At 55.5% G+C, this 67855-nt stretch overlaps 2 protein-coding genes across 2 annotated transcripts; one reads left to right on the top strand and one right to left on the bottom strand.

Annotated features, from left to right (window-relative positions):
• The first annotated feature begins 8177 nt into the window (after window positions 1-8177).
• On the top strand, window positions 8178-9055 carry TMEM275 (transmembrane protein 275). The gene has a single exon (XM_036494254.2). The coding sequence runs from the start codon at window positions 8178-8180 to the stop codon at window positions 8718-8720; it is 543 nt and encodes a 180-aa protein (XP_036350147.2). The 3' UTR covers window positions 8721-9055.
• A 16681-nt stretch (window positions 9056-25736) lies between these two features.
• Window positions 25737-30402, bottom strand: DMBX1 (diencephalon/mesencephalon homeobox 1). The gene is made up of 4 exons (XM_004599425.3): window positions 30240-30402; window positions 27743-27921; window positions 27192-27546; window positions 25737-26567 (listed from the first exon to the last, which is right to left on the bottom strand). The coding sequence occupies exons 1-4, from the start codon at window positions 30391-30393 to the stop codon at window positions 26110-26112; spliced, it is 1146 nt and encodes a 381-aa protein (XP_004599482.2). The 5' UTR covers window positions 30394-30402; the 3' UTR covers window positions 25737-26109.
• Between the last annotated feature and the right edge of the window lie 37453 nt (window positions 30403-67855).

Here is a 67855-nt window from a genome sequence, read left to right as displayed (position 1 = left end):
GCGGGCTGGCGGCCAGACGGGAGAAGGGGGCTGTGCGGCTGGGGGCGGGGAGTGGAGGGCATCCGTCCTGTCCCTGCCACGGGCTCAGGGGGCAGCAGAGTGTCCTCGCAGTGACTCAGGCAAGTGAAAACTACAGGAGTTGAGGAGGCTAGAGGGGTGGGGTCTTGAGGAGGGGGCCTCTTGAAGACATGGGGAGGGGAAGGACTCCACACAACCCTGGACTTGGGGTCAGGGCTGCAGTCTTGAGAAAACAGGTAGGAAAAGAGGAGAAGCCAGCTTGGATGGGCTGGCTGCCTGGACCCACTTCTCTGCTGCCTGCCCTTACCTAGTAAGGGAACCAGGTCCACCTGCCACCCAAGTGAAGAGGAAAAGGAGAGAGGGGCCAGAGAGCCACTTTAAAGTCCAGGCAGCCATGAGGCCAGGAAGGCGGGCACAGACCTCAGTGGACTCTGACTGCTGTTACCTGCTGCCCACCAGGAACCTGAGGAGAAGCAGGTGCCATTGGAGATACAACAGTGAGCAAGACAGACATGATCCTGGACCTCCACAGAGGTCTGGGGCCTGCAGACCTGGACACAGGTTCTCCTGATGCGTGCAGCAGGGCAATGGGGAGGGGGTAAGCAGAGAGGAATCACCCTCTGAGGTCCAGTGAGGGCTGGCAGAGCCAAGGCCTGGAGAGCAGCATGCTTCGCACTCAGGGTGAGCTCAGCTGTCTGCAGCAGAGTCGGGGGAGAGGGAGAGATGCCGGAGAAGCAGGGGCTAGGGCAGAATCAGGAGGCAGGAATCCCGACTGGAGTGGAAGATTCTCGAGCAGGAAGTAACATGCAGGTATAGACAGTACTGTCAGAAAGATAAGAAAGTGTCAGCTGGAGACAGGCATGGTGGAATGGTATTGGGTGCAAGCTGTCCCATGAAAGGGGTTGGTGAACTCCGATGGTGGGGACACAGGTTTCCCAGGAGCCTGGGAGCCTGAATAATGCCAGAAATGGGGGGTCACAGAGGGTCTGTGTGCCCACCTGTGGCTGCTTTCACCTTCTGGGCTTGCCTTGGGGAGGCCAAGGGCTGGGCTGATGCAGGTTGAGGCTGTGCTGGACAGCTTTAGCAGAAGGACGTGGGCCAATGTTAGGTTGTAAGGAAGGAGCTGAAGTCAGTCCTTGTGGCTTCTCAGGTGCATGGAGAGAGACACGAGCCAACCCTGACAGACACAAGGAGTTCCAGAGACTGCGCAAGGCCGAAGACCAGTGCCTGTGAACGTTGCTATGGCACTCTGGTGAAAAGTACCGGTAAGGAGACTTCTCGCCTGGGTCTGACTCCCACCCTGCTGTGCTCACCACCACCACATCTGTGACCTTGGGCAAGTAACTCAATCCCTCCCATCTGTAAAGAGGAAAGGCCATAGTGTCCCCCTCTGAGGACAGCCGAAAGGCTGCCATGAGTTTCCGCACTTCAGAAAGGGCCTTGTGTCTAGTCCACCATGGCAGAACCCCGGGCACCAGCTCATTTGTCGAGGGAAACGATTTGTTGAGTTCACAGTTCTGAAAGCACAGTTCACCCGGCCCTGGCATCTGCTCAGCTTCCAGTGAGGGCTTCATGGGGCTGTGGCTCATGGTGGGCAGCGGAAGGGCAACACTTGTGGCAGATTCACTTTATCACAACCCACCCTTGGGGTACTTGATCCGGTCCCCCAAGAGACAGCTCCTGCACTATATAGAGAACTGATTCAGTCCATGAAAAAGACACGATGATCATCCCTTAAGGCCCTGCCTTCCAATACCACCCCAGTGGCATGTGGACTCCAGCAGGAGTTAGGCAGAGGACCAGCTGCACTCCAACCACAGCAGCTGAGCCCAAGGTCTGTCCCCAAGAAGGCACTGTATCAAGGCAGCAGGGGATTCTCAGAGGTACAGCAGTTCAGGGTGGCAAGAAGGTGCTGGGGTCCTGAGCCAGGGTGCCACAAAGGAGCCGGGCTTGGAGATGAGATTCAGGGAGCTGTGGGGGCAGCAGGCTGTGGGAGATCCTTAGGGAGGTGAGTCTTGGGCTGGAGAGGAAAACAGAGCTAAGTACCAAGGATCCAGAAGGAGGCAGACAGGATGTGCCGCTCCATCCCAGCCAACCTGTGGTCCCCTCTAGCCCTCTGCTAGTTCCAGGCAGCTTCAAGTCCAGCCAAGATATGGCCCCTGTCTGGGGCTGCAGAGAAGTCTGTGAGCACCAGGACAGGCTAGGAGGGAGCAGCTGGGGTCCCCTGTGCCTGGATGAAAGCAGAGATGGGTGTCAGGGCCACAGGGGGCCAGAAGCCAGGCCTGCAGAGGCCATCCAGACCCAACTCCCATGCTGCTAATAGTGAACCTGACTACACATGAGGGAGTAGCAGGTGCCTGCTGGTGCTGGTCCCAGGGACCCATGCTCAGTGTGTGAGCCCCATCACAGCAGATAAAACAGAGCTGCTGTTCCCTCATCAACTCTCCCAGGGTACCTCCTTCAAGCCACACCCCTCTACTCACAGGACCCAGGCAAGAAGTCTCCAGCTGAGGGTCCCATTTGGGAACCTGCATGCCCACTGCACTGGGACACAGTTGCACCTGTCCAGCTGCCTGCCTGCTGGCCTGGAGCTTTCCTGTGTAACATATAAGGGAACGTGTATGCACACGTGCTCTGTGTGTATGCACACCTGCATGTAAATTCACCCACGAATGAGGTTGATAAAGCCAGGAGTCAGGCACTGGAGCGAGCTGGAAGCCACACCTTCTGGCTGCATCCCTAAAGCTTATCTCTTGCTTGGAGAAGATGGGGGTGGGGAGCTATTGATTGGCTAGGGTGAGGGGAATGGCAGCCCTTGGGCCCTGGGGAGACAGCATGGAGTTGGCAGAAACCGAGAGCTTGCACGATAGTGAATAAGTCCCAGCCAGCAATGAGTCAGAGATGTGGGAGGTTCCCTGGGGGTGAGGGAACAGTGGCAAGGGGAAGGGAGAGGTGCCAGGGGAGAGGGCTGACCTACCCTTTCAAGGTCTTGGGCATGGGAGTGGGAGCAGGAGGGCTAAGACAGAGGGCAACTGAGTTGTTCATAGTGAAGGGTAAATTGTCCAGCCTGGGCAAATGAAAGCCCTGGGCTCACATGGAAGCAGAGGGCCAGGTCTGCTGGCTGCTGCCTGAACCAGAACTCCAGCCTCCTCTCCCAGAGGCTCTTGGGCCTTGGTCCAGCAACTGATGGTATATGAAACAAGCATCCCATGGACAGAGAGGGTGGTGCAGGCTGGCCTTAAGGAGCATCAGATGGATACCCTACCCTGCCCCTCAGAAGCCCCTGCCTCCACCTCCCCCAGCTTGTTGATGACCACTTGGATAACAATGATTACATGATTATATTGTTGACTAGGTAAAGCATCCCACACCTTCCAGTGAGCTGCAATTCCACTGTAGCACCCTACATGCTTTTCCATCCAAGAGCCCTGGGTTGGAGACCTGGCTTTCACTGTTAGCAGCTGAGCCGCAGTGGTCCCCTCACCTCGCTGCCCAGGCTTCCTAGCTGGGACCTAAGGGTCGGAAGCTCACGGGGTCTTGGTGAAGACCAGCTGTGTTAATAGAGAGGAGAGGCTTAGCCTAGAGGGGCTGCTCCACATGACAGCCCCCCTGCCTCAGCAGGCACTGCTGTGCAGGTCACCCCCAAGGGAAATGATGTGTCTCCAGCCCAAAGCAAAGAATGTGGGGTAACGAGCAGGTACAGCCAGGCCACGGAGAAATGCACTGCTTTGTAAGACCATTTGATAGGCGTTTATGGGCATTTCTAGCCGCCTTCACAAGGTAGATGAGGGCAAGTCAGCAGATTGATGAGGGACCTCAGTTTGGGGATGATAACCGGGTTGTAACCTCCCTTTACACTCAGACAGCTGAGGCCAAGACAGGGGCCCAGCCCTTACAGAATTTTAAACCCTGGTCATCTGAATGCTGGACCCTGGTGTCTGCACCACAGGACTCCTGCTAGCTTGAATTCCCAGAGACCACGAGGACTTCCCAGCCAGAGTCCGAGTAGCCAGAGGATGAACTGCTTGGCCAGGGGTCATGGGCAGCTCAGGGCCCAAGCTAGGTGGGAAAAGATCTGGTTTCAGTCTGACATGGCCACTGACCCTATCCATGGCCTTCCCTTCTCCAAGCCATGGTTTCCTCCATCCACAGATGAAGGAACCAATCCAAAAGATTTGTACAGGTGCAGCAGCTTGAAGTATGTCTGCCAATTCCAGCATCCCGGATTTGCAGCAGTGCCCCCCCCCCCCCACCGCTTAGGCACTGGGGTGAGGGTTGGGCTTGGCAAAGAACCATATCACCAAGAACACCAACTCTGTGCCTGCAGCGATGAGAAGGCCATGTGTGCCAAAGGAAGTGATGACACAACTGAATTGCCACAGCAACCCCCTCACTACCTCCCCTGCAGAGCCCAGATGCCAGGTGAACAGCCAGGAAATGACTTCAGGAAGAAACCCAGCACCCCATGCCCTTAGCGCCACTGTGCTTGGGAGCTGTTCTCCCAGGAACAGATAAGGATCACTCATTGGCAATTAGTCCAGGAGACACAGCCTCTGGGCAGGAGTTGGTGTGGAGGAAGCCCAGCAAGTTTACAATGGGATTCAGGGAACTCACCCACCCTCTAGGGTAGGTGACTGGGCAACTCAGCATGAGTGAGAGCAACGCATCACCCGCAGGGCCTGGAGGGAGCCTGGGCCTTGCTCTGCACACCCAGCCCCAGCAAGAGCTCAGGCTTTGGGGCTGGCAGGTCAGGTTTCAAATCCTGGCACTACTACCACCATGATTCAGTGATCTCGAGAAGGCATCTTTCTATAAAATGCAGATCTTATAGGAAAGCTTAAGTTCAAGTGGAAAAATTATGTGTATTGCTGTAAAGTGTCGTGGTTGGCTCAACAGTGAAGCATGCGTCTGAAAGTATGGATTTCCGGTGCTCATGTAAAATTCTGTTTCTGGTCACAAGTAAACTAGCATATATTGGACCAAGTCACCTTTGAGGGTAATTTTTTGAAGCTGGATTGACCATTTAGGGCATCTTTTAAAGGCATGGGAAAGCTAAAAAGGCAGTAGGAACTGAAGTGGGCCAAGCTCTTGGAGAAAAGGAAAATAATGTTTTATTTGAGCTTTTCCCTGAAGGTATTTTCCAGTTTATAGGTGGCAGTATGGCGAGGACACTAGCGAATCAAAATGATTGTTCAGAGGGAGGGTTCCTGTGCATCTCTGCCAGCATTTAGCTGGGTGGCCCACAGGGCCACAGTTTAGGGGTCCTGGTTAGACAAAGGCCAAAAGTTTCCAGACCATACAGTCCCAGAGTGGGTTAAGGGCTCTGGTCACAAGGGAAAGAAAATCATTTCTAGAGGAATTGCTTCCAGAGTCACATGCTGAAGTTTTTCATACAGTGCTGGGCATTCAAGAGAAAATAAACGTCTTCCAGATAAGACCGAATGACCAAAACCCAAGAACAATGAAATAGACAATAGGGTGAACCCACAGTAGACCCACCTGTTGGAGCTTTCAGCCATGAACTTCAAATATATTTAAGAATATATTTAAGAACATAGATAAAGAGAAGTCTTCCCACAGAAAGAATCTATGGAAAAGAATTGGGTGGAAGTTCTAGAACCAAAAAGTTGTAACAGCTGAAATCGAAGAGAAGAAACAGTTGAAGGGAGGACAAGGGTAGTGAATGACAATTCAGTAGAAAAATATCTAGAATGAACCAGAGATGGGGAGAAGACTAGAGAATACAAAACAAAGTGTGAGAAACATGTGGCACAATGTGGAACAGTGGAACCTGAATGCAGTTAGGGTTTCCAGAAGAGAGAAGACAATGGAAGACAGCAAGCCAGATTGTAGAAGCACCAGGCTTCCCAAGACAGAGAAACATAAAGAAAAACCTAACTGGGTTCATCGCAGTAAAACTGGGAGACCTAAGATAGGGGGGAAAGATGGCAGATTCTGGGACCCTCCAGCCACCTAGGGCCTCCCAAACTTGTCCAATCTCTGCTTCCAAGGCTCTGGCATCATTTGTGCTGAGGCAGAGGGTCCAACTCTCCCCCTGACCCCCCTCCAGCAGAGGCACAGCCTGCAGTCTCAGCTTGAGCCTTAACTACCACCTCCCACCCGGGAAGGAAGACCCTGCCTCTGTCCACAGTGTCAGGTGGAGCAGGGCTTTGAAGGGGGTCTCCCAGAACCTCTGAGAATGAAATCCTTCTCTTTCAAATGAAGCCAGACTGAGCACACTGAATTGTATATTCTGTTCTCTGACTGGGATCACAGGTGTCTTTACTTGCATTTAGTCCAGTCCCTGAAGCCCCCAGTTGGCTTCCTCTCTGGGCCCCAGTTTTCTGGGCTGTAAAACATGCATTCAGTGCCCTTGTTAACAGGGCTGGAGACAGCTGGTGGATTCAGACACCTCCAGCCATGAAAGTGCAGACTGAGTGGCTGTACCTTCAGAGGCTGTATCTTCTCTGGCTGAACTGTCAGCTACAGGCTACAGATAGCAAGGTGTTCCACGCAAACGGGGAGCTTCCTAAGGCCTGGGGGTGCTATGGACAACCTCTTGGCTAGGATTTGGGGGTCTCTAACTCCCTTCAAGCTTGATATAGCAGCAAAGTGGCCCTGGCTGGAGTTTCACCTCTCTGCATGTGACAGGTAAGGGAACCTGGAGTCAGTAGCTCTGGACAGGCCTGGGGGCAACCCTGCAGGCCCTCTGACCTGCTTGAGCCAAGCAGGTTCCTATGTGTGTTTCCATCATGAATGAGCTGAGCTGTACCTCCCAGTTGCTGCACCTTCATGTAGTCACCCCAGAGGGACTGGGTTGGGATACTCAGGAGGATTCTTCCCCTGGGGCAGTAGGCCACCGGACAGCTTCCAAAGCGGTGTGATGGGCCTCCCAGAGCCATCTATGTCATTTGCCTTCTGTGTCAACCACAACCACAAGGAGTTGGCTCATCCGTACCCAGTCCTCACTCTACTCAGCACTTTGCTTAGCTGGACGCATTCCGTGATGATCGCGTCCTCCTGTTGGTGAGCCACAACACCGAGCACAGCGTGGAGGCCTCTGGTCCTGGTGGCAGCCTCCGGTGCCTCTCCCTGCACACTCTGCCGCCTCTCAGCCCCTGCCCAGGACTCTCACCTGCTGTCATTCCACAATTTGGACACAACTCATAGCTCTGATCTCACCCTTTTGGGAGAATCTCATGTTATAGAAAGGACTTCTCAAATGCCAGTCGTGGGTTGCTAGATTTTGATGACATTCCTCTTGCATTTGAATCCATGTGCAGAACATGGCAATCCAGGCATAGGTCCCAAAACCACAGAATCCCAGAGAGGAATTCTGGGATCCAGTAGCTGGACTTGGAATCCAGGGCCCACAGTAGAATCCTGAGTGGTGGAAATGTAATAGCACACCCGGGCTAGAGAGGGCCCAGGGAGCTTGGGGCTGCTGCAGCCCAACTGGGCCCCACTGGAGACTGTCGGCTCCCACTGGCTGCCTGAACCATCAGGAAGGCCTCCCAATCAAGTGCCACTTACTCAAGGGCTTCAGCTGACATTCAGGAGTATTCATGTCCCTGGTGTGGGCAGCAAGTCCCTTAGGTCCTGGCCTGCAGTCTTGGGCTAGGCTGCTCTGAGCTTGTCTGTTCATCAGGTCGAGATCCAATTCATTGCCAATTCATCTGGTCCAATTCATTGCCAAACCTCCTTCACTTAGGGGAAGAAGTTGTCTAAATTCCAAGAGTGGCTACCTGCTCTCTCATTAGGACTCCTGATGGAGGTGGAGCGGGGGTGGGGGTGGGGTCTCATCTCATGCGCTCTCCTGCAGAGCGTTTAGAGCTGTTCACTTAGTCCAGCAAGGTTACCTGGAGGCGGAGTGGCTGCGTCCACCTGGGACTCAAGAGAAAGTGGAAAGGGAGAGAAGATGGCAGGAGAAAGGACCCCAAGGACTGTGTGCCATATAGACTAAGTTATTGTCTCCCAGAACCAGAGGCAGGGGGCTGGCCAAAAACGTAGCTAGAGATGAGCGTGGGGCTGGAGGCTGAATCGCCCACCGACCCCTCCCTCCTACTGTGTGTCCACAGGACTGCCGTGAATTTGTGGGCCGCTCCTGGTGGACCAGCAGCTGGAGGTCCGCTTGATGTGTGCCGGAAGTGCGTAGGCTGATGTCTTCTGCTGAGAAGAAGCGCCAGGAGCCTCGGGCGCGGGCGCCCAAGGCCCGCGCTCAGGGCTGGCTGCCCGGCCTGCCATCGCCCGCGCTGTGCTGCGCCTGCGGTCTGTGCGTGCTGCTGGCGGGCGTGAACGTGACGCTAGTGGGCGCCTTCACCTCCTTCCTGCCCGGACACAACGCGCCGCTCGTCGTGGGGCCGGTGCTGCTCACCCTGGCTCTGGGCTTCTTCGCTGCCTGCTGCGTGTGTAGCCGCCGGGGTCCCGCGCCCCGGGCGCGCCCGGCAGCGGCAGCCGCGGGATACCCGGGTCAGGGCGGTGGCCGCTCGGGGCGGGTGGCGCTGGAGATGGATAGCAGCGAGCGCACGGCGCAGGACACCACGGCAGTGCAGCTGAGCCCCGCTATGTCGGCTGCGTCCTCTGGCCGCTCCAGTCCGGGGCCCGGGCCCTTCTCTCTGGACGCTCCAGCGCCCGCGGCCGTCTACGCGCCCCGCACCGAAGGGCCCCAGCTCAACCTGCCCCTGGAGCGGGCCTCCCCCTAGCGGACCAGGACCCCGAACGGACTCGTCTGTCTCTGTCCGTTTAGTGCCATTTAAGCATGAACAAGCGACATGCTTTCCGTAAGGATCCAGTGCTGGGCACAGGTGGCCTCATCCGTCCGGCCTGCACACACCTTCTGGAGGAGACAGGTGGAGTGGCTCACGTCCCAGAGCGAGGAGGGAAACCCTGCACCTTACGTGAGGTGTCTGGGCGCTGCTCCGCCTCACCTGCCCCAGACTTGATGTAAATGAGGGCCTGAACCCTGGAACCGAGGCTTCAGCCTCTGCCAGATGGCGTCTGGACACTGAACCGAGATGCCTTCCCTGAGAGGAGTTGGAGTGGGAAGGAGAAGGAAAGAAGCGAGGGGATCAGTGGGGCTGTCCCCACCCCTCACACTGTGACAGCCCTCTCTTCTGTCCCTCACACCTGTATCTGTCCCAACAGAACACTGGGTTTCATGATCAAGGTTGGTTCTGGCTTACAGCAGCATGGGCCCGAGGGTACGGATGCATTGAAAGTACACCCTTCCCTTGCAGAGAAAGTCTTCAGGAAGGCCTCAGGCGTCTTTTGTGGCCCTTCCACCAGCGCCACCCAGGGTGACCATATCATAGGTGGGCCAAGCATTCTGGCCGTTGTGTCTTCTTCAATAAAGCACCATGGAGCCTGGGCCCTGTGACCTGCTGGTCTCTGGCTGAGCATCCTGGGTGCCAGGACCACTCCAGTCTGTGGCCAAACAGCATCCTAGCATCTGCCCCTCTTGGTGACCCAGCAGAGGTTGGCAGGGGAGAGGAGTGGGTAGTTGTGTGAGCAGGTGCAGTAGGCAGGGCAAGGGGGACATAGGTGAACAGAGGCCTGTGGCTGTGGGTATCACTGCCTGGCTCATGTGGGGGCTGGACAGTGGCTGCTTTGGGTAATGCTGTCTGGTGTCCGCCATGTGTGGGAGTGGGAGGTAGCCTTGGCTGTAATTGAGGACATTGCCTCCCAACAGGGATTGAAAGGGGCCAAAGGCTCCCTAGCACTGTGCAAAGGCAAGACCCTTCTTCCAACAGAGTTTGGGTCCTGCCAGTGGTCCCAAATGGGTGCTGGCCACTGCAGGAAGGAATAAGGGTGCAGGGAACCGGGCAAAGGTCCTGCAGCTCTGGCCCAGCCTGTCCTGTCCCTGGGGACAGCCAGGTGAGTCCTGAGCACGGCATGTACTGGCCCACCCCTTGCTGGCTGTCATGACCCCCCTAACTTCATCATCCCCCTTTGTCTTCCCAAGAGTGGCCCCTCGGGTGCTCTGTCTTCCTCCCTCCAACCCCATCTCCACCCCTCCTTGTCTTGGAGGACAGCAGATGGGTCAAAAGTGATGCTGAGTGAGCCAGTTCTGCTCATTCTCGTAGGTCCATGGGCGCCAATCATCCCACCTTGGGTGTATGTGTGTACATGCCTCTCTTCTGGTTCACTGGTCTACAACCTTGGATACCACCTGTTGCCGCAGTGGAGCAGAGGATGAGAGGTGCCACCACAGATGCTGCCTGGGGAGTGGCCCCAGGTTCACCCCCTGCAATGCTAGGCTGAGCCCAACCCCTCTCCTGCTTGCCCGCAGTGCCTGAACTTATTCTCTTGCACCCACAGGGAGTCTTCTCCAGCCTGTCCTGGGAGTCTGGGGCTTATGAGGAAGTGTGAGCACGGGACAAGGGCTGAGGACAGAGGCCCCAGGCCCAACCAACAATGGAAATAAAATGGGGAACTGGAGGCAGGTTAAGCTGCGACCTGAGACAATGGCATCCCATATCAGAATGCTGGTTCTGGGATTCCCAGAAATGCTGGTTCTGGGAGACTAGTGGAAGATGGCCCAAATGCTTGGGCCCTGCTCTCCATGTGGGAAACACAGATAGAGTTCCTGACTCTTGGCTTCCATCTGGCTGTTGCAACTACCTGGAAAGTGAATCAGAGGATAGAAGATCTCTCCCTCTGTCTATATCCTTTTCAAAAACATAAATCAATCTAAAAAGCAATGTGTGATGTGCAAACATTGGCACTGAGTCCCTTCCACTACCACAGCAGCTGGCAATGGCTGTTCCTTTTCTCTGCCTGTTCCCACACAGGCAGCCAGGAAGACTGCACACCCACTGCCCCTGGGCCCGCTGGTTGTTGGGCCAAAAAACAGGTCTGGCCTCTCCAGGCCTACGCGCGCGCGCGCACACACACACACACACAGCTAGGCTGGAGAACCGCTGTGTCCACACCTCTCTGCCACTGCCTCCCAGGCAGACTCCACACCTTGGGAAAACACTGGCAAAGTGGGTTTTTGTTGAAGAGGGGGACATGATTCCACCAGGGTAGGGGCATCATGCTCCTTGGCCCAGGAGGACTTGACTCCCTTCCCAGCCCGCCCGTCCTCAGAGGTCTAGGGGATTGATGCAGGACACAGAACTGCCCCCTCTGGAAGGATGTCTGGAGAGCTCTGGCGTAGCGCAGGGAGGGAGCCAGGACTTGGCATCTCCTCCCTCTCCTCTCAGCAGGAGAAAGGAGGCCTGCCACTTAGAACCATTATTCCTGGGCCCGGGCACGGTGGCCTAGCGGCTAAAGCCCATATGGGCACCGGTTCTAATCCCAGCAGCTCCACTTACCATCCAGCTCCCTGCTTGTGGCCTGGGAAAGCAGTCGAGGACAGCCCAAAGCCTTGGGACCCTGCACCCGCATGGGAGACCTGGAAGAGGTTCCTGGCTCATGGCTCTGGATCGGCACAGCACCAGTCGTTGAAGTCACTTGGGAAGTAAATTATCGGATGGAATATCTTCCTCTCTGTCTCTCCTCCCCTCTGTAATCTGCCTTTCCAATAAAAATAAATAAATCTTTAAAAAAAAAAGAATCGTTATTTCTGGTGAATCCAAATTGTTCCTGAGCCTGGCTGTGTGCCAGGCACCAGAAATGCAGCGCTGAACATGCTCTCGTGGAGTCCCCATTCTGCTTGGGGGAAACAGGACAGAAGGAAGCTAACAAGAGCAACCATTAAGCCATCATGAATGGTGCAAAGCAGAAAACTGCAGTGGAGAGGAATAGTAGTGGAGCTTGTTGGAAGGTTAAGGAGCTCTCAGAGAGTTTCAAGGCAAGCAAGTCTGGAACGAGCAAGCAGTGCAAAAGCCCTAAAGTGAGCTCGAACTTGGCTAGTGTCAGAATAAGAAGCACTGGAGAGATGCGTGGGAGCGTAAAGTAGAGAGGAGAGAGGGGCCAGCTCAGCCTAGGGAACGTTCAGTCAGCAGGGCCAGGAGTTGCTTTATTCTCGGCAAAATGGGAGTCACTGGAGGGTTTTCAGCAGAGATGTGACGTGATCCAATTTATGGTTGTAAACACTGCTCTGCCTACTGTGTGGAAACAGAGTGGTGGGGCAAGAGGGAAGACAAGGGGTGCGCTAGGAGGTTATTGCAGACAGAGCTGCTGGGGGCTGGGAACAGAGCACTTGCTGTGCAGGGACCAGAGCCCCATGGGTAGCTCAGACAGGCACCACCTGTCAGGGGAGTAAAAGAGAACATGGAGCAACATTTGGAATTGTGGTTTGGGTGCCTGGCTGTTTGGTGGAGGATCAGGTTTGGAGGGAAACCCGAAACCATTAGTAAGGCCATTAGTCCAGTGGTACTGTGTGGTGGAAGGAGGGAAGCCCTGAGATGCTTGCTTATGGGGGTGAGAGGGTGGGGGTTAAGCAGTGAGGCCAAATGTGGCAGGCCAGGAACGATACAGAGAACCCTCAAGCTGGAATAGTCTACCCTCGGGATCTAGAGTACAGGGGAGAAGGAGACTCAGACTTGTCCACTTCTGAGTCTTCCCCAGGGGCGTTCCTGGAGGGGGTTGGGGACTAGAAGTAAAGAGTTAGGAAGAAGTGGGTGGAATGTGAGCTCCAAGACTTTGCCTGACTCACTGCTGCACCTTCGTTGCCTCCCTGGCACTAAGCAGGTGCTTTGTATCTGTCCAATGAGTGCAAAAGTAGAAGGAGTGAATTTCACCATGGGGCTAAGATTCCAGGTGACCAATAATGGGGACTTAGCCAGATTCCTGACTGAGCAGGTGGGAAGGAGTAAAAGCTCCTGGGAGGCAGCAGGGAGTCCCCTTGCTAATAACTCAGCTTCCTGCTTCTCTGTGTGAGAGCAGGTCCTGCAGGGATATAGAGCTGGCTGGAAGGGCGTGGATGGACCCTTTGGAGGGCCAGGCTCCTAACAGCAGGTGGCCCAGCAGATGGACTGCACCTGAGAAACTGGCACTGCTGGGGACTGCCACCAGAGGGCACCCTGGACACATGACAGGGGAGAGAGATCCCACAGCCAAGCAGAGGCACAATTCCAATTTTTCTTCTGAGGAATGAGGGGGAACAAGGCAGTGGGGCTGGGGTAGTCACCTGAATTTGCTGAAGTGACTTACCTACCCTGGACCCTGACATTATGCTAGGCCTAGACATGCACATAGCCTTAGCCTTTATCAAGGGTGCAGGACACAAGTCATGAGTCTCGTCACTGAGGCCTGATCGGAGCCTGAGCCCTCCCCCTGCTCCCTATGCAGTCCTGACCTTGTTTTAGCCTGAACATGACCCTGGACTTGCTCTGAGCTCCAACCCTGTCCATTCCACACTGAACCTTGATCTTTATTTCTGACGGGACTCTGACCTGATCCATAGACCAAACCTTGACCTTTAACATTTAACAAACCAGACACAGCGCTGATCATGACACACATTAGCCCCTATTCTGGACAAGGACCAGGTTTGGGAGCAGTCCTGAGCCTGCTCCAGGCACTGAGTCCTGACTCTGATGACAGCCTGACCCTAGTCCTGGACTCTGGGCCTGTTGTGAACAGTGACCCTAGACAAAATCTGAACTTGTAACAGGATTGCAGGCTGAGCCTTGAGCCCTAAGACTTGCTCTTTTTGTCCCATATGGACCACAGGACCTTCTAGTTCAATGTCAAACCTAGCTTCAGCCTCAGAGAAGCTAACCCCTGAGACCACTTCTTGGGAAAGGAGGGATGGGAGGGTGTTACCGCATTACCTCTGGTTCTCAGAATGATCCAGAAATTCGTGGGCATTGAACCCAGAGGGGCCAGGCACAGAAAGGCCGGTGCCAGGCTGTGCAGGGCATCAGACAGGAGGACATCTGGACCCTCTCACTACTGAGGCCAGCTCTGGGAGAAGCTGCACTTCCGGTAGCCTCCCAGGGTGCCCCAGTCCGCCCTCTCTGCTCCCTGGGTTGTGCCTTCCAGGGGAGACGTGAGGGTGAGTCAGGTGAGGGCTACTGAGGGAGAGTGGCACCAGGCAGCGACTGAGGGAGTGGCAGCCTCACCCAGTGCCCTGCTGGGAAAGAGATGGCCTCTTGCCCTGGGAACTCCCTCGGGTCACTCCAAATAGAAGAGGTGACTGACTCTCCAGGTGGTGGCGGCCGCGTCCCAGGAGCAAGGGGCGCTCCTGGCTTCCCAGGCTCGCGGGAAGCCCCACCCCCACACCGGTCCCTACAAATCCCTGGGATCGGCCAAGGTCGGCGCAGCGGTCCCATCTCTGGCTTGCTGAGAGTGCGGCCGCAGGGACGAGGCGCGTCCAGGGCGGCTGAGGCCGGTGCGCACCTTGCGCGGCTGAGGGCCGGGCCTGAGGCGCCCGGCAGCCCGGTGGGGGCGGGGGAGGGGGCGGCTCGAGTCAAAAACGCTGACGCCGAAGACAATGAGCTCTCGGAGGCTGAGGCAACTCATTTGGTCCCGGCCACGCTTTATTAAATTCTCATAAACCTGTCAGGGGGGACAGGGCTCGCTTCAGTTTACCTCATTAGCCCAACACAATGACGGTGGGGGAGGCCGAGGGAGGCGGCGGCGAGGGGCGGCCGTGCTCGGCGCTGAGAACGGAGCCAGCCGCGAAGATAATTGAATTAAGTGGCTTTTGTTAATGGTTTTTAAGACTCCGAAGTGTAAATAACATTTAGGGGCTTTCTTTTAATGGGGCTAGGGTTTTAGAGACCCAAGGAGCTTAAAGGAGGCCCCACCCGGGTCCTGCCATCCCCCGGCCCCCATCCTGCCCACTGGAGCTGCCAGTGGAGAGCTTGGGGGTCTGTCCCTGCCCCTGCCCCAGCAGGCAAGTGAGTTGCCTGGGTAGAGAGCAGGCAGGGAGACTTCCCCCAGGGACGGTGGGGCAGGTGAGTCCACTTCTTCCTGGTGGGTCTTGGAACAGACTGACCAGAAGAAGGCGAGGTTGCAGCAGGCTCCTGGTGCCTGCTTAGGCCAGTCCTCAGATGGCACCGATGGTCCCCTGGCCTGGAACAGCTAAGGATAACACGCAGCGACGACTCCTCTCCCAGACAGGTCAGCGGCATTGGGAGTTTGTGGCCTTAAGGTCCAAGAGCAAAAGGGCACCTCAACACGGGCAATGTGCAGAGGCTGTGACTCGGGTTCCTGGCCTGCCAGCAGAGCCCCAGGTGTCTTGAGGGAGGCTAAGCCGGAGTTGAGCTGTGAGGAGGAGCTACACACTTCTCTGAGGGCACCAGGCCAAGGGCTAACCTAGAATAGGGGCTCCTGGGTTTCCTCAGCCACAGCTTCTCCCTCTTGCACACAGAACCAGATCCAGCAGTTGGATGGGTTGAAGGCAAAGGGTGCTGGACTAAGTCCCAGGAGGCTGGAGGTGAGAGGGGGTGGGGCTGGCCTTGTGCCAGCCCATGAAGGGTTAAGGCGTTAATCGCCCTGCAGGCGACAAAGGGAAGTGGGTTTTCTGATCCAGAAAGGATCAGTCCCTGGGATGCCCCATCAGGCCCTTCAGCGTGAAATTACACCCCAGCAGGGGGGCTCCCCTCCCCCTGCCCCTACTGCTGCCTCTGCTTGGCCCAGGATTAGGGCCTGGAGCCTTAAGCTTAATGGATCCCACCTCCTCTCTGGTCGCTTCTGCCTCTGGAGCTCAAGGCCAGCCTCTGCTGACCGCCTGTCCACCTGGCTGGCTACACACCTGTCTGGTCACCTCTAGCCTCCCACTTGGTGTTTTCCTCCTTCCTGTCCCCCTGATTGAGCTCTGGTCCCAGCCAGGCACCAAGCCCTGATTTACTTCCTGGGTGGGTTTCCCTCCCCCTGATCCGCTGCCACAGCCTTCAACAAGCACCCCATGTGTTCTGTTTGTGGTTCTGTGTGGGTCTGTCTCCTGTGTGCACAGGCATGCTGGGAGTGGGGACTGTTCCACTGTGTGGTACATTTCCAGGGCCTGGACTGCACCTAGTACCTACAAGGTGCCCAGGGAACATGAAGCTGACTGAGCCCCTTGCTGTCCATCTTATGGAGACAAGGGTGTGGTCCTTAAGCTTTGGATGGACAAGAGGAAGCTAAAGTGATAGCAGGTCAAGGCCACTTCCTCAGCAGGAGGACGCAAGGCATGGGCCCTGCGGAAGGCCCAGCCTCCCCTCTGAAGGATGCCAGAACAAGGCAGGTCAGCCAAGGGAAAGGCCCAGGTATGGCCAGAAGGTGCCAGTGGGATCCCTACTCACCCCCACTTGCTCAGGCCCCTGGCCTTCCCCAGCTGAGCATCTCAAGGCCCATCTTCAGCCACAGCTGAGTCCATCTCTAGCATGCGAAGGGGACCCGTTGAGGAAACTGGGGGTGCTTCTCATGGGAAGAGAAAACAGTCAAATCCTTGAAAATCAAGACTATGTAAGGCAGCAGCCTGTGCCCTTACCCTATCCAAGCTATGTGCAGGACAGAGATTCAGGTACAGCCACAGCTTGTCCAAGAGCAAAGCCTTGGCAAGGGCAGGCAGGTTCCCTGAGGTCCTGGCAGGCTTCTGCCTCACACCATTCTGCCAACTTCATCCAACACACTTGGCATGGGGTGAACATGAACTCTGAGCCAGGCTCTGTGCCATGCCAAATCCTGCTCAGATAGCTCCATCTGGCAGTGGCTGAGAACTGTACCCAGTGGCCAGGAAAAGTCCAGAAAGAGAGGCAGGATTCCCTTCCCCTAGAGTAATAAGGAAGGCTTCCTGGAGGGGGTGGCATATGAATGGGTTCTGAAGGGTGAAGAGGCTTTCCCTGTGAGGAAGGGTCAGTAGGAATGAAGACGGATGGGAGAGGGCACAGTGATAGTGGAGGTATCACCCAGTCTACTCTGGCAGCGTGCCCAGTATGGTGTGAACAGACTCTGGCCTGAGAGGAAGCTCCTGGATTACAGACTTCAGCTTTCCAGCAGTGAGATCAGAGCAGCTAGCCCAGAGCTCAATGAGTTCTCCACTGCCTCTTTGGTGTGTGAATGAGTCATATGTTGGGGACTCCTGGGCTGCCTGGAGGATGAAGGAGAGAATCCCCAGACATCCACAGGAGGAGCAACATCCCTGCTCCGCCCCCTCTGCCCTGTCCTCAGCATACTGCCCTGGGCTCTGCAGGAGCCACAGGGAGAAGTGGCTGAGGAGGCAGGTGCAACAGGACCTGCCTAAACAGCAGTAGTTTCTATTCAACAGTCTAGAGGTCATAAGTCAAGGTCAGAAGTTGTCCAAGTCCAATCCCAACTAATACTATAGAAGCCCCAGAGGGTGACCCACAGTCTGGGAGGCAGGTTGGGGTTGGTTAGCTCCATAGTCTTTCCTTAGGTGGCATCTCAAAGACAGATGGAAGCAGGCAAGCCTTTCAGACCTCGTAGGCTCTGCCTCCTGCTAGGGAGTGGCCTCGGTGCCTAAGGCAGGTCCTGCCATTTCTAGGAGAATGGACGCCCCTTCATCTTGCCCCAGCAGGCCAGCAACAACCTCTGCTAGCCTGGATTCTTCCTTATTTCCTGAAGTTCTCCCCTCCAAATTTATTATTTACTTAAACAGCAGAATAATAGAGAAAAGAGAGAAAGTGATTCAAACCTCAAGTGCCTGCAACAACCAGGACTGAGCCAAACCAAAGCCAGGAATCTGGAATCTCATTCAAGTCTCCTATGTCGGTGACAGGGTCCTCAAGCACTTAGGCCACCATCTGCTACCTTCCCAGGGGGCACATTGGCAAGGTGAACAGAAAGGGAGAAGTTGGATCTTGAATGCTGGCGTCACAAGCAGTAGCGTAACCTGGGTCACAGTGCTGCCCTGCTAGGATAACTTTAAGGTCAGAAAGAATGTGCTCCTCCCTCCAAGCTGCCCAGTGCATGGGGTGTGAAAGACTGCGATTGGGTTGGGCACCCTCTGTAAGACCCAGGCTTGCAGGTGTGACAGCCGGCTCAGGTGGGGACAGCAACAAAGAGCTGCTTTGTGTACCCGTGCTCACGCTGACATGCACCCACACACGCCCCACACAAGCTCTTTCCAAGAACAGTTCTTCAGGCCTGGCTGCCAGGATAAAGGAACCACTGGCGGCCGGCCCCCAGGAGGAAATATTGCTCCTGTGGCCTGTGTTGTTCAAAGGGCTTTACGAAATCCCCAGACACCCTTTGGAAAGGATCCCAAGCGGAGGAGGTGCTTTTCCCGCAGCTGGAGGCCTGGGCGAGCGCTGCCTTGGCCTGGAACAGGGAGGGGAATCCGAGGGGCCCAGACAGTGGCAACAGAGTCCGTAGCAGCAGCAGCAGCAGCTTAATCCTTCTTTGCCATTATTAGCTAGATTCCCACAAGCTTGGGGGTATGCAGAGATCCCCCCATTTTACAGATGATGAAACAGGTTCCCAGAGCTCCTTAAGTGACCCACAAAGAGCCAGTGCTCTGTCTGAGCCTGCCCTGGTCCCACTCTGAACTCCAGGCTGACCTCTGATGAGTTGATAGTCTAGCTGGGTCCCTGCTGCCTCCCAGCCTCAGCTTCCTCTTCTGCCAGCTGTGCACGCTGTGAGGTCAGAGCCCTGCAGTATCACCCACCTGCACTACACTACTCTTGTGTGCCACTGATTGAGAATCACTCTTTACCCATGACACAGGGTTGGCGCTCAGAGGGCTGAGTTTATTTATGATTGCCAGTACATGCAGTAGTTTAGTATCATCCAGAATAACAAGCATTTATTGAGCACTTGCTCAATGCCAAGATTTTGAAAATATTTTCAGAGAATCAGACTGAGAGTACCAGACAGGTGACAGACACAGCTTGCATCCATAGCTTCCTCCCCAGATGCCGGCATCCACCAGACTGGGCCAGACTAAAGCCAAAAGTGGAAAATCACCTAGGTGCCCTGCGTGGATGCAGGGATCCAGCTGCTGAGCCATCCTACCTCTCAGGGTGCACATTAGCTGTAATGAGAAGTTAAAGCCAGGAATTGAACCCAGGCACTCCAGTGTGGTGGGCATCCTGACTGGTGACTTAATGACCAGGCCAAACATCCATCCAAATGGCAAATCCTGTGCTGGTGCTTTCCAACTCTGCTCACAAAGAATCCTCATGGGGGCTGGCACTGTGGCACTGGCCCGTGTGGGCATCTGTTTGATTCCTAGATGCTCCACTTCTGATCCAGCTCCCTGCTAAAGCACCTGGGAAAGGAACCGAAGATGGATCAAGCATTTGGGACCCCAGCACCCACGTAAGACACTCAGAAGAAGCTCCTGGCTCCTGACTTCAACCTGGCCCAGCCACACCCATTGTGGCTACTTGGGGCAGTGAACTAAGGGGAAGAAGAGTCTTTCTCTCTCTCTTGCTCTCTTTCTCTCTGTGTAACGCTGCCTTTTCAGCAAATTAAAAGAAAATGAGTCTTTTTTTAAGATTTATTTATTTTTTTATTACAAGGTTAGATATACAGAGAGGAGGAGAAACAGAGAGGAAGATCTTCTGTCCGATGATTCACTTCCCAAGTAACCACAACAGCTGGCGCTCTGCCGATCTGGAGCCAGGAGCCAGGAACTTCCTCCAGGTCTCCCATGCGGTACAGGATCCCAAAGCATTGGGCCATCCTCAACTGCTTTCCCAGGCCACAAGCAGGGAGCTGGATGGTAGGTGGAGCAGCTGGGATTAGAACCAGTGCCCATATGGGATCCCGGCGTGTTCAAGGCGAGGACTTTAGATGCTAGGCCACGCCGCCGGGCCCAGAAAATGGGTCTTGACAGAGGCATTCCCATCAGCCTGCCTTCTAGGGGAGGACACCCAGGAGGTGGTCTGTAGAAGATAGTATGCCAACATTGTGCCCACATCTATCACACTCAGCTGTGCAGAGCCAGGGAAAGGGAGGCCCCAGCTGGAGGAAGATCAGGAAGAGCAGCAAAGGGCTTTCTGGAGACACCAGAGACTGGCTATTTGACATGTGGGGTTGGGTGCCCCGGGGACATGCAAGAGCCCTTGTGGAACAAGTAAGGTCCAGATGACAGCATCGGAATATGAGGCTGCAGAGGGTCACAGGCCCACAAAGGTGGCTCTGGAGGGAGGAAATTGTGAGGGTGTAGGCTCAAGGTGGGCTTGAAGGGGCGTAAGGGTTCACAGAGGTGGGCAGGACGGGCACCAGACTGTGGTATGGGTGTTTGAGCTGTGTTCCCACTAAGCAAGAAGCAGTACGGCCGTATGACTTGGGGACCTGTCTCTGAGCCTTGGCCAGGCTGCCTAGAGGAGCACATGCACAAGGAAGAAAACATGGCTTGGAGTGGGACAGGCACAGAGTGTCTGGGCAACACACCCAGGCTGGTGTCTGAGTCTGAGTCTGTTACAGGGTGGCAGAGGGGTGTACCTGAATAGGAGGGGTAGGGAGACAGTGTGTGGTTTCCATGCAGAAGCCAGCAGGAGAGAGGAGCATGTATGCAGGCACGTGGATGCTGACTGTAGCCGTTGTGTGAGTGCATGCGTCCGTGTGCACCCACACATATGCCCACCTGCCCTCCTGGGTACTGCCCCGCCTTCCCTATTGCTAGGTTCCCAGGTGAGGAGGTCCCATACACTGGCCCAGGCCTTCCTGGGGCCAGGTGTCTCCTCAGAGGTACATTCCCGCCTGCCTTACGGGGAGAGCCCAGGAGCGGGCCCCTGGGCTGCTGGGTGACCCTGGGCCAGTGGTGTCAGGTTCCTGGCAGAGCCCTCCCTCACAGCCCTCTGAGAGCCTTTGTTGGGAGTTCAGACAAACTTGTCAAGGGGGCGGGCAGAAGGCCGCCTCCTAATCGGCTTTCTCAGGAGCAGAAGGAAAGAGAGACTGGGGGTAGGGGCACAGGCCCAGGGCCAGTCAGTGGGAAGAAAGTGGGACTTCTCTCCCCCAGGCCCTCTGGGCTGGTGCCCCTCCATGAAGGCCTTAAAGGACCAAATCCCTGCAGTGAAAGAACACCAAGACCAAGGCCTAAAAAGGGGGGACTTGGAGAAGGGTTTCAGGAGTCCCCCACCTTTCCCATCTTACCCTCCAGGGACATCAACTGCGCTCTGGGCTCCTAACCACTCCATTTGTGGGCTCCCTCAATGCAGCTTCTCTACATCAGCTGGGCATCCAGGGACAACAGAATACAAGGGTTAATGAATCCCACCCACTAGAAGAGGAAACTGACCCAAGAGGGCCCCCAGCAGACCTCTTTCCGCGTCCTGCTCAATGTTGCCCCAAGTCCACTCACTGACCACTGAGAGCAAACTGTGGGTCCTAGGTAAGCCAGGTGCATCCCTGGGCTGGCCTGTTACTAGCTTTTGGTCCTTCACAAGTTATTGGTCTGCTCTGTGCCCAAGTTCCCTCACTGCAAAATGCAAAATAGCACTTGTCTCTCAGGCTTGTTTGAGGGGTAGGTGGCCTCTGACTGGTGTGGTGCCAGTGCCAGGAAAGAGCAATGGGAATGTTTGTCCATCAGCGGCAGAGGCCTACTCACCTCCTCCCTGAAACAGGAAGCCCCTCCAAGCAGCAGGTAAGATTCACTTGCACCTCAGAGCTTTCTGCGATGCTCTCCCAAGGCAAGGGTCCCCATCCACCCACCCTGGTGCCAAACCTTCCTCCCTTTCTATCCTGCAGTTGCCATGGTGATTGTACCTCCTAAATCTTTCCTCCATCCCATCCATCTCTTCTCCCTTCTTCCTTCCCCTATCTCAGACCAATGGCACCTCCGTTCCCTGGATAGGACAATGGCCTCCTTGCTGAGCTCTTTTGACTCTAGCTCCTTTTCATGAACCCCTTCACAGGTGGGTATGCTGGGATGGGAGTTAGGTGTTGCTCAGATCCGGCCATCTGACTTTTCTGCCAGGAATAGCCTGCATGCCCCCACAGCCCTGGTCCCGGGGTTTGAGTCCAAGCCTGGGTCCATTTTCTCTGCTGACAGCCATTCCCTGCCCCAAGAGGGCCTCTGGCCAACTGCTGCTCCCTTTGTGCTGTGCTCTGCCAAAGTGTCGTTTCTCTGGTGCCACTCCCAGTAAGCCCTGGACCAATAGGACTTGGGTCTAAAGCCTCCCACCCACAGGGCCTATCTGACCTCACCTTAGCTAGGGACCCTGTCCGGTACTCCTGCCACTCTGGGTTGTGAACCCCAAATTACCCTGTGTCACAGGTGTCTGAGAGGGGGGTCCACACTTTCTTTCCTTGTTTCTGTGTTTCAAGGGCCAGGGTATACAGCAGGTGCTCAGTCAGTGCATGGTGAATCACGGATTTGACTTTCCCAGTTACCCTCCAGTCTCAGAAGGCGTGTCCCTGAGGACTGAAATTCAAAGAAGGCACTTGGGTGTGCAGGGAGCTCAGGGGGTCCAGGGGTGGCGCAGGGCAGGCAGGCAGCAGTGGAGGCTGGAATCGACATTTGAGCTGTTGTCTCCGCCCAGGGAGGCGGAAGGCAAGGTGAAGGGGGTTGCTTCCCACCCTAATCCTTAGCTCCCACCTCCCTAGCAGACAGGAATGCGTCTCCCAGGGCCTGGGGCCTACCCCAGGCAGCCTGGCAGACAGCTCCCTGCACACTCGCAGCCTGGCAGGCAACTCCCTACACACTCCTCCATGCTGTTGCCTCAGGCTTGCTGGGGTGCCTGGGCAAGGAGCTCCCGGGAGCTGTCCTTTTTCTTGAAATGCAGCAGATTGCACAGCAAGAGCTGAGTGGCATGCTTTTTTTCTGTAGTCTCCGAGGCTCACTGGCATGTGTGAGTGTGTGTGTGTGTGTGTATATGTGTGTGTGTGTACATGCACCCACAGGGGCTGGTGGCCCACGGTTCCCACAGCCTCATACATACTTAGGATAGTGTGTGCACACATCGGTCTCATTGCAGTCAAAAACCCTTCTTCATCTACTTGCTCACCTCTAAGGACAAAGAGTTCCCTCCTTCTGCAATGCTCCACTCTCCCTCCTTATGCCCCCACTGGTGTTAGACCTGAACCAACATCCCTGTCATTCCCCTCTGGCCCTGGCTTTGCCACGTCTCCTGTCCCAGGCTGTGCTGAACAGACCACCCTCCCCATCCACCACCACAACCACCCCAGGTTGCTGATGGAGAGCACCACAAGGCTAGCGAAATGGTCAATTACCACCCTGCCCATTGATGTGGGAGATACAGTGGACAGACCTTGAGCCTCAGCCTGCCTGGTCCACAGCGGGCATCTCTGAGAATGAACACAGACTGAGGACTGTGCTGCTGGGTTCTTTTTTATTAGCCAAGTAGGACAAAGAACAGGTCACAACATCACAGAAAGCAGAGCCAACGGACGGACAGATACATGGGACAGTGTCATGCTGCACTACGCTGGGGCAGGGCAAGGAAGGAGCTGAGAGTCCAGTTATTTCAACTAACAGAATAAATAAATACAGTACACAGTGTTTCTGTCACAGGCTGGCACGACTTCTAAGCACAAATGGGCACAAAACAGCCGGCTTGGGAAGCAGTCCATACAGCCCGCCAGCCCCAGGACAGAGGCGGGGGCCCAGGCCCTGGTCATTCTCTGGGTAGGAATGAGGCAACAGAGGGAGACTTTGGATTGGAAAAGGAAAGAGGCAGGAGGAAGGGACAGCTTGAGCCTGGAGTGGCCGGCAGGTCTGGGAGAGGGGTTCCAGGTTTAGTGCCAGGTATAACGAGCCAGGTACATAAGCCCATGCCCTCAGGTTCCACCAGAATGCACACAGGGCCACTTCCATGCATGTCCTTTCTTGCTCTCCAGGTCCTGCCTGTCCCTGAGGCTGGTGTCGTGAACTGGCCTGAGACCACCCAGGGGTAAAGGACCACATGGACCCTCCCTGTCTTCCCTGGTCCCGTGGTTGGGGTGAGCAAAGTGGGAGGAGCTTTAAAGATCTGAAGGGAACTGGCTGAGCCTCAGGTAGGCCTAGTTCCAGCGTGGCCTTGCACCTCAGGAGGTCAGAGCAGACTTCCTGGAGGATGTGGGCATACCCAGGACTGTTGAATTCTAAGATTACACACACCCAGGGATGGGCAAATGTTCAACTTCATTGCCTTGTCCAGGTGAGACTTTTTCATTTCAGAAACGCCATTTCCAGAGTTGACCTCCAAGGACTGTCTATGGGCCATGGGCCCCAGAACCCTACCCAAGCTCAGACCCCTTCTGTCTCTGCCAGAGTCTTTTCCAATCTCCCAGCACTATGTCTCATCTCTGATGCTCCGGTGCCTGCTGAGTGCCCCTTCCCAACCCCAAGCTCCAGCAGCCAGACACCTCTTGTTCATAAACTCTGCACTGTCCATTTGGTGCTTGCCCCTTGGGGTGAGGACCTTGTGCCTGGGTTCTGCCCACCCCACACATCTGCTGAAGTCAGCGCTCCTTGCCCCACCATCCAGTCTGACCTTAGCCACTTTGTGGAAATACTTTCTGATGTTTCATTTGTTTTCTTTCCAGAGCCTTCTCCATCTGCCCCAGTCCCAGCCTGATGTCCAGGGACTGAGGGCATCAACTGCTCTGCAAGCCATGCCTGCCTGGGCACCTTCTGCAAGGAGAGGCAAGCTGTAAGCAGCTCCACTGCAGGTTGCAAATCGGCTTCTCTAAGCAGGAGGGAGGGGTTCAGTGGGGAGACCATGACCAGGAATCTGCCCCAGTCATTCTCTTCCCTGCACCCAAACCCTCTGAAACCATGCAAAGGTGTGGAAATGGGGTAACTCCAAGGGCTAGCAGTGGAACTCCAGAAAAAAGGACCAAACCAAGTTGTCTGAAGTAGACAAGAGCCATTACATTTCCTGGGAAACTGAGGCAGTGCCCCAGCAAGGCCTGTGTGTACAGCACTTGCTCCAAGAACCTTCTTTGCTGGCTTAACTACAGACTTCTCTCCTGCAAGGTTGTGAGTACAGAACGCAGGCTGGAGAGCCAAACAGAACCATTCAGGCCATCTAACCCCCGTGGGGAATTAGGCCCAGGGAAGCACAGCCTTACCCAAGACCACACAGCTCTGAAAGGGACTTGACTCAACTGAGTCTCCTAGCCATAAACTGGAGCATGCTTTTCCAAGCCAGTGGCCGACAGACAGGAGCCCTCACTTCAACAGGTAGCTCTGACACCAACGGCAGCTGGGGAGGCTGCCCAGCTGTGATGGGGTCTCACTTCTGTTCCTGGCTCAGACGAACCCTGGAATGCCAGGGCATGAGGCTGTGGGCATGCCAGCCCTGTTTTCGTTAACAGGATCCCCTCTCCTGCTCCCAATCTCCTCCCGCCAGGAGAAGTGGGACTCAGCCTCACCTAAAACCACGACAAAGCCTAGGGCCAGCGCTGCAAGGGTGCTGACCATCCGACCACCCACCTTGGCCTGACCTGCCTCCACACTACTTCTGCTCATTCACAGAAACTGGGACCTCCAAGCTAAGGTTTCACATCTCAAACCCCTTTCCAGAGATGTGGTCTGGGGGTGGGGGCAGGGTGCTAGGGACCTGTGCCACCTCCTGCCTCCAGCATGTCTAGCAAGGGGCTCATGGCCCCTGGGCACATGGAACAGAGTAGCTGCCCAGAAAGGGTGCAGGTAGCAGAGGAGATGGGCAGGCAAGGGAGAAGCCAGAGGAAGAAGGCAAAGGGCACAGGAAGAAACAAGACGACTACAACGTAAAAACCCACAACTCCCCCAGCCCCAAAGAAAAACTCAGGGCAGGGTCTGAGACACGGAAGAAAATTGGAGGGGGGCGGATGGAGAGTCCAGAACAGGTGGGGAGAAGGCAACGAGGGGACAGGCACAGTGAGAGAGAGCAAGAGAGAGAGAATGGAACAAGCCAGCTGAGGGGCAGGGACCATGGAGTCAGGTGGGGTCCTGGGGCAGGCGGGCGCCTGAAAATAGAGCTTTATATATTTATATTTATATCTCACATTCCACACATCCACTTACTAGGGGGATGGGAGGGTGGGAGGGAGGAGGCAGATCCGAGGTGGGGGTCTAGCCAGGGAGAGGAAAGCTGGGGACATCCCTGGCCTCTCATCACCTCCCTGGGTCCAGGCAGGGCCATGCAGAGGGTAAGTGGGTCTCACCTCCAGGCTGGGGATCCAGGCTCAGGGCAGGGTGGGACAGAGAGCAGAAGTCCCTGGGCTCCCAACAGTGAACTCCCTGAGAGCCTTCGGGCAAACCACGGGGCTGGGAGGGAGGGGCACCCAAGACCCCCGGCTGGATTGGCGGCGGCCAGTCAGTCAGTTGGGCAGCGTGTCCAGTCCCAGTGAGGCGGCATGCTGCTTGGCTCGGAGCCGCAGGTTCTCGATGCTCGTGGTTTTACTGTTCAGGGCAGCCGAGGCAGGCGCCAGGCCTGCAGGGGGCGCAGGCAGCAGCGGGGACCCCCACACACCCTGGTGGGCAGCAGCTGCTGCTGACAGCGACTGGTAGTAGGACTGGCAGTGCAGTGAGCCTAGCGGGGCCATGTTGACGCCCAGGTAGGGCACGGCGGCAGCGGCGGCGGCGGCAGCAGCAGCGGGGGCAGGGCCCCCCACTTCGAAAGACGAGTAGTGCACTAGGTTGTTAGTGGCAGCCATGTGCTGGCGGAACTGCTCCTGTAGGCGGAAGAGGCTCAGCGGAGACGAGGAGTACGAGTGGGAGGGACCCAGGAGGCCGCCCCCCGGAGCTGTAGGCGCTATGGCTAGGCTGCCTGGAGAATCTGCAAGCAGAGAAGCAAACACCAAGGGCTCAGGAGGAGGGGACCGAGAGGCCAGGAGGGACCCGAGGTACTGTGGACCGGAAGGACTTTGGCTGCCTTCCTGACCACCCCAACTCAGCATCCCTTAGCCTCATCCAGAATCCGGGGCCAGGGGACCTGTGTCTGAGTTCTTGAGTGTATTTTCTTTGCAAGGGCTGTCACCTGCCTGTCCCCTCTCCTGTCCACAGCTCCCATCCCTCCAACTCTAGGGCTTAGTGGCGGGGGCGGAGGAATGACATTTCTCTGGGTGGGACTCTGAGTCTGCACAAGTAAAGCATATGCATAGTGTGTACTGTTCGTGGAACTACTGGGCTTCTTCCAAATGATTAACACATAAGGTTTGCCCTGGATTCCCAAAGTGCCCCTTCCCTGCCAGCCCATCCCTCTCCCAGCACCCTGAGGAACCTACTTCTCTGAGATTCAGCAACAACAGGGTGAACACCAGGCATGGGTCTGCCCCAGCAAATCCTCTCTAGTCGGCCGTGTCCCCTGTGTGCCAGTTGTCAACTAAACCCCTGCCCTGGCCCACACAGCGGGCCCAGGTCCCTGTCCCTGCACTGACCTTCAGCATCCCCTTAGCCTCACCTGCCTTGGGGCTGCCCCTTTTGCAGCCCAGCCCCTTGTTCTCAGCCCCCGGGTTCTTCTCCACTTTGGAATCCTCGGTTGCCACCACTGCCCGGGGCTCCTCCACCTGGTCCAGCTGGTCCTCGGGGGCCGACTCACTGGCCGACTGCTCGGAAAGGCTCAGGTGCAGCTCAGCAGGGGGATCGCCACTGGGCAGGCTGGGGGGCTGCTCGGTCTCCAGCTGCGGGTCTGGGGGAGGAGTCTGGGCCTTGCCTTCACCGTGGGAGCCCTCGGCATCCTTCTGTTTCTGGAGCTGCTCCTTCTGCAGGCTGCGCTGCTTCTTCCGGAATTTAGCCCTGCGGTTCTTGAACCACACCTGGAGATGAGGGGTGGGAGCAGAGCAGCCAAAGGTGGGGAGGAGCAGGTGTGCAGGCCCAGAGTGCTGTGGGAGAGGATTACTGAGAATGCCGCCCCCACCCCTGTATCCTTGATGGCACAGATGGAGAGAGCAATGCCCCTTGCCACTGGGAGAGGATATGCTTCCTCCTGGGAAATGGGGAGCTGAGCCCTACCTGCACCCGGGCCTCGGGCAGGTTTGTACACATGGCCAGCCTCTCACGCATCACCACGTCTGGGTAGTGTGTCTTCTGGAATGTCTTTTCCAGGGCCTCGAGCTGCTGGGCCGTGAATGCTGTGCGGCTGCGCCGTTGCTTGCGGTGCTGGGAACCATAGCGGGCCTCCAAGATGATGTCTTGAAATGTACAGCCGTTGGAGGGCAAGGAGAGGGGGCCCATTTAATTATGGGAAATAGGCCATGCATCTCCTGTCCTGACCTTCTGCAGACACCAAGGCTGCTGCAGGAGCCAGCCCTGGCTTTGCATTCTTGGAAATCATGCATCCCGTCTCTGTGTGACAGGATTATCAAGGCCTCTCCAACTCACCCTCCGCTGCTGGGCCTGCAGAGTGAGATCTAACTGAGCTCTGGAACGGCTCTTGGGCATGTCCCTGATTTGGCAAGAAGGATGGCAGGTGGGCATGGCCCTAAGATTCTTAAAGTCTCATAAGCTGTAAGACACTCTGAGCCTGCATGTCAGATCACACTCGCATCACAAGGTGCTGCTGCCCCATGGCCCTTAAGGTCTGCAGTATGAAGGCTTCCTTAGCATATGATACTCAGCATCCAAGATCTACTCAGGGGAGGGAGGTCTGCTGGGCAGCCTCCACCAGCCCTTGGTTTTCTGTCCCCCATGTGTGACTCTCTCAACCCAGGTGGTCTTCATGGTTCCTCCTGCTATGTCTACTGGGCAGAAAGCCTGGCATGGGCTGGCCCCCCCGAGACTCACAGTAGCCTTGTTGGCACCCACCTTGACCCTCTGGCTGCCACCCTACGGACAGGACAGAGAGACCAGGTTCCAACGGTACAGGCTTCGGAGAGACACGGGGCTGGTGGGCCGTGGATCCTGTGGTCCTGTTCATGTATCGGAACAGGAGAGTCACTTGGGACAGTGGCAATCCAGGGCGGTGTCCAGGCTTCTGCTCTTTCATCTGATCTTCCCTGGCAGTGGTGGGAACTTCCCATCCTACCCAAGTCAACCCTGCCCTGTCTGGAGGGAACCTGAGTCATCTCAGCCTCTAGGCGAAGCCCCCAAGTCCTAGGGACCTGCGAGTCCTCCATAGCACCTGACAGCACTTGGGTGCCCCTGCATCCCCAGACTCCGAGATGCTGTTGCTTCAGTTTAAGCAGGGAAGCCTTGAAACTCCACCCCAGCCAGCCCTAAATGTAACCCAGACGAAGCCCTGAGCTCACACTATTGTGCCTGGAACAGGGAAGGAAGCAGGGACAGGCAGCTCCATTCTGGTTGGGAGGAGAGGCATCCTCTTATCAACTGCATTGGAGGGGGGCCGTTTCATGCCTCCTGCACTTCCCCAAAAAATGACTGACCCCCATGCAAAGGCCCACCAGAGCTTAGCCCATCCTTCTGAAGAGGTGGGGAGTGAGGTAGACTGAACACCCCCTTTCTTCTGACCCATGCTGATCAAGACAGTGTGACCAGAGCCTCCAGTTCACCCCTCAGTCTTGCCCTGGGAGTGGCCATATCCTCCATGTTGGGTAGGTGCCTTCCCAGGCAGGGTCCTCAAAAGCCACCTTGCTCCTGCTCATGCTTGCTGCCTCTATGCTGTGGCTTTTTCACGTCCACAGTAAGCCCTCCATAGTGATGCCAGCCAATTCTGCTGCTCTGAACTGGCCTGTGTGGCACACTGTTAGGCCCTCTCGGGGGTTCCTGGGACCTCTGAAGTCCTTGAGGACTAGGAACACAGGGCTGATCTCACATGGGTCTACCAGCTGTTCAAGGCTTGACCTAGAACAAGACAATCTGGTGGTGTCACCTCCCAGTAAATCAAGCTCCCCACCTATGTCCTGGAATCCTCTCAGTGGACTAGGCAGTAAGTCAGTGGAGGCAGGAGTGAAAAGACAGGGGGCAGCTCCCCCATGGGCACTTGCTGCTATCCTTGGCCTTGGATAATAGCAACTTGGGTTCAGGCACCAGGCTCTGCAAAGCACTTTGAATATTTCATCTCCAACAACCTCCCTCTCCCAGTCCTATAGGATGAATCTGCTCATTGTTCCTTTTGTAAAAGGGAAACTGAAACTTGGGGAAGACAACTGTGGCAGACCCTGTGTCAACTGCAGTCTGACCTCCAGAGTGCCTGCGTTTAGCCATAATGCCATGTTCCCATCCAGACTTAACCTCCTGGGGCCTCAATTTCCTTATGCATGAAACAGAAATAGTTTGGGGACTGAGTGGTTGCTGTGCCCAGATAGAGGGAGCCTCACATGCTGTCTACACAGCCATTTATTCCTCCCTGGGCCTGAAACACTCCAGACTAGGCCTGTACCCTCAACCTCATTCCATGGCATGGAGCAAATGAACATCCCTCATAGGCCAACGGCAGCTCCAGCGCTCAGCTCAGGTGAGGTCTGAGACATCTGGGAATTTCTGAGCCCCCTCCCACCCTCCTGCTCTCTGCACTAACACAGCCTCCTGGTCCCAGCCCCACCGCCCTTACCAGCCAGTCGTTCAGCCAGTGTAAGTGCGTGCACTGATGGCCTGTAGTCAGGGGCGTGCTGGGCCTGCTGGGCCGCCTGCTGGTGCAGATTGTACATGGCGCTGAGTGAGTTCATGGCATGCAGTGAGTAGCCATTGACCCCGTAGTGCTGCATGGTGGCCGCCACCTGCAGACAAGCGGGACAGGAGCTGTAAGGCAGGATCCTCAGACTCTCCCAGGAGGACCCATCTGATTTGGATCCTGGAGGCCCACATCACCATTGTGAGCTTCTGCCTCCCCATCAAAAAGCTACTTGTCTCTGCGTCAGTGAGGGCTCCTGAATTCGCTCGCTCATTTGCTGTCCATGCATGTGTTGATTCAGTCTCAGCACAGGGTTTAATGCCCAGACTGCCTGGGTTGTCTACTACTCAGGAGCTTCGTGGTGTTGAGCACGTCATAAAGGCATTTCCAAGAATTTTGTGGGAAATGTATGTAATGAAAAAGCTGTGCATGGGCTTTCGTTTGTTTCCCACTAAAATAAATGTACCAACCTCTCTTCATTGGATTCCCCAGGCCCTTCCTCACCTGTACCGTCATTCGCTCGCTCACATATGTGCTGTTTATTCCAGCAACACCCACTGAGGTCTCCTAGAGCCAAGCTCAGAGCTGGTTCCCCTTCAAGGCCTAAGCCCCAAAAGTTGTAGGGAAGAACAGTACTGTTCAGCCATTACCCCACAAGGTGCAAACAAACCACGAGCCACAAGCCTCCTCTGCAGGTCAGTCTACTGAGGCTCCGAAAAGGATCAAAGACATGTTCAGGCCACACAGACCATGCAGGTGCTACCCCATCGCTCACAGCTCACGCTTTCACACGTTACTCCAAGGAAGTTATCCTGTTCATCAGACAGCACATGCCTCCTCCAGAGATGGCTCGGAGTAGCACCTGACCCCTATGTCCCATCAGCCCCAGGTGTCCCTATGCCCACACTGTCCTTGGCTGAGCGCCTCCACCAGAAGTGTCTTTTTTGGAGTATGACCCTACACCTGCAAAATCCCAAAGATGTAGGAGTGGGGGCTGTAGGGAAAGGCAGGGACAGTGGCAGGTCCATCAGAACTCACAGAAACAGACCCAGGTATGGTAGCCAAACATCCACAGCATGCACACCGGCACGCTGCTGCCGGCAAACGCACCTATCTCATGCACAAACACACAGACACAGACGTTCTTGGCAGGGTGTTCACAGAAGCCATCTTCTCCGCACACACAAATCCCATGCCGTTCCCCAAGTTCCACACAGACCTTCTCACACTTTTCTGTTCTGCAGCAGATAGATCCACGGGAAACCTCTCATTCACACTCATTTGTATATTACACTTATTCATCTAAATATGAACATGTAATGCCTGCCCCCTAAGCATCAAAGTCCCTAACTTCCTGGAATAGCAAACAGAAACATATGCAATAAAAATAGACAAGAATAGTAAATGCTTGGAAGAAAAGTAAGGAAGGACAGGGTGGCAGTGCTGTATACAGTAGGCTAAGCCTCCACCTGCAAGCGCCAGCATCCCACATAGGCTGCTCACTTATGATCCAGCTCCCTGCTTATGACCTGGGAAAGCAGCAGAAGACGGATCAAGTCCTTGGGCTCCTACACCCGTGTGAGAGACTCAGAAGAAGCTCCTGGCTCTTGGCTTCAGATCGTCTCAGCTTTGACCACTGTGGCCATTTGGGGAGTGAACTAGCAGATGAAAGATCTCTCTTGGTGTCTCTCCTTCTCTCTCTGTAACTATGCCTTTGAAAGAAAAAATAAATAAGTCTTTTAAAAATAAGGGAGGGGAAAGAGAAGGCAGACTACTGAAGGATGCACGTTCAGAAAAGTGCTTGCTGAGATTCGAGAAGAAACTTGCAGTTCTTTTTTTTTTTAAAGATTTATTTATTTTTATTGGAAAAGCAGATATACAGAGAGGAGGAGAGACAGAGAGGGAGATTTTCCATCCGATGGTTCACTCCCCAAGTGAGTGCAACGGCTAGTGCTGCGCTGATCCGAAGCCAGGAGCCAGGAGCTCTTCCAGGTCTCCCACGCAGGTGCAGGGTCCCAAAGCTTTGGGCCGTCCTCAACTGCTTTCCCAGGCCACAAGCAGGGAGCTGGATGGGAAGTGAGGCTGCCGGGATTAGAACCAGCGCCCATATGGGATCCTGGCGCATTCAAGGTGAGAACTTTTAGCCGCTAGGCCATGCCACCGGGCCCGAAACTTATAGTTCTGAGGCAGAGGAACAGCAAGGACGAAAGTCCCCGAGGCATAAGCAGGGTGGCAGGGGTGGGGGGGTGGAGACGGTGAGAAGGCCAGGCTGGCTGAGCAAGGCAGAGTGTGTGGAGCTGCAAGGAAACCAGGCTGGGCTACATAGAGGGCTCCTTGGGATGATGAGAGACCCCAAGGGGTCTTGAGCAAAGGAGTGATATGACGTGTGATTTTTGAAAAAGAGATTTACTTATTTTATTGAAAACGCAGATTTACAGAGAGAAGGATAGACAGAAAGACTTTCTATCTGCTGGTTCATTTCCCAAATGTTCACAGTGACCGGAGCTGATCAGAAGCCAGGAGCCAGGAGCTTCCTCTGGGTCTCCCACACAGGTGTAGGTTCCCAAGGCTTGGATGCTTTCAAAGTGAGGATTTAACCATCTCACTGTGCCCCCTACATGATGTGTTGTTAAAAGCTCACCTTTGGACCCAGCATGATAGCTCAGTAACTAAATCCTCACCTTGCAAGTATCGAGATCCTGTATAGATGCCAGTTCATGTCTCAGCTGATCTGGGGGCCAACTTCCCATCTAGCTCCCTGCTTGCCACCTGGGAAAACAGTAGAGAATAGCCCAAACCCTGCACCTGCATGGGAGACCTGGAAGAAGCTCCTGCCTTCAGATTGGCTCAGCTCCAGCTATTGTGGCCACCTGGGCAGTGAACCAGTGGATCTTCTCTCTGTCTCTCCTTCTCTCTGCCTTTCCAATAAACATAGATATATTTTTAAGTAAAAATAGGGAAAAACAGCAGTTAAGCACTCCACTCAGGATGCCTGCCTGCCCACATCAGGAATGTCTATCTTCAAGTCTGGCTTCGCTTCCGATTACAGTTCCCTGCTAATCAAACCCTGGGAGGCAGCCAGTGATGGCTCAAATCCGGGGACCCCTAACCCTAACCCTCTCGCAGGGAGACCCTGACTGAGTGTGCAGGCATTCAGAGAGTAACCAGCAGATAAAAGACCTCTGTATCTCCATCTGCCCCTCTTCCCGCCCCCATTTCTCTCCTCTCTGCCTTTCACATGAATCAAAATCTTGAAAACAGAAAGATGCTCTCTCTGGCTGCTGGGCAGACTGCAGAGGATAGAAGAGCAGCCCAGGCTAGTGGCCGCACTGCCTTCCGCAGGTCAGCAACAGGTGCTGAGAAGCAGTCAGGTTCAGGACTCAGCCTGAGGGTGGAATCCATGCACTTGCTGATGGGATGATCAGTAGATGGGAGGGAGAGGGAAGGCGCCAACAGCACAGGTTTGGGGCCTGAGCAGCAGGATGGCAAGCAGCCCTTACAAGGACTGAAAGCACTGGGGGAGAGGCAGGCCTGGGAAGGAGCAGGGACGAGGGAACAAAAGTCCACATTTCGGGGGACTCGACAAATGCAAGTGATGAATCTGGCTTCTGAGCAGGGATGAGGGATGGGTGTGTGGATGCAGGGTCTGGGGGCCCAGGGCTGGGGTGACTGACTTTGGAGCCAGCTCTGCCTCTTAAATGGGAGGAGCCCATGTTGTGCACCACGAACAGTGCCACAACAGTATGCATCTCAGAGAGTGACACGCAGACAGGAGACACCCAGCATAGAAAAGTACTCTGAACACAGCTAATACACCAACAGCAAACCCGCATACATATGCACCCTGAAGGTAACACAGCAAAACTGATTAGAAATGAATGGCACAAATGTAAAAAATTCATTACTACATCGAGAGGTCTAACATGGAAATGAAAAGCCACCTGAGTAAAACAGGCTCAAGAGGCTTCACTAAGCACACAAGCAGCCAAATGTTATGTGACAAAAGTTCTGCCTGTTTAACCCAAAAGAAATAAAAATATCTACAACACACTATGGTTTCACCTGTCTGATGAGCACATAGGAAGATAAATGATGAGCCAATGTTTTCCAGGTGAGGACAGGGGTCCTTCTCCTTCCTGGCTGGGGTCAGGAATCAAGAGCTTTTGTAGGGTGAGTCATCTTTACTCCACAATCCTATTTCTACAAGCATCTCCTTCATATGGGCTGTAGGCTTAGGAACGTCCATCACAGCATTGCCTCCGATAGCAAACAATTGGAAACCTAATCATTCAGCAAGAAAACAAGGGCCTAATTGCCCACCCTGGAGCTTGGGGCCACGGCCCAAGACAACAATGTGTATCTCTATGTGCTGATGTCCACAACATGTTGTTGAGTGGAAGTGATAGGAAACGAAACAGCATGCGTGAGGCAATGCCATTCCTGTAATGAATGTATAAATATGCATAGAAAAAAAAAAAACCCTGGAAGCGTCTACCTAAAATGCTAGCAGAGTTTGTCCCTGGGTAACAGCAGTGATTATAGGCGATTTTTGCATTTATATTCTTTTTTTCATAATTGCAGGTGCGGAGGAGATGATGGAAAGGAGAAAGTTATGAACGTGTTTCCATGGATGTGGAGATGGATGCAGGCTCCAAGAGGAGTCCCAGGTCTCCCGCGAGACAAGGAAAACAGAGTTTAGAAGTTACTGTGTTCTCTCCTTCCGTCCCCCGTGGGAACACCCTTCCCCCACCAAACTCAGGCCTGTACTGCTTCAAAATCAGCTGCTGTTAACACAGTTCCGTCATGTTCGGATCGATTTGATTATTGCTGCATAGTGCATCTTTATTAAATGAAGCCAGAGATACCTCTCTTGGATTTGCAACTAGATGCCCCACTGGCCCAGCAAAGCTCCACCCCACCCCATGCCCTCCATCTGGCCTGATGCCTCCATTGCAGCTCCCAGCCATGCCAGGCAAGCTGCAGCTGCTTCCACCACCTACCTGTGCTCAGCCTGGCACGCCCCTTCTTCTTCAGTACCTGACAAATTCCTCTCCTCCGCTCCAACCCAGACCTAACTCAACTGGGAACTTGCTTCTGACAAGGCACCTCTCCCTCTGCAGGCTCCAGAGAGACAACTTATTCAGAACACAGAAATGATGGCAACATGGCACCAATGCCAGTAACTACAGCTGCCAGTCACTAAGGATGATTTTTTTTTTCTTTCAAGGACCCGGACCAGAATGATGTCACAATATCTGTGGCTCATCTGCTGGTCCGAGCTCCCTGCTGGTAGAACCTGCACACCCAGTCCAGAGCAGGGCTCGGGAGATGAGGACCAGACAAGAGCATTAATAATAACTATTTATAAAGTGCGTCTGATATATAAAACATCTCCATCAAGCCTCCCACTGCTGTAGGAGGTAGGAACTGCTCCTATCCCCATCTCACAGATGCGGAAATGAAAGGGGAGAAAGAGCAGGTAATTTACTAAAGGTCACATGGCTAGGAAGTGGTGGAACAGGTTTCCTGCCAGCTAGTATTTCCCACTCCAGTCCTGCAGAATCACACCCCAGCATACTCTGTTCCCTGTTGTCTGTCATCTCTGATTTGCTCCAAGACAGAAGGAGGAAAGCAAAGAAAAGGCACACTGCACTGGCACACACACTCCTGTGAGGACATCCGCAGGCCTGTGTACTGGGAGATGAAGATGCACAGGAATCTAAGTCTTCCTGTTACTCTCTCTGTCTCCCCTCACACTCGTCTTCCTCATTCCCGCCGGACATCTGGGCACCACGGGTCTCCTCTGAGAGCACAGAAGGACCCTTGCTTGCAGATGCTGTTTACCATCCGAGCTACAGTTCCACAGTCACGTCACAGGTGACATGTGTGGTCATGCATGCATACATGTGGCTCAACCAGTGCCTGCTGGATGCCTGCATGTGTCTGTGTCTCTGTGGCTTAAGTATTTGTCTCTCGGTGTGCATGTCTGTGACCCATGGGTACAAATGATGGACATGGGGTGGGGGGTGAATACACCAAACTAAATCCTAGGGAGTTGTGTGGTCACTACGCCAGTTCTCTGTGGCTCCTCCACCCTAAACAGGGTGTGAAAGAACAAGAAGGAAATACAAAGAGAAAGAAAGAAAAAAAAAACAAACAAACAAGGAGATAAAAGCACAAATCAACACAGCGGAAATAGATCTTCTATATCCACCTGTTTGTTTCTGCAACATCTAGCACAGGACCTAGTATCCAGTTGGTGCTTAATCAATATTAAATGCTGAGTGGATGCACAGGGATGATAGACTAAGAGATGATGACAGAGGCAGGGCAACCATAACCCAATCTGGCCCATAGGGAGCAACAGAGACAGCCCCGCCGCCTCCCCAAGACACTGGGCCTGGATGAGGGAGACTCCTTGCTCCGTGGGCACTTTCCTGCAGTGGAACCCCACAGACCTGCTCCTGGTCCTCACCAGACCCAGTAGTGGGCAGCTCTGTTCTTGTCCAGGTCCCAGCATCGCTGTGCCCTCCAGGAGGGTCACCAGGCTACAGCCCTGCAGGACCTGCACTGGGGCCCTGCATAGGCTCAGCCCACTGCACACTCCAAACAGAATCAATTATATATTTAAAAGGTGCCGCCCCGCAATTCCTGGCAAGCCAGGAGAGCCATCCATCATGGCGCGGCCGCGTTTCACAAGCTGTCGAATTGTGCTTACATTGGTTAAAAGAATCTTTATATTTCATTAAGCAAGCAGATCGGCGGATCTCCCGCCACGGGCACCATATAGATGGCTTTAATTTTCCAAATCTGCAAATGCATCCGTTATGTCCCCGCATCGCTGCTGGCTGCGGCCTAATGCCCAGCCAATCGAAGAATCAAGCAGAAATTTATTAGGGGGCATTTTTTATAAATTAACAGCAGCACTGCTAGAAAACCCACACGTAAGGCATCTTTGATTAAAAGAAAAGTGGACCTTTCTTTGGTCAGACCCGGCTCAACCACCCACCACTGCCTCTCACCTCTCCTCCTGTTTTGAATCTCTCCCTCAGCTTCTCCTTCCCACACCCAAGGGCTGCAGCAGAAAAAGTCTGTATAACAGAAACGCAAGCAGAAAGGGAGGAAACCCACATTCTCCCAGCAGTTGCCTTCTCCATCCACACCAGGCACAGCGAGATGCTTGATGTCATTAACAGTGACAGCTGCCACCCACTGGACGGCCAGCATGAGCCAGATCTTGTGCTGGGCCTTCCACATGCACCACCTAATAAGCTTCCACACAGTCCAGAGAGCTATTACTATCCCCATTATATGGGTGGGAAAACTGAGGCTCAGGGAGATTGAAATCCCCTGCCCAAGCTCTCATAGCAAGTCAGAGTTAGTGGGAGGATGGGAACATGGGTTTCTGAGAATCTGGCTACTAGCAATTCTCAGAGTGTGTCCAAGGGATAGGCCCTGATGAGGGGTGAAGGGCATCACTGGGGGGGCTTGAGGATAGCTTGTGACCACACACATTCCTTCCTGAGAAACACCGTTAGCCCTCGAGGTATCCTAGGGTCCATCTAGGAGAGAGACCTCAGCAACTGTTTAAAAGCTCAAAAGGACTTTGATACTCAGGTAGAAAACCACAAACATACGAACCCAGGAGCATCCAGCCAAGGCTTCTGCCCCAACCCCAGGCTGCTGCTGGGGTCCTGCTATTGCTGACCTCTTGATATGTGGACTGTCCCTATATAGAGAGAGAAATCTTCGTCATAGTATGTGCACAACCCAGGGCTCCCCAGCTACCTGGGATAGAGACCGAGGGGCAAAGATTCTTTCGTGTATATGTGTGTGTGCACATGTGTGTGCTGGGAAGTAGCCAGCAGGATGACCTAGAAGTCCTCCAACTCTGAGCTAACAGGTCCTATCGGGTCCGAGATTTAAGAGAAGCTGTATGTATACCCAGCACCTTTCCTCGCATCTAGAAAAGAAGAGACAGTGTCTCTAGTTTACAACAGAGGAGTCAAGGCTCCAGGGAAGGCTGAGCCCTCTCCCCAGGGAGTACCCTCATTCCACGTCTGTCCTCAGCCCGGAATCGCTGAGTCAACAACGGGAGTTGACCACGTAAGGAGTGTGGCTGCTGCAGGTACATGATCTGGGAGCAGGCTGTGCATGGGGATATCTCAGCCTCTCAGATGTTATTTACTTCACAGGGACTCCAAGAGTCCCTACAGGAGGCTTAGGCTGGACCCTCCACGCACCCTAGATCTGCATTGCCGGTGTTAGTCACTGCAAGGTGCAGAAAGCCCAGGGACCAGACCTTTTCCAGCCCCACCTCCCAGGGCACTGACAACTCAGTGATTCGATATGGCCAGCAAGATCATAAGTAATAGCCAAGAAAACAGATGGCTGGGAATGTGATGCCATTTGCTTCCGTGTATCTAAGCGCTGGAGAATCCAGGGTACAGCCACCTCCCCCAGACCCCTGTAGCTGTGGGCTGCCACTCTCTGCCCCCTCTGCTCCTAGCATAGCAGCACTCTAAGCCTCCACCTGTGGTACCGACATCCATGGGGTACCAGTTCAAGTCCCGGCTGCTCTACTTCTAATCCAGTTCCCTACTAACATCCTGGGAAAGCAGCAAAAGATAGCTCAGGGGCCCCTGAACCCATGTGGAGAACCAGAAGACGCTCCCGACTCTAAATTGGCTCAGCTCCAGCCACTGTAGTCATTCAGGGAGTGAACCAATGGACAGATCTTTCTTTCTGTCTCTCCTCTCCATAACTCTCCCTTTCAAAATAAAATAAAAGAAAAAATTAAATTAAAAATTGCTTCTGTCTCTCCAATGCAAACAAATGAGCTCATCCCTCAGGCCAGTTGCCTCTGGTACCTTCAAAGATGAAGTCTTTAGAAAGCACATTTTCATCATCTCCTCTTCCCTCCTGCTCCTTCTCTCTCCCAGGTCCCAGTGAGTCGCAGCCTCCAAAGCCACCATGGTGCCACTTTCGTCACCCCCTCCAGGAAATACCATCCCTTCCCCACCCTGCACAAGCACCTCACAACTCCCATTTTACTGACAAGGACATTGAGACTCAGAGAGCTAAACTCACTTGTCCAAAACCACAGCTAAACAATTCAGGCGAGGTGAGAAGCAGAGAGCCCAACTCCACCAGTGCCCAGCTGGGCTTCAAACCAGTTCCCAGCCAGTGCTCTGTACCCATCCTGCACACAGCCGACCTTCCTTTCTTCCTCAAAGAAAGATGGGGCCACTGCCTGTGGAGGGATGGACTAGGTAATGAATTCCAGCTCCAGGCACCGATTCTAGGAGGGGGTCACAGAGAGTTAGATGCCCTGGGGGCAGGGAGATCAGCTTTTGGAGAGGTGCAACAGAAGGACAGAGCCCAATCCCGAGGCCTGCTCCCCACCCTGCCCACCTGCCCTACTGACCCCAGCAGGGAACATCCAATGTTCCACCAAGGCCACCTCCTGACCCTGCAGTAGCCTGAGCCCCAACCACTGCAGTCCCTACAGCCAATAGTGGCACTGGATACAGTCCCCCACTACCTCATCCACACCCGGAGGAAAGAACCTGCAGGGGCAAAGGAGAGCCCAACCTTCCCTTTCCAGCTTAGCGAGGGCCCCAGGGTATGCCTGGAATTGGGCAGAGGTCTGCAGGCAGGTGGACTTGGACCTGCAAAGATCACAGTGCATAGTGTTGGACCCCACAACAGGCACGGCCCCCCTGGCTCCGGCAAACGGGCACAGCAGTGGCTAAGGAGGACTCCAGGCCCGGGTGGGTCTCCGGCCAGATCCCCCAGCTTGGGGCCCTCTGGAGGAACGTGGGCGCTTAGCTCCCTGCACAAACTGTTATCCATTAACATCCAATTATCCCTCGGTCCGAGCCATTAATTATAAATCAGCTGCTAATTGGGGTAATTAGCCCCCCCGCAGGCTAATGGGCCGAGACTGAGAGAAAGACCCCTCCGCCTCCAGTCCGCCGGTTTTCCCGGGTCCTTAAGGTTGAAAAGCGGCAGAGAAGTCAGGTGGCTGGAGCTAATTTAAAAAAAAAAAAAAAAAAAAGCGGATGGCGCGAAATGTGGCCGCAGGGCAGAGAGCAGACGGGAGAGGCCAGGTTAGCTCGTTTGTTTATTTCTGCAAAGCTCCGGGGTCGGTTCTCCCGGGCAGGCCCTGGGAATAGGGCGGCTGGGGTCACTGATGGATACTCTGCTTTCTTCTCGCCACTACCCACTGCTAGGGCTGGTGGGGAGGAAGACCGACCTGACCTGGACAGAGCTAACTCCCAGCTGGGGTCGGGGCGGGCGCCAAAACATCTCTCCTCCTTCCTGACCGATGCACAGGAGATGGCCTGCCCACCGGGTCCACCCTGCAGGGGAGGCCCGCAGAGGTGAGGTGGGCTCCTTCGGACCCGGGCAGAGGAAGCAGGGGCTGTGGATCGCCCTGAAGAACTCAAGTCAGGTTCCCGCGACGGCTGCCCGTACTCGGGGGAGGGTCGCCTGCGGGCGCTCACCTACTCGCGCACAGCTGCTGGACGCACCTGAGCCAAGCGGGGCATTGCTGAGGGGAGTGGAAGGGGTCGCTAGCTCCTGACCTGGGGGCACACTGAAGCAGAGCTCACAGCGGCGGTAGACTGACGGGAAGAGTAAACGGTCCGGAAAATGCACTCCTGCCCACTAATCAGAGATCCTGGGACTCTCCCCTTCGCTGGCCCAAAGCCGGCTAAAGTCCAAAGGATGGCCGGAGCCCTGGTTCTCTACCAGCTGGGACGTCCTCCCGTAAGGTGTCTGAAGAACAGCTGGGTCGAAAAGCGACGGCTGGGTGGTAGCGGGTTGGGCAGCTAAGAGTGAACAGCTCAGTGCGCTTCTTACCGAAGGGGAAACTGAGACTGGCTCAAGGTCGGCGATGAGCCTTCCGCGGTGCAGGATGGAGGTGCAAACCAGAACACGTGCCCAGGCACCCCCCCCTCCCGCAACACTCCCCCTACCCCGCCTGCCCGCCCGTTCGGTAATGGGCTTTGGCGGCCGGCGGCGGCGTCGCCCGGGGCCTTGATTAGATATTTATTGCTGTCATTTACATGGGCACCGCGGGGCGGCCGAGCGGGACCACGGGGAAGGGGGGTGCAGAATGAAAGCGGGGGGGGTGGAGGAAGGTTCCAGGAAGACAAGAGACCCTGAAAGAGCAAGCGGTGACGCCCGTAGAGGGCGGCCGGACCCGGAGCGCAGAGGCCCGGCTGGACTTACGCGCGCGCGCGCTCACCCTCGGGCCAGCCCGAGCGAGTGCGGAGGGCGGGGAGTGTGCGGTTGGGATACGTGCGTGTCCGGGCGAGTTCCACTGGAGTGCAAGTCACCGTGTCAATCAGAGGGGTCCCTTGGGTGCAGGTCCAGTCGATTGGTCTGTGTGTCTTCACCTGTGTGACGTGTGACTTCTCCCTGCGAGGCTGGGTGTGTTACCCACAGCCCAGATGACCCTAACCCACCCGGGCCTTGAGAGTGAGTGAGTGTGTGTGTGTGTGTGTGTGTGTTGTCCTCAATCTAGACCGTCAGCAAACGTGCATGCGTGTGCCTGAGTTCACATGCGCGCGGGTGCGCAAAATTGGTTCGGAGATGGGGCTGAGCTTCTAGCCCCAGAAACCCACCAGCGAGGTCCATCCCATCTGCACCCCCAGGACCTCAGCTTCCAAGAAGCTGGTGCTGGAGGCTGTGGACGACGCCCCTTGTGGACCCCAGCAGGGTTCCTGCGTGCGGTGGACTGAGGTCAGGCGAAAACTTTGTTTTCTGCCTGAAATCCACAGCGTGCTGGCGGGCGAGGGGTTCGCCCGGGTTTGGAGCCCCGCATAATTTTTTCTTTCCTAGCAGAGTAATGGTTCCAGTTTCGCGGCCACTCGGTACGCTGAGTGTGAAAGCGGCACGGAACAGGGTTCTCCTGGCATGCACTTCGTTTGAGGCCGCCGTCCTGGCCTGGGCCATCCCAAAGCCCGCAGTGCGGACCTGCGTGGTGGCTTTCGCCCGGGGCGGGTTTCCCCTCCTACACACCTCTGCCTTCGGCTGGAAACTTGCAATCTGGGCGGCCGCGCTGGGCCAGGTCCTTCTTGCAGCTGGGGTAGAGCGAGGTGTGGACCCCCCTCCTGAGCAGCGGCGCCCCGCTCCTGGTCCAAAGGCTGGGTCTGTCTCAGCCACGGGGGAGAGAAATTTGAGCTAATTATCCGGATAATTTGCTCTCATCGGGTAGCAAATTCGGGTTTTTTTCCCCTCTGACCGCCTACACACGTAATATGTAATCACAGCTGGTTCACAGAGAAGGGAGGTAGGGACGAAATCCACCGACTCTTATGCCTTTCCCTTTCCAGTGACTCTGCAGATACGGAAAAAAAAACCACGCAAATCCCTTCAAAATTAACCACCATCCCACTTCACTCTGCCTGAAACTAATAGACCGTGGGGTGTCCTAAGAGGAGGAGGCCAAGCAAACTGACCCGCCTGCAGCGCACAGCCCGATGCGCGCTGAGCGGGGAAAAGGACGCCGCGCCCTGCCCAGCCAAGGCCACAGCCCGACGCGAACTTATTCAGTTCCGCAGCGGCGCAAACGGATCCCCGCTGCCCATCGAAGTCCGGAAAGCCTTACTTTCTGCCCCTACGACCACCCAAGCTTGGGCTTTCTCCAAAGCCCCAGAATCGTCCGGGCCGGCCCCGGGCTTCGGCGGGCATCGCACAAACGAAAAGGACCTTCCAGGGTCCCGGGCGGAGCTGACACCGAGGCTGCGCTCAATGCCCCGCGCGTTCCAAACTCGGACGGAGAGCAAAAAGGCCGCGGACCCAGGACTTGTGGGCTTCCCTTCGCTGGCAGATCCCACGCCTAGTGAGCCCACACGCTTCCATCCCGTTTGGCTGGAAAGTACGGGCTCGAGAACTCGCACTGTCTGTGCGAATCGGCAGAAGGCCAGGCGAGTCTCCAGTTCCCGCACCCCGCCACCCAGGCTGCGGCGGTTCCTCCGCGCGGGGCCCAGGAACTTGTGACGCACAAGAAAGTTCGGCAGGCGGGCCGGACCCGCACGGCCGCTCAAGGTTGCCGATCCACCGTGGCCCAGCACTATTACCAGCCCCAGTGCCCAGACAGGAGAGCCCCCTGGAGGTCCCGGTGCATACCTTTGCTTCCCGCGAGCGCCGGGAGAGCTGCTCGAGGGCTGGTCCCAGTCTGGTGTTCCCTGCCCCCGCCTGCCTGACCCACGGCCTCCTGCCGCAGGAGGCAAAAACGAATTCCAGGGAGCTAGGGTCGTGGCGTCCCCAACACCCACCTGGAGGGCCCTAGCCCGAGGCTGCGTCTACGCAAGCAAAGGTTGACTCAGGGCAGGACCGCCCTCCAGCTGGAGAGTTCGGGTAGAATCCGTCTCGGTGGGCTCGGCGACTACGGAAGTGGAGCTGCATCTGCGCGGGCTACGTCGGTAGCCCGGGCACTGGCGGGGTTCGCGCCGACCGAGAAGCTGCCGGGGGCGGGGACTTGCCGCGGGTCGCAGCCCCTCCCCAGCCTCAGCCCCGGGCTCCGCGGCGCCCCGGGCTGCATCTGCTCCGCATTACCCCGGCCACCTCCCTTCCCGCCTCCCCCTTCGAAACTGAGAACTTGTCTCCACTTAATATCCAAACCTTTTTTGTATTTAATTTTTTTTCAGGGGCGAAGTAATATCTTCCAAATGAGGCAAAACCGTGACGGATCCGAAGCGTTTCTCTGTGGGTGCCTGCGTCTCCGCGCGCCCAGGCTTTCGTCTTGGCTTCGGCGCGTCCTCCCCGGCTCACGCTCACCCCTCCACCTCGGGACTACAGCGCTGCGCTCCTTTCCGGGTCCCGGGTGCCTGCCCTCCGACTGGGCTCTTAGCCCCGGGGCGCCTCGTCCTCGGTCTCTTTCCCGCCCCCCTCCACTCCCCTGTCTCAGCGCTGCCTCCAAGTCCCTGGTTCCCTGCAAACTTTGCGACCTTCGCCTTGCCTGGGGCCGGGACTGCAGGACCGCAAGAGGAGCAACCTCCCCGGGACTCTAGGCCCGCGTCGCCCTCCCGGCCCCATACACACCCCACACAGTCCCAGCCTGCTGGACCTCTCCCGGCTCGGTCCTGCAGACCCCCTGCCCGCTCGCACCTGCTCTCCCCGGCCCGCGCTGCCGCCGCCGCCCACGCTACCGCCACCGCTGCCAGCTACGCGCGCGGCGGCTGGGGCTGGAGTTTTAAACCGCGTTTCCCGGGCGCTGGGCGCTGGCCCTCGCGCTCCCCTAATGGCCTCGGTGGCTGCCAATCACGCGCCGCTCCCGCCCCGTCCCTCCCCACCGGTGCTGCAGCACAGCTCTCGGCCCTAGGCTGCGGGTCCCACCGTCGGGAAGTCTGCACGCCCGGCCTGCGTCCATCACCTCCCATGAAACTCCGGCGCTTCGTCTTTGACTCGCATTCCTGGAGTCTGTGCCTCTGTCGAATCCCCGCAAGGTGGATCCCTGGGATGATGAAGGGAGATCCTGCTTGGCACCTGTGTCAGAAGCGATGGCGATGGGCACCCCGACTGATTCCCACCCTCAACGTCCCTTTAGTTATGGTCTCAGGTATACACGAGCCGCAAGTATACACACCTTTTCCCTGTCAGTCCCACACCCTGCAATGCTGTCATGCCCCGCACCCCCACGCCGTCCCACTCCCGGCACTCAGCCAGGGACCCTGGGGATCCCAGCAGCAGTTCACCTGTCGGGCGGCCGTGCGCGGCCCAAAAGGGCTGGAAGGCTGCATATGCACCTGTGGCGGGGAAGGGGAGTAAACAGACACAGCGCCTGGCCCCCACGCGAACACTCCCGGGCCTAAGGTCCACCGGTTCCCACCAGCGCCCTGCTCCTTCCAGGCGCCACCGTCTCACCGGAAGAGGATGTTCTGGGGCCAGACCTGAGCCCGGGCGTTTCCAAAGGTGTGTGTGTCTAAGGCTGTGCGCCAGGGCAGGCAAATCAACACTCACAGTGACCACAGGGGTGCGCGTGGGAGATGGCGAGAGACTGCCAGGACAGTGTGTGTGTGTGTGTGTGTGTGTGTAGGGTCCCTGTGTGTGGTGGGGACTCTACAACCTGCCCCTGCCCTCGCTGGCTGCAGCCGTGGTTCCCCTGTGCAGCATGTCGCTGTCACTGGTGCTCCGATGACCATCGGCATGTGTGTCACTGTGAGGTTTCCATTGTGTGTGCAGGGACCCACCTTCCAGTGCTGGCAAGTGCATTTGTGCATCTAGGCTGCTGGGCGGTGGGCAGCACAAAGTCTCACCTGTGGAACCAGGGCAGTTGCATCCTGAACCTGGCACCCCAGCGGGGAGCTTTGAGGTTCATCTCCCAGAGGTCTGTGGTTTGCAGGGGCTGAGACGTGGGGACCAGGGAGGGTGGTATTGACCAGCCAACAGTGCCAACAGATTTTAAAGTCACAACCTGGGCCCTGGCTCCATGGGGGAGGAGGGGTGGGATGTGGGCCTGACTGGGGCAGATTTGAGGGTTGGGGTTAGAGGCCTGGCGCCTGGGGGAGGGCGACTGGGGTAGAGTAGGGGGCCTCAGAAGGGAGAGGAAGGGAGGGGAAGGGAGGGAAGGGGGCCTTAAGAGGATTAGGCTGCTTAGACCCTTCTCTCACACCAGGATCTCCCACCCCCACCCCAAAGCTCCAGAAAAGACTTCTTCTGCCAAAGCAAAACCGTTTAGGCTCGATTTAAAGGGACAAGAAAGGGGAGGCAGGGGCTTTAAATAACCTTTTAATTTCTCTCCAGGGATCCTGGCCCTGTGCAGGAGGGGAGAGGCCAGACAGAGAGGGAAAGGAACTGGAGAGGAGGGGCAGGGAGGCTGTCTCTGGCTTAGATTGTCAGGACTGCGGCTGGCGCTTGGCGAGACCTGGTGGGAAGGACACTGCGCCCCCACCCGGCTGCCCTCGATCATGCAACACGGCGCAGTCATTCACACACGGGGCACAGACACAGGAGCTGTGAGGACGGGTCACAGGCACACAAATAAGGGGGGGTATGCAAAGGTTCTTAAGTGATAGTGTGAAGTTGGATCCCTGCTGGTTCCCTACCTGGTGTCCCCCACCAGAGAAGGGGACCCCCCTCTTCCCAAAGGAGAGAGTACTATCTTTCTTTGCCCAAGAACCAATTGTCAACCCATCCCTCTTTCACCTCTCCCCCCCATACCACCACCAATAAGGACAGGGTTATTGGAGGGACCATGACCCTGAGCCTGAGTTAGCCAACCTGCCCAGGCTAGGGGCAAGCAGGTGGGCAAATAGTACAGCTTCTGCTGACTGGCTGAGGACTACCAAAGGCTTCTGGCTTGAGGACACAAGCAAGAAACTTGGGGTGCAGCGGGGGCGGGGGGGGCGCTGGCTTGCTTCCTATCCCAGGGTGCCAAGGCCCCCACCTGTGCAAGCTGCCTGAGTCCCAACAGTAGTGCAGGTGATGGCTGGGAGGACTCATTTTACACCCAAGCCTCCATAAATTCAGACTTCCAGACCCCATAAGGAAGCCCACCCTGCCCACCAAGTCACCCCGTGCTGAATAGGGACAGGATACTCAGGGCTCCAAACAGGAAGCCTTGGTCCTCCCGCTCCCCTGCCTCTGAAACCATCATAGCCCTGGGGTTGGACTCTGGGGGGGTATCATGAATCCCCGGAGACACAATGGCCCTGGCTATCTTGTTTGCTGGGATAGACAGTCCAGGAGGGAAGCAGGGTGGGACAGGGAAGGGAGTGTGTCCCTTAGGGAGGCCTGGGCTGATAAGCTTGGCTGTGGCCTCGTGGGTGGGTTTCACTGATTTACCAAAGGCACCTAGAAAATGCAATATATAGACAGGAGCTAGGAAGTGGAAATGGCTCTAGGGCTGCGCTCCCCAGAGGGCTCCCACCCGAAGGCCAGGGCTCCCACCTTCAATGGGCTTAAAAGAAAGGTAGCCCCAGGGGAACTGGGGGCTCTCCCCCAAAGAAAACCTTCCTAGCCTTTGGGTCTGGGTGCACAGTTGATGATACATTTCTGGATGTGTTTGCCTGTGTGGATCCATTATTCCACACTATGTGTATATGAATAACTATGATGGTCCAGGAGTCATCGAGTGTATGGTTTTAAATGTGGACTAATGAACAGAGACTGTGCTCAGTGTGCGGGGGGGGGGGGGAGTGGGAGGAGATGCTTCAAAAGGGGAGTGGACTGGGGCTAGTGAATTCAGGAACTTGGGGAAAGCAGGTTGGCATATTTGCAGCGCAAGGATACCAGGGGCCTGCAGCTGACCATGCTGAAAGTCAACCTGGGGTCCCAGGGCGTGTCCCAAACCCCACCATCTCTGATGTCCCAGCTCAGTGCAGAGTTAACAAGGCCAAATCCACCACTCCTACAATCCCACCTTCACCATGCGTGCGCGTGCGCTGAGATGGAAGACTTCCCAGTGGCTCACCACCTGGGCTGCCTGGGGTTCCTCTACCTACATCCCCCGGAGGAGACTCGCCCAGGGGACTACAGACCAAGCCTCCTCCCACCGCCACGCCTCTCCAGAGCCACGACCTCAACCCCACCTTTGGAGGAGCGCCAAGTCCGGGTTTGGGGTTCGGATAGCCTGGAGTGGGTGCGAGTCCCCGTGACTGGGCCCACCCCCGCCCACACGGCGGACGCTCCCCGGAGCAGTGGCTAGACGGTGGGCAGCTTAGAGCTAATTCGGGAGTTAATGGCGGCGGCCGGGGGGGTCCCCGCGGCCCCCCGCTACCCCCACCCTTACCCCGGGGCCGGGCTGCGGGCCGCCCGCATCTGCGCCGTCCGGGGCGATTCATCATCTTGATCCATGGCGCGCGCTGACGGCGGCCCCGGCCCGCTGACAAGACTAACAAAGCAATTTGCCACGAGCCATCTCCTGGACAGGTTATTAGCGCGGCGGCCGCTTAAAGAGACCTCCCTACCCCCAACCCCCAATCCCAGCGCGGGGCACTACCTGCTTGGTTCCCTCCCTCCCACGGGGCCGCTGCCCCTTGAGGCTCCAAGATGATACCCTAACACATTCCAGACCCTCTGCGACCACCCACCCTGGACACACACACTCTGTGCACCTTCTGCTCCAGCTGACACCTGCTCCACCCCCTCCTCCCCGCCCCACACCTAGGGCACCCCAAGTCCCCCTGGTGCTTGACCTCCTCCCACCATTCGCCTGCCTTCCCCTCTTGCCACCTCCCACCTGACTTACACCTTCGCCTGCTCTGGAAGCTTCTATACCCTTCGGATCTCCTTCCTGTGTACCTTCCTCCCCCTGCTTCAGCCCTTCCTCCTCCTCCTTCCCTCTCCCCAACAGGGACTGAAAATCTCCACTTCCAGTTTAAAGTACCTTCAAGTGTGGCTGCCTGCTTCCACCAGGTAACCTTAGAACCTTAGCCCCCAGGTAACCTCACTGTGGGAGATGGGCTGGGCTGTGGCTGTGGAGCTGAGCCTTCTGAGTGTGGTTCCTGGAAGGCTGCCTGGAAGCAGAGGAAGGGAGGACACTCCTGTGCTGACCGGAACTGTGGGATTGAGTGGGGCTTATCTGAGGAGAGGCCATGATACCGGTGGGAGATGTTGAACCCCATCAATAGCAGCTCAGAGAAGTGCAAGAATTTGCTCAGAGCCACATAGCAGGTCAGGACACAGGGACCTAGTATGTGGCCTCCCAGGCCTGGGTTTCCTCTCTGGCTACTGCACCCTCTCTGGAAAGTAAAAGGAGACAAGGATCAGGGCACTACACCCCACTGCAGGCAGTGAGGACAGGCAGATTTGTGAGTGGGTGCGTCTGCCAGAGAAGAGTGTGGTCTCTGCCCCCAGATGCAGAGCGGACTTGTGGCCCTTCCAGACAGATATCTTTCCTGAAGAATCCTCTGGGCAGAGTGGTCATGGCTTGGCAGCTGTTGTGTGTCTGGGTGCATGCCTGAACCCAGATGTGGCACATGTGTGTTCAAGCACATGTGGGAGGGGGTCAGATGTGTCCCTCTGTGTGCATGGGCTCAGCTCTGAGCCAGTCCCTTGGGTCTACCTGGAGGCCCAGGAGGTTTGACCCAAGTGGGGGCATACCTAGGAGAGAGTCCCCGGCCCCCTGTGCACAGTGGCTGCAGTCCCACCCTATGCAGGGCAGCCTATGCAGTTCCACAAAGCAGGGTGGTGCAGAGAGGCACAGCCTGATCCCAGAGCCTGGGGGCACTACTGCCGGGGCCATGAGGGGTGGCGCCACTCCATCTGCGGGGCAAGGGGTCTGAAATTACTTCAACTGCCAGTTGGTGCTGAGGGCCCAGGGTGAGGGGATCTCTCCACACCAAGAACCTGTTGTTGTTTTTTTTTTCCTTTTGACCAGCTAGGCCATGTCTTCACCCACTGGGAGGCTCTGCTCTGTCGCTGCCTGCGCCGCCACCATGTCCCTGACGTGAAATATGGGGGGCGCAGGCCGCGCTGGGGAGATTTGTCATCTGCGCTCAGCGGGTGACTCTATCTGCAGACTATTAGAGTATAAAATATATTTTACAAGAGTTTTAGCTACAGGTGACTTGCTCTTTATTACTAGATGTGGGCAAAATCAATACTTCTGTAACTAAAAGATCATTTATTTTGCTTTTTGAAACATTTTTCAACAGGGGCACTGGCTAAGCTTGCAAAGCTATGATTAAGAGTTATGGCGGCGCCTGTTTCCCTTTAACCCTTCGAGAGCCACAGCCCAGGCACTCCTAGGGCCGGTGCTTGCCCATGGAAACCAAGACACACATCAGCTGAGCCATGTAGGTTCTCACTGTGGCAAAGCCACCAGCAGATGACTGTATCTTCCTCACATGGATACTCTCATGCCCTTCTCAGCTGAAGTACAGCTTCATGTATTTCCTTGTTATCCAGGAACCCAGGAATTAGATGCCATGCACGCACAGCATGCTGAATGAGGACCACGAACACCCACTATATGCAGAAGGCTTGCCCTCTGTGTCCTGTCACACCCATCCATGCACGTGACACAACCACCTAGCACTGACTGTGACACTGGTGACTCTGGACATGCTGGCAGGGTCTGTGGGTACAGCTACAGCCACTATAGGGCAGGTAATGGGATGTATATGGTACCTGAGATCTAGCCTGAACTCAGCAACTCCTGATTCCCCAACCACTCGAGGTCCTGTCCCCTGCAAGGGCAGGTTCCTCTGGCAGAGAGGCAGATGTCAGGGCAAGCTGTGAAGTTATAGGCACTGTGACACCATCAAAGCTATTCCTGGTGGAGTGCCCGGGGCCTGCCCTGCCTGGCCCAGTGGTCAGGTGCTGAGTGGTCTCAGATAGGCATCCGGTAAACAGATTGGAGGGGTTCTCTAGCTGTGCTCAGCTCCAGCAACCCAGCGTCAGCGCAGCTGTGATTTGTCTCAGCATCAAGGAGTCCTGGGGAGAGACTGATGTGACATTAGCCCCTCAGGGTTAAGCTCCACTGATGAGAGCGCAGACCGCAAGATCTGCCAGGTGTACTGCTCATCTATTGCTGTGTTAACAATGACTCCAGCTACTGCAGAATGAAACATTTATTGCATCCCAGGTCCTGAGGCTCAGGAATCCAAGAGCAGCTCAGTAGAGGATCTGGCCCAGGGAGTACCCAGGGAGTAGTCAGGCGGTTGACAGGGGCTGCAACATCCCAAATGTTGGTTGAGAAGGGAAGGGAGGTCCTTTTACAGGGCTGGCATTGGTGCCGCTGGTAGCTGGGGTGCCTTGGTTCTCCTCCACGTGGTCTCCCCAGCAGGATCACCAGGTCTTCATTCTTCAGTAGCTAGGATCTGAGAGAGCTTGAGGAAAGAAAAGGGAAGAGGCAGAGGGGACAGAGTGGTAGCATTTTCTTAACCTCATCTTGGAGAACTGCTGTCTCATTGCTTCTGCTACGTTCTGCTCACTGTAAGCAAGTCACCAATCCTCACTCACAGTCAAGGAGAAGAGAATTAAACTCCACCTCTCAGAAATGAAGTTAGTGGGGCATGATTTTATAACCACCACAACTAGGCAAGGGGATACTTCCATTCTACTCAGGATCTGTAAGAAAATATGCACCTCCCAATGGCCCCACATCCTAAGAGTTACCTTGAGTTGGGGCAGGCATGGATAGTTAGCAGTGGGCACACAGAGGCATTTCTTGCCCAGACAACAGGGCAGCAGTATAGCATGTGTAACACTCATGGACTGCAAAGTTCAGGCATTCATGGACTGTGGCTTTTAGATACCATTTACCCTCTATGCCTCAGGGTGTTGTTTTGTTTTTAGGATTTACTTATTGTACATGGCAGAGAGAGGGAGAAAGATGAAGATCCTCCATCTGTTGGTTTATTTCCCAAGTGGCTACAATGGCTAGAGCTAGACTAGGCCGAAGCTGGAAGCCAGGAGCTTCTTCCAGGTCTCCCAGAGGGTGCAGGGTCCCAAGGGCTTGAGCCATCCTCTGCTTCATTCTCAGCCCATAAACAGGGAGCTGGACCAGAAAGTGGAACATTGGGACACAAACCAGTACCCCTATGGGATGCTGGCATCAGCAAGCAGAGGATTAGCTTGTTACACCACCATGCCAGCCCCTTATTTATTTTTTTTTATTAATTTGAAAGGTGGAGTTAGTGAAAGAGAGGTAGAAGGACAGACAGCCTTATCTGCCCTACTCTCCTTCTACCGTCACCCTAAGAGGCACGTCTTCTGTTTGCTGATTCACTTCTTTTTTTTTTTTTTTTTTTTTTTTTTTTTTTTTTTTCTCTGTTATTCAATGTTTATTCCTTTAATCTTTTTTTTTTTTTTTAATGTATAATCCATTTTATTGTATTGTTGTTGACAATCTTTACATAGTTAACTATAGTTGAAGGAAAATCAAGAAAGAGAAGGAAAAAAAAAAAAAAAAAAGGTTCAGGGGGATAGGGAGGTGGGCAATGCTATTATGTCCATATTGTTTCCATCATGTATCTGAGGTAAAAGGGGATATTGAGGGAGAAGCCCCACCCGGTTTCCCGCCCACCCCAAGTCCCATATGTGGGGCATGCTCTGAGATATGTGCTCAAGTGGAGTTAATAGTTCTCCAGTTATGAGTCACTGCCAGTTTCGCTCGATGAGGTGGTCCACTGATTGATATGGTCCATCATGAAGTCTCCATTTGTCCCATATTTCGCTGCCAACATGTAGCTGAGATGAGTGATTGTCCTATTCTGTCTTCTGTCTTTTCTTGGTTAGAATTCTGAGTCCAGCAGTTCAAGTGGGGAGATCTCCAAAGATACTTTGAGGTATTCTCAGACCAGATTCTTGTATGTTCTAGCAAGCACAGGGCCCGGCACAGTCCATCACCCTGATCAGCTGGTGGTTGCAATTGCTGTGTTGGTTCTGTTTTCAGTCCCGAGTTGCACTGGAACCAATGGGTGTTGCAGTCCAGTCTGGTTCGGCCCTTACATCAACCAGTGGGAGCTGCAGCCTAGTCGGGGCGACCCACAATAACCCCCACCAAGCCTGCCCCCTACCCTGGTTTGCCAATTTGTGTAGCAGAAGACCAGTCTGTCCCCCATCCCATTTGGCTCTGGTACTTGTCAATGGGTATTAAAGCTTAGTTCTATCTAATCGACTCAACCATCCAGCCCTCACAGATGTTGTTGAGTGCCTCTGTCTAGCCATCCCAGCCCCCGTCCTAGTTTTCATGCCCTCCCACGGGAATAGTGACCCAAGAAGGGGGAACCCACTTTTTCCCTCCCAGGTCTCTCTGTCCCGGTTTATGCACTCTTTAGGTGGTCCTGTGATTTGACTCGACAGAATTAGTCCCCAGTGCCAGCTTCTGCCAGCTGGTGCTGTGGCCCTGATCTTGTCCACATGCAGCGCACAGGTGTTGTAGCCTTGCTTAGTCGTGTCTGTCTCTATCCCAGCCAACACTCTCCAGTGGGAGTGGTTGTCCAGCGAGGGGACCAGCCCCTTAACCCCCCCGCCAGCTCTGCCCCTCCCTTCCTGGATCTCACGTGTGCTGGATGGGTGTTGCATTCATATCCAGTACAGGCAACCACGCCCTGGCGTTCCAGAATGTGTACTGGTTTTGTCGCAACCAAACCCGGCCCATTCCACACTCTGTTCTGGTGATCGGATTTGCCAGAGGATGACATGAACTGATTCAGCCTGGCCTGCTCCTGACCCATGCCGAATGCATGCCAGTGGGAAACTTTCCATGGCCTATTCTGGGCTGTTTCCAATCATGCTTCTCGCGCTTACCTGCAGGGACTGTGTCCTGCCAGAGGAGTTGCCCAGGCTCCTCCATCAGAACCCCTCCCAATGCCAGATTTTGCGCTTGCCAGGGGGTTCTTGAGCCAACCCTACTCAGTTCACCTCCTGTCCTAGCAGGAACAGTGGCTTTTCCTGGCTGGCTTTCACCCCATTCTGACTCTTGTTGTTGGATGTTTCAGCCCAGCCATGGCTCGTCCATACCCACATACAGCTCACACATGGCTCAGAAGGGGATTGAGACCCAGCTTAGTCAGTCCCACATCTACCCTGTTTCTCCATAACACCAGGTGGTGCTGGGATCTGAACCGGCCTGGTGCATCCAATCCCAGCCCACACTAGTGCCTCGGGTGACTACAACTGTTTCCTAGATAGAACGCAGCCCCCATTCCAGCACATACACCCCTTGGTGGGAACCTCATCCCAGCTGTGGCTTCCCAGATTGGGACCAGTCCTAGCTGTAAATCACGCACCTGCACGTGGTTGCTCCGAGGACCATTAGGTGCCAGCCTGCTACACAAGCCGGAGCTTATCTTTTACTTGATAGGTGTTCAAAGCTCAGCATTATTAAGGGATTGGAAGTTCTTCAAAGGAAGAGTTACTGGCATTGGGAATTTTTAGGATTGACTCAGATCCCAGAAACAGTGGGGTCACTCTAGAGCTATGTCAGCAGCGATTCAGATGTCCAATACCCCAGAGCTCCCCGGCCGGGCGGCCAGTAGGCACAGCCTGGCGCCAAATGGCGCACTGGCCGCCCTGGCCCAGCCCGCCATGAGCCATGGGCACATGGCGGACTGGGTTCGGGATCCGAGCTAGACGTCCTCTCCCGCAGCCCTCGGCTCGCCTCTGGCAGCCGGAAGTTAAATCCTGCAGGCCCGAGGTTGCGCCCCTCCCCAATCCCGTTCACCCACCACCCAATGAGGGTGTTGGGTGGGTCCCGGACATGCCCAGTCACGGAGGCCTCCCCCCTCGGCGTACTCACCCCAGAAGGAAGCAGGCCGCACCCAGGCATGTCCGGGCCCAGCCCGCCATGAGCCATGGGCACATGGCGGACTGGGTTCGGGATCCGAGCTAGACGTCCTCTCCCGCAGCCCTCGGCTCGCCTCTGGCAGCCGGAAGTTAAATCCTGCAGGCCCGAGGTTGCGCCCCTCCCCAATCCCGTTCACCCACCACCCAATGAGGGTGTTGGGTGGGTCCCGGACATGCCCAGTCACGGAGGCCTCCCCCCTCGGCGTACTCACCCCAGAAGGAAGCAGGCCGCACCCAGGCATGTCCGGGCCCAGCCCGCCATGAGCCATGGGCACATGGCGGACTGGGTTCGGGATCCGAGCTAGACGTCCTCTCCCGCAGCCCTCGGCTCGCCTCTGGCAGCCGGAAGTTAAATCCTGCAGGCCCGAGGTTGCGCCCCTCCCCAATCCCGTTCACCCACCACCCAATGAGGGTGTTGGGTGGGTCCCGGACATGCCCAGTCACGGAGGCCTCCCCCCTCGGCGTACTCACCCCAGAAGGAAGCAGGCCGCACCCAGGCATGTCCGGGCCCAGCCCGCCATGAGCCATGGGCACATGGCGGACTGGGTTCGGGATCCGAGCTAGACGTCCTCTCCCGCAGCCCTCGGCTCGCCTCTGGCAGCCGGAAGTTAAATCCTGCAGGCCCGAGGTTGCGCCCCTCCCCAATCCCGTTCACCCACCACCCAATGAGGGTGTTGGGTGGGTCCCGGACATGCCCAGTCACGGAGGCCTCCCCCCTCGGCGTACTCACCCCAGAAGGAAGCAGGCCGCACCCAGGCATGTCCGGGCCCAGCCCGCCATGAGCCATGGGCACATGGCGGACTGGGTTCGGGATCCGAGCTAGACGTCCTCTCCCGCAGCCCTCGGCTCGCCTCTGGCAGCCGGAAGTTAAATCCTGCAGGCCCGAGGTTGCGCCCCTCCCCAATCCCGTTCACCCACCACCCAATGAGGGTGTTGGGTGGGTCCCGGACATGCCCAGTCACGGAGGCCTCCCCCCTCGGCGTACTCACCCCAGAAGGAAGCAGGCCGCACCCAGGCATGTCCGGGCCCAGCCCGCCATGAGCCATGGGCACATGGCGGACTGGGTTGATTCACTTCTGAAATGACAACAGCAACCAGGACTATTCCAGGCCAAAGCCAGTAGCCAGGAACTTTTTCTGGGCCTCCCACCTGGATGCAGGAGCTCTAGCACTTGGGCTGTCTTTCACCATTTATCAAGCACATTAGCGGGGAGCTGGATTGGAAGTGGAGCAGCTGAGACTCAAATCAGCATCCATATGATATGTGGATATCACAGACAGGAGCTTAACTTGCTATGACACAACAGTCCTTGTCTTTGGGTTATTGTAAGGATTTAGGACTAAATGAGTTAATATCAAATAGATATCAACTAATACTACTGGGATATATATATATATATATATATATATATATATATATATATATATATATATATATATATATATATATATAAAAGATTCATCAATTTATTTGAAAGAGTAACAAAGAGAGAGAATTTTCCATTTGCTGGCTCGCTCTCCTAGATGGCAACAATGGCCAGAAGCCAGGAGCCCCGTCCTGCTCTCTCCCACATGGGTGGCAGGGCCCAAACACGTGGGCCATCTTTTACTGCCCCTGCCAGGCCACTAGCAGATAGCCGGGTCAGAAGTGAAGCAGCCAAGACATGAACCAGTTCCTCTATAAGATGCTGGCATTGCAGGCAGAGGTTTTACTTGCTGTGCCACAAGCCTACCTGGGCCTTAGCTGTCATTGGCAGCCCCATCCCTGTGGGTAGGGATGAGATGTATAGAACACGTTTGCTGTGACTTTGGTGAATCCCATATACCCTCTGCCATCACCCCAGCCACCCTGGGCCTTCCCCCCCATCAGCAGCTCCAGGGGGCAACCTGGCTAAGGGACCAAGCTCCATTTGACTCTGCCAGCCCAGCACTGCTGTTTGTGGCCTCTCTGGGAATGTTGTACAACACACAGACGACAAACATTTTATGAGCAAGAGGATGGGAAGAAATTTCCCTCTATCGACCACTGCACCAGGCCTGCTCCCTCCCCCTCCTCTTCGGGAGCTCCTGGGCAATGAGGGAGCAGAGGCCAAGGGCGGCTGCGTCCGAAGCCCCCCGCCCCCAGCCTTGCTAGGACTGGTCCTGAAGCAGCTGCTGCCACCCAGCCAGCTCCCCCCGTAGGATCCTCTGCCCCTGCGCCTCTCCAAGGTCATCTGCCATAGATGTCCCCAAAATATTATCATGCAGACACCAGTAATGTAGGAAAAATAAGGTTTTCATAGCAAATTTTTTATGAAGCTACATCTATTCAATTTGAAGCTCTATCCTCTCTACTAGTATTTCAGGATTATGTCTTTCCTGCTTTTTTGAAGCTAAAATATCCTTTCTTTCATGAAGTAATACTGACAGCAGCCGGTAGTTTTCCATCCAGGCCCTTATATGGCAGAGTTAATAGCTGACAACTTTATCCTGGGACCCACATTTGAAACATGCTGGTTTGCTGGCCCGCAAAAGCCAATTGTGTATACTGTCCTGCTCCTCTGTGCCCCTCCGCATGAGCACCTGCTGACCCCTGGCTTGGGCTCAGACACCCAGTGGAAAGAGGGGATTCCCTACATTGCTGCTTCAGCTCTGATGTGACCTCTTTCCAAGGCCCAGCCTGTCTCCCCATTGGCTCATCAAGGAGGGTGGCCCCCTGTGTTTTCTCAGTATAATCCATACACACCCCAGTCTCTACCCTGAGTTGCCTGCCTTGTGCACCATACTCCCCATCCCCCTATACCCTGAGATGACCACACATGGGTGCTGGGGAAGACAGACCAAACCTGGGACACTCGCGCTGCAGGCTCTACTGGGGACACAGTCTCTGAGGCTTTGGGCCTGGGGGACCCTTTGGGATGCACCAGGGAGGGAGAAGGGGATTTGTCTCAGGGGCTTGGCTCTCTCAGGAATCCCTCGCTCCTTGCCCCTGAGGCTTGGCTGGAGCACAAGGGGCCCCTTTGTGGGGTCTAATCTCAAAGCACTGCGGCTTTAGCGACCTTCAGGGATGAAAGCAACAGGAGCTGGCGGCTGGGCGGTGGTGTGGGGGCAGCCCTGCTAATCCCTGCGCTTTCGCCAAACAAAGCTGCCAGGAGGGGCCAGCTCCCAGGACATGATCCAGAGAACCAATGCCCCGAGCCTAACCCGCTCTGACAGCCCGACAGGGAGAGGCACACTGCCTGCCCCTGGGCCCAGCGGGGCCACAGTGGCCACAGTAACCTGCAGCCACTCAGCATCCCTGGCTGTCCTGTCCCGCCCACCATGGAACCTCTCTCTGTCCACAAGAACCGTCCCTCTGATTCCACTGGGCTCCTACCTCAACACCAACCTCCCCACCTGGGTCCCCCCCGAGTCCCTAACACTCTGACCCTTAGCACCCTGGTCTTAATCTCAGCCCCTGGATTCCCCCAGTCCTAAATCCTTATCTCCTTCCTCAGCACAGCAGATCCCAAACATTCAGTCCCTCGGGGTCCTGAGCCATGATTTCTATTTTTTTTGTTGTTGTTTAAGATTTATTAATGTATTTGAAAGGCAGAGTTTACAGAGGGAGCAATCTGCCATCTGCTGATTCACTTCCCACATGGCTGCATTGGTTGGAGCTGACCCAGGCCCAAACCAGAAGCCTGGACACCTTCTGGATCCAAGCACTTAGGTCATCCTCTGTTGCTTTCCAGATGCATTTGCAGGAAGCTGGATCAGAAGCAGAGCACGCAGGAAATCACCCCATGGGATGACAGCATCACAGGTGGCCTGCTCCCTGCCCCCTGATTTCTCACCCAAAATCTCCTGGCTCTCAGCCTTCTGACCTCCACTTATTCTGATTCTTGGACTCCAAGAACTCTCTACCTCCCAGCCCTCTGGCTGTTATGCCTTTACTTCTACGCCGGCTCCAGTCTCACAGCCCTGCCCTCCTGGGCTGGTCTGATGCCCCTGTCCACTGGCTCACTCTACCCACCCCCTCTGTGTGTCCAGGAGGAGAATGATTGACTCAACCCAGGCATGCCCACCAGCCATGATCTACACCCCCCCCCACCTTCATGTGCATTTCAGGATCACAGTTGAGTGATTTCACACCACAGGAAGGGGCAGGGACCCTGCTGGGCTCCGTGATCTGAGAAAAGCAGCCCAGTGAGCAGGGCCCAGGGTTCCAGCTAGGCTGGGCTTTTCCCCAAGGCTAAGGAAAGCCAGGCTCCAGTAATTCCCACTAGGCTCAGACAGCCAGGTGCCAGGGTGGGGATACCCAGGCTGGCAGAAGCTACTGAGGGGTCAGGATGGCCTTGGGGTGGGGGTGGGCAGGGCAGGAGGATTGGATTCCCAGCAGAGGGGTGGGGACCAGGCCAGCCGGAGCATTTTCCCACCATCGCCTCTGCAGTCTCTTCTCTGCTAATCTGATTACGATATTTACCAATCTTCCATGGCCTGCTAAGGGTAGGAGTGGGAGGAGCATGTTACACTGGGGATCTCAGCTCTGGTTCCCAGCATATTGGGAGGCCCAGAAAGGCGCTCCTGTACCCCAAGCTGACCACCCAGGCCATCCGGGTGCCTAGCTGTCTGAAAGACTCTTCTCCAGCAAGAAGTCCCCTGTACCACCCTCTGTCAACCGATGCCTGAGTCTTCTTCAAACCTGCTCTGGACCCTTGCACTGTCACCTCATCATGGAACCATGACAGTTGTGTTCATGCCTTCCTGAGGCTGAACACCTTAGCTAAGCACTGTCAGGCACTGAAGAGCAAAAGGGCAGCGGTGAGGTTCCAAGGGCTGCTGCACCTGCTGCAGGGCACAGCTGAGGCAGCCCTCATGCCCAAGCTCTGGCCACCCCAGGAGTGGGAGGGGCATGGCAGCACTGCCTCATTCCCACATGCACCTCTCTGTGCACACCTGGCTTACCAATATAGGCTTACTGTCCCCTTGCCACCCACAGAGTGCTCTTTGCCACTGAGCGCCAGACAGGAGGTCTGCAGGAGGTTTGCAGGAGGCGCTGGGGCTGGTGCACCTTCAATCTGCTTCCTCCCCAGCTGGCGTCGGGGTTTGAGTGCTGGGGGCTCCAGGACACTGCACAAAGATGGAAGGGAAGCCCTCTCAGGCAACTGAAGGAGAGATGCTTACTCTTTATCTCTCCCGAAGGGGGACCATAAAGTGAAAGAGAGGGTGCCAGCCTCCTGTGGGTGGAGGGCGGTGGTGGGGCTGGCCTTCCACCAGGGGAACCATGTTCCTCTCCCACCTCCCTCTTCCCAAAGGCCTAGCTCCCCAAGCTCATTCATCAGCTCATTCATCAGCTATTGCCCAATTTCAAATAAAGGATCTCTTTAGGGAACAGACACGAGTTTCTTTAAAAAGCCAACAACCCAGAGCCAACTTCAGACTAAGACAAAGCTCACCCCTACAGAGGACCCCCTGGGGTTCCTACCCACAGTGCACTTAACCCTTACCCGCCCTGGGTTAATTTCTGCACGGGATTCAGAGAAAATCAAACGTCACCAAGGATTGGGCGCCCCCTGCTGTCTGATTCTCAGAACTGCACTCTCCCCAAGGAACCCCAGGAAGGTTGAGTCAAACATTCAGTCCTGCCTCGAGGGTCCCAGTGTCACACCAGCAAATCATTGGGAAAGGATATGACAAGGTTGAGGGCTGGGAAGTTGTTGGGGAGATGGAGTGTCGAATCTGAAAAATCCAGATTCAGCTCCTACAGTGTAGAAAGCAGGAGCAACCAACACAAGAAACTCCCTGAAACAGAAGACTGGGCTAAGGCAACCCAGAGACTGGGGGGGTGGGTGGGGGGGAGGGTCGACGGGGGCGGAAACAGGGGACAGGGATCTGGTGAAGCAGGAGAGGGAAAGACCGCAGGGGCACAGGTGCGAAGGGCAAGCAAGGTGCACAGGACAGGTGGGCGGGACATGGGAGGTGCGCACAGATGAAGGAGGAAAGCAAAGATGGGCACGAGTGCACTGAGCAAAGAAGGCAGGCAAGGCAGAGGCCCCCAAAGGGGACTGCAGCAGAAGCCAGTGCCCCCTGCTGCCTGCCCTCCACTGGCCCACGTCCAGCCCTGAGGACTGATGGCCAGACCCCTGCTGGGGGCACTGACGGTGGCCACTCAGCAGAGGCAGGCAGCTTGGACATGTGTGGCCTCTGGACGGTTGGGGCATGGTGGGGGCAGTGGGCAGAACAGATTGAGTTCAGAGCTGCGGTCAGAGGCCTAGGCTTGGCGGGGGGGGGGGGGTACTTGTGATACATGCTCCAGCTGCTCCAGTCCCATCTCCCTCCTACTCCACACACTCGCGCCTGCCTGGTCCCCAGCAAGCAGGCAAAGCCCAGAGGGAGCCCCAGTCAGCTGGCCCCGTGCTCAGGCTTCTGCCCTGCCCACTGCCCTTCAGGACGGGAGCCTGCGCAGTGGGCGCCAGTCCAGCCTGCTCAGGCTGCCTCGCTATCCTTCATGCCCTGGGCACTGAGGGTGTGAGCATGGAGAGGATGTTAATTAGATTAAAATTACCCACCATCCAGCCCCAAGTTCACCAGCTGCCCAGTCCCCTGAGGATCCTTCTCATCCTTCTTCTCAGCTGGGGCCTCTGGCGAGGGGGTGGGCTCAGAGACGCAGGTCCAGGTGGGCAGTGTCACTGCCCCCGGGGTCACCCGGCAGATGCACTGGTTTACCATGGGTGACTCAGCCCTCTCCCTGCCTGCTCTGCAGGGCCCTGCACTGTGGCCCTCAGGCTGCCTCCAGGCTCTCAGAACTTTCCCTCACAGCCCACATACAGGGGCTGGAAAATCCATCTATCTCATGGTCCTTCAGCCCTAACTTCTTTCTCTAAACTTGGTCAGTTATCTCAGTTTGGGGGTGGGTGTCCCCATGGGGCTTCGGGTCCCTAGCCAATCAGGACTGCAAGTGAGGGAGTACTTAGCAAGGAGGCAAGAGAGCTCAGGGAGGTGCTGAATGCCCATGCCAAAAAGTTCAAGAAGCTAGAAAAAGGAGGCTGCTGGAGAGGGGTCGTTGGGGTTCGTTCCAGTTCCCAGGAAGAGCACCCACTCTCTGCCAGGCCCCCTGCTGCCTGTTCCTCTTCCTCACTTCCCCAACTCCCCCCTCCTCTCCCGTCCCCAGCCCAGTCTAGTCCAGCCCTGCCCGGGCAGCTGCCGCTCCCCGCATCCGCCCCCCCCCCAACCCTCCCGGCAGCCTCTTGCTGTGCCTGGTTGAGTGCGGCTGGGATGCCAAGGGGGCCCGGGAGGGGCTCCCCCATGGTTGTGTCTCTACTAATAGACCATCGGCAGCCACATCCTATTACCGCTCGTCCCCTGCCCAGCCCCCAGCCCGACTGGCCTGCGCCTCTCGGCGGCCCCGGGGACCAGGCATCAGATTGGAGTCAAGATTCCGAGAGTGTCATTTGCCGCCGCTGATAGTGCTGATAATAGGGACGGGCTGGCGGGCGAGGAGCCCCGGCACAGAGGCGGATTCTCTATTAAGGATTCTGCTCCGCAAGCGGTGGGCCAGAGCTGGTGTAGGGCGGGCCAGGCCAGGAGAGCTCCAGGATGGGATGCGCAGCGCACCTGCCGCTGTCTACCCCATTAATGCAGCTGGGAGCAGGCAGAAGCGGCCAGCAGACCGGGTTGTTCTGGACTCAGAGGATGCACCGTCCCGGGAAGGGGTTGCAGGACAACAAATGGGAGCTGCCGCCTGCTGGTACCTCTGCCATGTGGGGGGACTGGGAGTCTGCTCCAATCCCTCCCATCCTACTGCCTATTACCCAAAGTCCCTAGTTGCTGAAGAGAAGGTGAGGCCCTTGCCACCTTCCCTGCTTTCTAAGTAGAACCTTATGGAAGGCTGGGAGTCCTCAGTCCTGCCTGGCAGAGCCTCCCTCCAGCAGCCACAAGCCCTGCTGGGATCTTGGCCATGGGCACCCTTATGGTGGGCCCTTAGTGCCACTGTGTGGCCTGCCCCATTTCACCTCCATCACCACTCAAACCGTCATCCACCTTCCTACCACCCACCATTGATGTCCCCAACTCCATCATCATCATCACCATTTAGCAAGTGGTTAGGGGCAGGCAGTTGGTGTGGCAGCCACTTGGGACACCTGCATCCCCTAGTTGAGTGCCTGGTTCAAGTCCTGGCTACCCCACTTCCAATCCAGCTTCCTGCTCATGTCTGTCCTGGGAGGCCCCAGAGGATGGCTCTGATGCTTGAGTCCCTGCTAACATGTGGGAGGCCTGGATGGAGTGCCAGGCTCCAGGCTTTAACCTGGCCCAGCCCTGGCTGTGGTATGCCTTTCAAATGAGATAAAAACAGGTTTTTAAAACTTAAAACCAGAGCACAGGCTCCAGAGCTCCTCTACTCCTGCCTCTGGTCTGTATTTAGCCTCCCTGCTTCATGCTATCCAAATGGGGATGACACTGGCTGCTTCATAGGTGCCCAGTGATTAAACAGGTTCCTACGTGTGCAGCGCTCAATAAAACTTATCATTGCAATATTATTCCTGTTCTCACCATCCTCAACTTCATTACCACCATCCCCACCCCACCCTCACCCCTCCCACTGCCTTCCCCAAGAGCAGCAGCCACTGAGTGTATTGCATTTACTATGAGCTGGCAGGCACTGCGTTAGGTAGTTTACAGATGTTACTCATTAAATCCTCACGACAACTCTAGGAGGTAGCAGCTATTCTTTTCCCTGCATCACAGATGAGAAAAGTTAAACAGCTTGCCTAGGGTCCCCCAGTTAGCAAATGTCAGAGCTGGAAGGCAGGTGCCAATCATGGCCTAAGCTATTGTGTCACGTTACCCTCTGTTAGAACTGGCTAGGCTCTGTTAGACTTCTGCCCTCACTCCCACATCCCCTCCACCGTTTGCACACGGAGCACACCCCAGGAGCCCACTGGCACCACCACCAGTGACTCCACGGCTCATCCTCCCCAGTCACGCTCAGCTCAGCTCCTCACAGTCCATCCAGGACAGACTCTCATATTCGGACTTGGCTCTGAGAGCTAGGGACGCTCCATGTGCTGTAAACCTGACAATGTGGCCAGGCCTGGGAAGGCACGACAGAGACGGGTGAATTACTGCAAAGCTGTGAGAATATAAGAAGGGCTGGAGGCTGGGAACTGCGCTTGGCACTCACTTCCCAGTTTCCCTCAGAGGTCTAGAGTGGTTTAAATGGCTTCTGAGGATCCTGAGAGCCTCACCTGGAGACAACACCTCCATCTTAGCAGGGCTCAGGACAGATTTGTCAGCACAGGCACAGCCTTTTATTATTATTTTATTTATTTATTTATTTTTATTGGAAAGGCAGATATACAGAGAGGAGGAGAGACAGAGAGGAAGATCTGCTGTCCGATAGTTCACTCCCCAAGCGGCCACAATGGCTGGAGCTGAACCAATCCGAAGCCAGGAGCCAGGAGCTCTTCCAGGTCTCCCACATGGGTGCAGGGTCCCAAGGTTTTGGGTCCTCCTTGGCTGCTTTCCCAGGCCACAAGCAGGGAGCTGGATGGGAAGCGGGGATGCCGGCATTAGAATTAGCGCCCATATGGGATCCCAGCGTGTGCAAGGCTAGGACTTTAACCACTATACTATCACTCCGGGCCCAGCATAGGCACAGTCTTCTCACCTGGCTACTTCGAAGTGTCTTCCCAGCTTGCAGAAAGCCTGGAGAATGGGAACACAACTGCAGCCTTCTCCGGCTCTCCTGTTAAATCCTTACCTCTCCACACACCCAGCAGCTGTGAGCAAAAAGACAGAGTTTTGGCTGGGCCTGGAAGTGTGTGGGGAGTGTGAGAGGTGTGTGTGTGGGGGGGGTGTAGGAGTGGAAGGAGCAGTACTGCTGTCCATGGTGCTGAGGTGGAGTTTTGCTCTTTAGGGACCCACAGGGCAAGCCTCTATCCTGTTATTCAGGGACCAGCATGGTAGTGTAGTGCATTAAGCTGCCATCTGCAATACTGGCATCCCATATGAGCATCAGTTCAAGTCCAGGCTGCTCCACTTCACATCCAGTTCCCCGCTAACGCACCTGGGAAAGAAGCCCCTGCATCACATGAGAGACATGGTAGAAGCTGCTGGCTCCTAGCTTCAGCTGGACCCAGCCCTGGCTGTTATGGCCATTTTGGGGAATGAGCTAGCAGATGGAAGAGATCTCTCTCTGTTTAACTCTACCTTTCAAATAATAAAAATAAATCTCTTAAACATGAAGAACTATTGTTCTGCTCTCCCATTGTCCACGGCAGTTTTTCATTTCCTTCTGCAAAGCCCACTGCCACTGGTGGTATCCCTCCCTATGACCATTCAACGTCTCTCATTGGTGGAGCCTGCAGGAGTCTGCAGCACCTAAGATCCCAGGCAGAGCACGTGGACCTGTCACTCTCCCAGATCCTGTGTCAACTTGCATAGCAAGTACCATTCCCAGAGCCCAGGACTCCACAAAGACTGCCCCTACGCAGAGCCGAACTCCAAACTTGGCTTTCACTTGTGTCCATGCAGTGTGACACCATGGCACAACCAGGCCCAGGGTTGACTGTGTAGAGGGGGCTTGGGGTTCTTAGGGCTCATTTACTCCAGGACGTGGGAACATAGAAAGAGGGAAGGAAGTGGAGCCAGAAAGGAATAAAGCAAATACATACACATACCCATTTCAGTAAGATTCCTATGGACCTAGACCTGTGTTGAGCCAGCTGGTCTTCCCCACCCCCCTTAATTTTTATTGGAAAGGCAGATTTACAGAGAGGAGAGATAGAAAGATCTTCCATCTGTTGGTTCACTCCCCAAATGGTCACAATGGCTGAAGCTGGACCAATCTGAAGCCAAGAGCCAGGAGCTTCTTCCAAATCTTCTGCATGTGTGCAGGGTCCCAAGGCTTTGGGCCATCCTCCTCTGCTTCTATAGGCCACAAGCAGGAAGCTGGACAGAACTGGAGCAGCTGGTACATGAACCAGCACCCATATGGGATCCTGGAATGTTGAGGTAGAGGATTAGTCAGTTGAGCTATCACACTGGGCCTGGGCCAGTTGGTCTTTAGGTAGCTCTGTGTTAAGTGCTTTACGGTCATCATCCCATGTTATCCTCACCCCAAGCCAAAGGGACAGGGATTCTTTCTATCTCCACTTTCCAAATGAGGTTGTCCTTGGCTGGGAAAGATCAAATCCAGAACTCAAATTTGGCCTTGTTTAACTTCCAAACCCATCTCCACTGCTTCTCATGATGTTAACATGGAAAAAAAGAGGGAGAATACAGGGGAACTGGCTGCCTATTTGAATTGACACAAGGCCCTGCCCTTGAAGCACATCAAAGGGAAGCTAAGCCTTCAGAGTGGGCCCTGCCTCAGTGCATCCTCTGCAGGACAAAGCCATTCAAAAGGATGCTGAGTTCTAAGACACCTATCTGCCAGCCTCAGGACATGTGGGCACCCCCTCTTGGTATAGCTCCCAGGCCTGCCTTAGAACCTAAGCCTGAAGACACATGTTGGCCTACAGAGGGCAGGGGACAAGCCCAGGAGCAGAGATGATAAATACCCCAATATATAGAGACAAGGAAAAGTCATGGAGACACAGAGAGAGATACAGAGAGAGATACAGAAAAAGATACAGATTCACGAAGCCATGGACAGAGTCAAACCTGGGGAGACACTGAGGGCAAAACAGACTCAGCAAAACCAAGAGCAGCAGAGACCATGAGGAGACACAGTGGCATCTGCTCTTAACAGCCCCTGTTCAAGCCTTGCTTGGAGGGTGGACAGAACAGGCAAAGCAGGCAAGGAAGCTCCTCCCATTATGTCTTGCACAGGGCTGCAAACTAACCCATGGGGACACAGTTGCATTCCTGGAGAGGCAGTGCTCACAGCCGCGGCCAGGGTCTGAGCTCACTCTGCGTTCCTTTTACCCACCTTGGGGATGACTCAAAAGGCTGTGCTCTTTGAGATCAGGCAACTTGTGGCCCTAGAATTTGGTAGGCAAGTGCTTTAACAGGTGGGACCACAGTGGGAGCACCAAAGAGGTGATCTGAGGGCCCTTAGTTCTTCCCTCAAACACCAGCAGTCTTGAGCTATGGCAAATAAAACAGCAAAGCAAGCTTGCCTGCAAAGCCAGCAAGCAGCGACTCAAGCCCCCTTCCCGCCAGCCTGCCGCCTCCCCTGCTGGTTGAAAAGTAAACCCACCACCACTGGCTAGATAATCAAAGGACTTTCTTAAAAAGCTCCCCCTGCTGCTTTCCAGCTGTTTAGCATACAAAGTAAACAGAAGATGTAGGGGACTAGCACACAGTAGGCACAATCATTGATGGAGGCACTGTGGGCAGGACCTCCTCTCTTTGCCACGGGAGTCTCTCCAAATTACAGAGGAGCAGGTCCTCTTTACCTGGGCAGGCTAGGAGGCTCCAGGCAGACCTGGACTCTCACTCCCATCCCTGCCTGCCATGTCCCTGCCCCAGCCTCAGATGGGCCATGGGCGGCTCTCTCCAGGAAGGTAATGGCTTCTTGCCTGAAACAACTGAGCCACTCTTCTCCCCACCTACCCCACATGTGCTCACTTGGGGGCTGGAGGGACCAGTGGGGTGGTAGGGGGAGCTCAGGCCCCCTTCCCGCAGGGCATGCTGTCCCAGACTCTTACCCAGCCTTCTGTGCTCTTCTCCAGGCTCAGCCTGAGTGGGGATGGGGAAATCAGGGGGGATCCCAAGGACCCAGCCTCCCTCCTCGGCCAGTTTTTTCTCCAGCCTGTCTGTTCTGAACTACAAATACCAGTAACAATAATAAAAGCATCACCCCAGCTGTAGGCAACTGTCTAGGTTGCCTTGTACCCAGGCAAGTGCTACACTGTTAGGAGAAAAGCTGCCAAAGGCTGGCAGGCATTCTGGGCCTGGTTAATGCCAAATTCGTGTTAACTATATCAGTATGCCAGCACTCTTTCTTTCTTTCTTTCTTTCTTTCTTTCTTTCTTTCTTTCTTTCTTTCTTTCTTTCTTTCTTTCTTTCTTTCTCTTTCTTTCTTTCTTTTTCCTTCCTTCCTTCCTTCCTTCCTTCCTTCCTTCCTTCCTTCCTTCCTTCCTTCCTTCTCTCTCTCTCTCTTTTTTAGATAAATGGGGAGTGTGGGGAATGCTGGACCAGGATATGCCACCCTGGCACCAAACTGGAGATGGGGTGCAGCTGCAGATTGCCCAGAAAGGGACTAGGATGTATTGAAGTGGGAGCAGCCAAGGACATGTTTGACAGGGAAGGAATGACTTCCAGGGTCTTCCACAGACCAGGCCACAGCACTCGCAGGTGGGTGAGGGAGATGAGACAGTGGTTTGGTGGTGGTGGGGGGGG

This window comes from Ochotona princeps, chromosome 2 (assembly GCF_030435755.1).
Source record: "Ochotona princeps isolate mOchPri1 chromosome 2, mOchPri1.hap1, whole genome shotgun sequence".
NCBI lineage: Eukaryota > Metazoa > Chordata > Mammalia > Lagomorpha > Ochotonidae > Ochotona > Ochotona princeps.
The sequence above is the reverse complement of the archived record's forward strand: the minus strand, read 5'-3'. Positions and strand labels throughout refer to the sequence as shown.

Coding starts and splice junctions, on each gene's coding strand:
- TMEM275 (XM_036494254.2), top strand. CDS start 8,178: ATGTCTTCTGCTGAGAAGAAGCGCCAGGAGCCTCGGGCGCGGGCGCCC.
- DMBX1 (XM_004599425.3), bottom strand. CDS start 30,393: ATGCAGCACTACGGGGTCAATGGCTACTCACTGCATGCCATGAACTCA. Junction 27,922..30,239: donor ACTGGCTGAACGACTGGCTG/GTAAGGGCGGTG, acceptor GTACATTTCAAG/ACATCATCTTGGAGGCCCGC. Junction 27,547..27,742: donor TGCCCGAGGCCCGGGTGCAG/GTAGGGCTCAGC, acceptor CCTCATCTCCAG/GTGTGGTTCAAGAACCGCAG.